A 72,089-nucleotide genomic window follows, 5' to 3' on the forward strand; every position below is an offset into this window, starting at 1 on the left:
AAGATGCATACATCACTGCAGTGTTTCCCAAGTATAGTCAAGAGATGCTATGTCTGAATGCTGTGCACCCCCTCATATACTAGATTCATGTTGAAATCCTAACCTCCAAAGATGATGGTGTTAAGAGGTATGGCCTTTGGAAGGTGGTGAGGTCATGAGTGTGGAGCCTCATGAATGGGATTAATGGCCTAATGAAAAGGACCCCACACAGGTCCCTAGCCACTTCCACCATGTGAGGACTCAGTGAGGAGGCTCTGGCCATGAACCAGGAAGTAATCTCTCACCTGCCACGGACCAAATCTGCTGCCCCGATCTTGGACTTTCCAGGTTCCAGAACTACAAGAAATAAGTTTATGTGGTTTATAAACTCTGAGGTATTCTGTTATAGCAGCCTGAACAGACTAAGACAAGAGACCATGGAGGATATAATTTTAAGGGTTCCTAGACCCAGTATTAAATAACGTTGAATCACATGGTGAACAGTTCATCCCTTTCCCATCTTTCTAATTACATCAAGGGAAAGTCTCAAGTGGGTGCTAGCATGTCTTTAACGCCTCTCTACCACTTGCTAATCTCTCTTTTCAATAAAGAATGAACAAGTCTTAGAGCCTTGGCAGGCTACAGTTCTAGCTAGAATTTTAATGACATTCATTTTTTTCACCATGATTCTTTAAATGGTTTCCCTTTTTTATAGAACAAGAGAAACGAGTCTGCTTCTACATGATAAAAATTAATTTAAAATAAATTTTAAATATCTAATTAAAGAGCAATATCATGTCAATAATAGTAAAAGTGGCAAAAATCATGCACACAGTACTCAAATTGCTAAATTTCAGGAAGTATGGAGTTATTTCATTTATCCTAATAGCAACCCTATGAGGTAGATGCCATTTTTATCTCTAGCTTACATGTTGGAACCTATGACGCAGACAGGAAAAGTGACCCAGCCAAAGTCACATAGGCCTCTTCTAAACCCAGTTCTACCTAGGTACAAAATCTGAAATCTCACCATGCTGACTGATCACAATGTTTGCTTCCAGAACTAAAGTTTTCAACCTGGAAAAGCCTCCTATGCATCTCTGGAGAAGGCTCCAGTGACTGCTGGCCTTAAAAAATTAGCTTTCATGTTATATGACTGACCATCACCTGCAAAGTTAGGGCAAGCACTAAAATCTCTCTCTAAGCCTCCTGCACCTTCTCTTCCCACAGCATCAGCTATAGAGAGGCAGAGTGGTACTAGGATCCAATGCTGCACTGTAAATTAGTCTCTTAGATCAAGAATGCGGAGTCCAGGAGATGACAGTGCCGTTCCAGGGAAGACAGCCTTTGGTGCTCAGGTTTTCAGGACATTCTGAAACTTTCCTGAGCAGGACAGTTCATTCCTCTGCCCCCCACCTAGCCTGGCCCAGCCACTTAGATTGCCTCCCTGCTGGCCTTTCTAGCTGCTCTGCTTCAGTCTCCGTTGCTGCTTCGCAGAACCAGCCTTATCTGTACATTGATGAGTCATGCTTTCTGTACATTTCAATGTTTTATCCCTGCGGGGAAGATTCTGGTAAGTACCTTCACTCTCACTGCTCTTAATACCCCATGCCTCCCTCTTAGGACTATTTCTGAGGCTCTTAAAGAAAATTGAACTTTTCAGCAGTTGGAATGTAGTGGTTGGGAGGGAAAAAAAAAGAAAGAAAGAAAGGCTCCAGGATGGGGGGAATGTTCTCATGATAACCTAGCTAGAAAGAATATTCAAACCTTCTCTCATCTTCCAGTTTGACAACCTGAGTATCTGTTCTAGATGTTATACAGTGTATAAGAATTCCTGGCCTCTGAAATTACACAAATTAGAGGAAAATGGTATTTGGTAACTTTTTACTCACACAACACATAGACATGATGTCAACAACAAGTTAATGTCCCTTCTGGAACCAATTGTCAATTTTGCAAGGAGTGGCATGAGACTAAGAGTTCCAGCTGTGATACAGTGTGTGACCATGGGCACCTCACTTAACTTCCCGGGACCTCAATTCTCTCAGCTGTAAAATGCAGGAATTGGACAGAATCATCTCTGTGGGTATCGCAATTTTCAAACACTAGGTAATCGTGTGGGCACTTTGCTCTCTCAGGCCATGAATTTCCTATGTGTAAGAAGAGCTAATTAAGCTCTGACCACTTCACACAGGTAATAATGAGGATTAAAATAAAATGGTGTACATGGCTGTATTTGTCAAAAGTAAAGTTCTATCAAATTTTGAAGTGTTACTGTAATGACAGCAAAGATCACTGATGGAGCAATGCACGTCTTTGCGTTGCTAGCAACAGAATCCTAACTTAAACAAAAGGGAGGGTTTTTTTTTCTTTTTCTTTTTCTTTTTTTTTTTTTTTTGGAGAAGTACTCCTCACCTCTCTACATAGCCTTATCTAGACTATGGGTTGTTTTTAATTTTTTTTAAGATTTTATTTATTCACTTTGACCGACAGAGAGAGATCACAAGTAGGCAGAGAGACAGGCAGAGAGAGAGAACCAGGCTCCCCTCCAAGCTCTCTGCTGATGTGGGGCTCGATCATGAGATCCTGAGACCCTGAGATCATGAGATCCTGAGACCCTGAGATCATGACCTGAGCCAAAGGCAGAGACTCAACCCACTGAGCCACCCAGGTGCCCCTGGGATTTTTTTAATTTTTAAAAATCTGTAGTAAGAACATTTAACTTAACAAAATTTTAAGTGTTTAATACAACACTGTTAACTATAGGCATGACATTAAAGGTAAGATTTCAAGAACTTACTCCTCTTGCATAACTGAAACCTGATGCCGCTTGAGCAGCAACTCTCCAATCCCCCAACCCTAGCCCCTGGCAATAGCCATTCTACTCTGCTTCCATTAGTTTGGCTATTTTAGATACTTCATGGAAGAGGAATCAGGTAGTATTTATCTTTCTGTGACTAACTTATCTCAGTGTAATGTCCTCAAGGTTTATCCATGTTGTCACATATGACAAGATTCCCTTTTTTCTAAGGCTGAATAATATTCCACTGTATGAGTATACTATACTTTCTTTATCCATTCACCCATAAATAGACATTGAGGCTGTGGCCACATCTTCAGGAATATGAATAATACTGCTACGGGTATGGGAGTGAGGAGATAACTCGAGGGCTCACTGGGAAACAGGGAACCATAGATATGAGAATGGGCAAGAAACAAGAAACAATGGCCCCAGAGCATCTGAGTCCTGCTGGACAGCCCTTATGGAGATGAATGAAACCCAGGCTCTTCTCCTGCCCTTGTTTCACTCATTCAAGATTCTGACAGAATCTATTGGGAAGTTTAAGATACCTGCCCCTTCCGTCCCAACAGTTCTGAGTCAGAGGATCTGGCCCCTTCAGCTTCTGTAAATGAGCAGCAGGCACCTGAATTTGCTCTGAGACCACACCAGGCAGAGAGGTTCACTCTCCAAAAGGAAATCAAGACCTGCTGGGAAGAAGAATAAGATTCTGCACATCTCCTGAATATGAAATAACTACTGCCCAGAGATTACGTAAATGCTCAAATTATCACAACATGTCACCCACTGAATACTTTTTGCCATTACATGTTTCCTTGCCTGATAAGAGACAGGTAGTTTGGTGAGAATGGTTTTATTTCTTTCCTCCATTTCCCTTCTCTCTTCTCTTCTCCTCTCCCCCACTTCACTCACTCTTTCCATCCATCTATCCCTCTTTTCTCACTCTGCTCCAAATCACTTTTGTTGGGTAAGGGGAAAGGAGCAAAGTGAGTCTGAAAAGATACTCCTGAGTCTCCTGGGTCTCTCTGAACCAAAGAGAAAAGACTGTTTTCCTCATGCTTCAACCTCCTGGTCAATTACACCACGCTCAAGCTGCCACACAGGTGCACCCACACAAAACGCATATATAGACACACACAGATGTGTGTGATGCATATGTGCACACACAAACACATATATGCGTACATATACGCATACACACATGTCCACACACTTACACACTGCCCTGACCCTCGCCCCACTCTTTCTCTCAGGCAAAGGCCCTGTTTCTTCACCTTATCTTCATTCTTCGCCTCTTGATGAAATTTGCCCATGTGAAATGCAACATGGGCCCTTTCTTCCTCCACAGGACTGCAGGGGAGAGAGAGGCATACATCTGTGGAAATATCCTCTTCCTGCTCTGTGGCAGTCCATGACCTCTTCAACAGATCAGTGGCAAGCAACAAAAGACTTTATCCAAATTCTGTAAGAACTGACGTGCCCCTCAAAGAACTGTAATGAATGGTTGTTGCAAGGAGCGCTGGCACGGATGGATTCTCAGCAGCTCAACTAGACATCCACAACCACAAAACATGCGTGTGGAGTAAAACAAACACGCAGAGAAACGCAATGCTACGGTTCTTATTGGAAAGCAAACAAGAGCCTGCAGACAAAGACAAACTGGTCAAAACTCCAGCAAAGCTGGCCAAGGTCAGTGGAGAACTGAAGCATCAGGGGAAATGTCAGGTACTATTTTGACAGCCTAATAGCAGGGAAGGAATGGTCTTCTGCAACAATTTCTGAGACTGAATTTGTAAAGAAGTGCAACACCACCAGAAGCTGTTGGTTTTGACAATAGCTTGTAATAACCAACGTGCCCAAGACACAGTACACAAGATATTTTTCCTGTATTTCACTATAAGAATTTTCAAGGATACACCAAAACTGAAAGAATTTTACAGCAAAAACTCATTTACCCATGACCTAGATTCTACTATTAAGATCTCTTTGGGTTAACACATATGTAACCATTCTTCTGTCTACCCATCAATCCATTTGATTTTTGGTACTCTTCATAGTTGGTGGCACACAATATGACACTTGACCTCTGAGCTTCAACATGCACGCTACTAACCAGAGTTCAGTATCTGTTTATGGTGCACATATGGAGTATTTCTGACATAAAAAATAAAACACAGGCATTAAGGAGAAGGAAGGTGAATGGGTGAGGCACAGAGGATTTTTAGGGCAGCAAAACTACTCTTTGTGATGCTGTCATGGTGGATACATGTTTTTACACATTTTGTCCAAACCCACGAATGTACAACACCAAGAGTGAACCCTAATGTAAATCAGGGATGCTGGATGATAATGATGCATCCGTGTAGGTTCCTCCATTATGACAAATGTACCACTCTGCTGGGGGACACTGGTAACGAGGTGGTCTAGCATATGTGGGGCAGAGGTTATGTGGGAAATCTCTGTACTTTCCACTCAATTTTGCTGTGAACCTAAAAATACTCTAAAAATTAAAGTCTATTTTTTCATTCTTTTTTTAGAAATAAAGCCTATCTTTTAATTAAATAGATAACTGAAAATAAAAATATGTGACCTATCTCTAACAGAGGATTAGCAAACTGGTATCCCACAGGTTGAGCTCAGCTTGCAGACATGTATTGCTTTGCCTGACCAACATCTATTCTCATTTCTCCTGTTACAAAATACCATGTTTCCTTTGACTGTATGATCCACCTCCTCTGTAGTCAGTCCATGTGGTTTGGAAAGAACTGATCCCTTCTCTTGGCTCCATCACTGGGCCCATAAGCCCCACCTGGCCAATCAATGCAGTTCTGGTTGGCTATAGAAATCCAATTCAAGGGGTGCCTGGGTGGCTCAGTGGGTTAAAGCCTCTGCCTCCAGCTTGGGTCATGATCCCAGGGTCCTGGGATTGAACCCCGCATCGGGCTGTCTGCTCAGCCGGGAGCCTGCTTCCTCCTCTCTCTCTGCCTGCCTCTCTGCCTACTTGTGATCTCTGTCTGTCAAATAAATAAATAAAAATCTTAAAAAAAAAAAAAAAAGAAAGAAAGAAAGAAATAAACCCAATTCAAACGGTGAGTTTAGTTGAGATGGGCACATGGGTCTGGGTAGTCCACTAAGAGCCTTCCCCAGGACTCACACTGAAATTTCCTCTCAACTCAGGTTACTAATCCAATACGATAAATGCAGGGATGCTTGTATCCAACTTTTTTTATGATGTTGTAAGAAGTTGCTTAAGAATGCAACTAATCCAAAGAAAATCAGACCCCATAGGCAGAAGGGGGGGTGGGTAAATTTTGCTCCTGGATCCAGCCAGGCCTAAAGTCCAGCCAACTTTTGAATTTTTGGTTATATATAAAAACTAGCTTTTTTTCTATCAATTTCAATTAAAACAGAGTCTTAGGGGCTACAGTTACTAGGAATTCACACCTAAGTCTGGGTTCAAGGCCTTAACTGTTAACAGGTACACTATATACAGTGCAGTTAGATTCTGAACTGAAGATTCAAAGAGGTGGGAAACTTACCCTGCCCATGAGGTGATCTGAATCCAGGAAGCAGAAGTAACAAGTAACCCTCGATCAGGGACACAATGTGGTAAGTAATGGAGAAGATGGGTGTCAGTGTCAGGGAGGTGGGGGTACCTTAGGGTATGAGGCAACTCTTTAGAGGAGCCTTATAAAGTGAGGATAAACCAAAGGACAAGTTACACTCTTGTGGGAGGTAGGGGCACAAAATGGGTCAGCAGTGTGGTCCTAGGGAGCTCCAAGCCCCTTTCACCAACCTTCCCATCCAGAACAACCTCACTTATAATCACTGCATATGTCTCCCTCCCTATCAATCGGTCTATTCATCCATCCTCACTGTGCCTTCTCTCCATATCTCTGTCTGTCTTTCTTTTTTCTTTTTCTGTCTGTCTCCGTGTGAGTGTGTCTCTCTCTTCATCTCTCTCTCCCACCCTTCCTTCTCCCCACTCTCTTTATGCACTACTCTCCGAGCTTCCGGGATGAAGTCCACTCCATCAATACCGCCCTAGTCCAAGCTGCCATCATTTCTCACATGTCCAACCTGACAGCCTTGTAACTTGTCTTCCCACCTCCGTTCTTGCCTCCCTTCTATCAATCCTCCACCTCCCTGACAAATGTTTTTTTTTTTTTTTTAAGATTTTATTTATTTATTTGACAGAGAGAGAGATCACAAGTAGGCAGAGAGGCAGGCAGAGAGAGAGGAGGAAGCAGGCTCCCCGTGGAGCAGAGAGCCTGATGCGGGGCTCGATCCCAGGACCCTGAGATCATGACCTGAGCCGAAGGCAGCGGCTTAATCCACTGAGCCACCCAGGCGCCCCTCCCTGACAAATGTTTTAAAATGCAAATCTAATCATGGGACTCCCCTGCTTTAAACTATGGATAAGACCAAACTCCTTGACACAGCCTGCAAGGCCCCTCCCATTCTCCAACCACATCCAGCTCCATGTACCGCCCACCCCAATCACTGCACACCAGCCTCCCTGGTCTTCTAGTTCTTCAAAGAGTCCTTCTCTATTACACCCCAGGGCCTTTGCACTTGCTCTTTCCTCTGACTGCAGATGCTCCCCTAACCCCAGCTCCACATCCCTTTACCTAGTTAACCCTTACTTGTCCTTCACTTTTCACCTAAGATTCAAATATCACTACCTGAGAGAAGCCTTCCCTGATTGCCAGACTATATCAGATCTCACTAATACATGTTCTCTCCTTCCTTTGACTTTTTCTTTTTTAAAGATCTTATTTATTTATTTATTTGAAAGACAGAGAGAGAGAGAGCACAAGCAGAGAGAGCAGCAGGCAGAGGGAGAGGAAGAAGCAGGCTCATAGCTGAATAGGGAGCCCGATGTGGGGCTCAAACTCAGGACCCTGGGATCATGACCTCAGCCAAAGGCAGATGCTTAATGGACTGAGCTACTCAGACATTCCCCCTTTGATTTTCTTCTTGATAGCACTTATCCAAGTTTAGATCTCTCTGTATGTGTGCATGTGTGTGTGGTTTCAGATGAAATGATTCATGCCTAGGTCTTACATTTAAGATTCAGGAAATCAGAGATCATGTCAACTTGTTAAAACGACTATATATCCAGAACTCAGTACAGTGCTAGCACATAGTTCCAGTCTGTTACAGTCCCCACCACTCCCTTTTGCATTCACACCTCTAAGTTCTGTTAATTACAATTTATGTTTGTGCTTCCACTTTTCCTAGAGAAAAGAATTATTCCTTTAGACCACTACCTCCATCAAAGCGTAGAAAAATGAAAGCAAGACCAAGAGGGCCAAGTGTTTCCAGGAAAATGGGAGACAGCATATTTCTTTATGGAAATAAAGAATGTACAATAAGTAGTTCTGTCTCATTCATGTTTATTACCTGTCCAGACTTATAGGCATTTGAATTTTCAACTCCTTCCTGTAACATTACTCGTATATTTTTATTATATTAACTCATTTACTCATTTAAGATTGATTTCTGTTCATCCACCTGGCACTAGGTATGTCCTTGGAATGGGAGATACAGCAGAAAATACAGATGAAGTCCCAGCCCTTGAGTCCCATGGGGCCTATATCACAGTGTGACAGATTCCTGTTGTATGCCTGTCCTTCCACTAAATGGAAGTGGTTCCAGCACAGGCTCCGGAGCCAGACTACCCTGGACCTAATCCCAGTCAGCTGAACTTGAGCAACTTACTAAACTTTTCTGTGCCTTGGTTTCCTTGCCTATAAAATTGAGCTAGTAATTGTACCTTCCTCCTAGTGTTATTGTGAGGATGTAATGAGTTAAGACACAGCTGTCTCATCATAAAACCCCTACCTGGGGCGCCTGGGTGGCTCAGTGGGTTAAGCCGCTGCCTTCGGCTCAGGTCATGATCTCAGGGTCCTGGGATCGAGCCCCGCATCGGGCTCTCTGCTCAGCAGGGAGCCTGCTTCCTCCTCTCTCTCTGCCTGCCTCTCTGCCTGCTTGTGATCTCTGTCTGTCAAATAAATAAATAAAATCTTAAAAAAAAAAATAAAAAATAAAACCCCTACCTAGTAAATGTTAACTCTTATTTCCTACCTCTGTATCTTAATCAGGACTAGATTCATGGGTGTGTGACCTGTACAGGCACATACGGCCCCATACTTGAAAGTGCTCCAAGCCTGGTTTAATGCTCTGGTACTGCCACTCTAAAATTCTTAATTTTTGAACAAGAAGCCCTGTATTTTCATTTTTGCATTAGGCCCTACAATGATGCAGCAGGTCCTGATGAACACACATTTTAAATGTTCAGTAAAAGTCTGCTGAAAGAATTAATAAGTGAATGAATTTAGCTAACCACAGTTGATGCTCATCTTATAGAACCAGTCAAGTGGCTCAGCCCTTGAGCAAAATTAAACAGACTTTGTTCTTGACTCAACCTGTCCCTTCCCAGGACTAAAAGCTTGACCTAGGATCTTAAAGTTCTTCTCATCTAACTCATCCATTTCCCAGGAAACTTTGACCTTGACAGGCTGCCAAGGTTCTCCATGGAGCCAGCAGAGTACCCCATTCAATTCCCCCATTCTCCAGATCACAGTCTACACTGTTTCCTCTACTGCCTCCCATCCTGTCCAACATCTTGGAAACAAGGTATACCCCTGGTTTCTTTCATCCCCATTTCATAGATGGGGAAATAGAGGCTCAGAAAAAAATAAGGTCCCTCAAGATTCCCCATGCAGCCTTGTTCCTATGCCCAGCCAAGTTTCTAGTTTTATAAAGAGTTTCTTTTTTATTTTAATAAAGATTTTATTTATTTGTTTGATAGAGAGTGAGTGAGAGGGGAGGTCAGTGGGAGAAGGAGACTCCCCATGGAGCCCAATTTGGGACTCGATCCTGGGACTCCAGGATCATAACGGAACTGAAGGCAGTCGCTTAACCAACTGAGTCATCTAGGCAGCCTTATAAGGAGTTTCTAACTAGATCCCCATAATCCAAACCACACAAATCATTTTTAGAGTGGCCAGTCAGACATGATAATTACAGGCTAAATCTGAGACTATTCCCTCCAACCCTCACGGCATCCCACATTCTGACAGTCTGGCCTGCAAAGAGAGACAAAGATAAACTCATCTCCCCACGTCCCACATGTCCTAGGTCAATGGGTGCCGGGGCCTTCCATTCTTTCTATGTTTGCTGAGAGTCTACGATATGCAGGCACAGTACAGAAGGTGGTGATGCAACTGTGAACAAATCAGACAAAAGGCCCTGCCCCTCTGAGAACAGAAACAGGTAAGAAACCAACTAATTAAATAGACTGCATGTGGTATGACCATGGTGCTGAGCACGATGGAGAAAAGTTAAACGGGGAAGGGGCAGAGGAAGTGAGCATGTTGGAGGGTAGTAGTGGAGATTTCAATTTTAAATAGGACCGTTTAGGAATAGCCAGGGCAAAAGCCCTGAGGCATTATCCTTGAGTCACAATGTTGAGAGGTCCCTGAATAGACTGGGGAGCTTACTCAAACCACATACACTCCCCCTCTTAGTCCCAGCTTCTCATCTCAGTTGGGTTGCCTACAGACAAATCTGCAGGGTTTTGAATCATTATTTATTGAACCTCTGCAATGATACTGTTTTATTTATCAACACAGTGGAGTTTTTGTTTTGTTTTTGTTCAGGGTAGTCACATTTAAATGAGAGAGTTCACAACAAAATTTCAATATCCAACTTGGCTTGGGATATCAGACCTGTGCTCACCAGACCCACATGACTCTTTTTAATAATCTGTCCCTTAGGAGAACACAAGCCTCTCGGTTCACCACAGACCCAGCCAGACCCAGCAGATCCCTCCCTTCTGCAGACTGCCTGGCCCTGGCTGCACCAGAGTTTACTACCACTCCCACCCCCAATGCCTTCCTTGGGGAGCCCCTAACAATGATGGGGAATGGATACATGCCCTTTGATGGGCATGAAAAAGCAGGGGTCTCCTCCATCTTAGGAAACCTGAAAGAGGCTGCAGAAAGCCCAGCCAGTTCCTTCTCCCCAGGAATGAATGTGGGGGGGGGGGGTGCCGGGGCAGAACAGCAAGGGGCCTTAGGCTTCTTTGAGCTATCACATGCTCTTGCACTAAGTGGCAGCAGCTACACCCAGCCCCTGGAAATGCCTCTCCTAGGTATTTCTACAGAATCTAATTCTCACACATGCTGCCTTGAGCCCCTGATTTCTCTCCCTACCCGAATCTGTTGTGGCCTCTAGAAGAACTCTTCAACCTCCTACACTGAAGAAAAAGGGAGGTGCCCATTCACCCCAACTCTCCAAGGCTGCGTAGGTCCCACCTGCTTACCTCTCCTATACTTCACACAACTTTCAAACACTAAACCACCCCTAGATGATGCCCACACGGGTTTGTGTGTGTCTGGGATGTTATGTGAATGTGGTCTTTGTGCATGTTGGTAAGGGTGCACTTCTGTTTTCACGTGTCTGGGTGAGGGATGAGAGGGCCTCCGCGTGCCCGCATAAGTGCACCCACATGACTGGGTATTGTGTATCTTTGTGTGAGTTTGGGGGGGGGGGGGGTGTGGGTGTGTGTGTGTGTGAATGGTTGCAACATCTTTATTCCTGACAGAAGGTCTCAGTGTGGCGGGCTTCTCTTAGCCAGCCTGTAACCCCTTCAAAGGCAATCCACTCAGGGACACTCCACCTCTGGCCTTCCTCAGAATCAACGGACGCACTGAGACGCATTCACACTTCCTTTCAAGCGCAGCTCCTCTGGCCCGGGAGAAACGACAATCCTTGAGCATCCTCCCTCCGACAGCTTCCTCTTACCCCCATGCCCTAGGTAGAGTATCCTCTATATGTAGATGGACTCAGAGCACTGGCAAGGGATAAGAAAAGTGGCTAGGAGAGTCAAGAAAGGCAAACTGAGGACATGCTGGAGGAGTACTGAGCGGATGCAGGAGAAGCGGGTCCCACCCACACCACGCCCCTCCCGCAAGGGGGTGGAGAAGGGGTAGCCGATTCCCACTCGGGTCTTCCTCTGGGGTTCCCAGGTCTCACTGCTCTCCTGAAGTCCGAGCTGTAAGAAGCAGCTGGGACCCCCTCCTCCCGTGCATCCACCCCCTTCGCCCATCATCCGCGTCCAGGCAGTTGCTGATTGGCTGCGGGGAGCAGCGTCCCAGCTTCCCGTCTCCGAGGCGGGAGCTGAGCAGGTCCGAGGTGGGAGGCGCACTGACCAGCTCTGGGAGCCCCTCCCGAGTCCCTGCGCCCAGCGTCCTGTGCCCTACACAAGGGCCGTGCCAGGACTCCAGGCAAGCAGGTGCGGAGGGAGCAGAGAGAACCACGGCAAAGGATAGAAGCAAGTCCTGCGGGAAGAGAGGCGCTGCTGCTCTAGCTGCTGCCTCCGCCGCCGCCACCACCTAACCGGCGTCCAGAGCGGGGCTGGCAGGGGAGCGAGGGGCGAGCTCATGGAGCACACGCACGCCCACCTCGTAGCCAACAGCTCGTTGTCCTGGTCCCCTGGCTCGGTCTGCGGCTTGGGCTTCGTGCCCGTGGTCTACTACAGCCTTCTGCTGTGCCTCGGTTTACCAGGTGAGGAGCGTGTGGGAGAGGGAGGAAGCCAAGAGCCCCAAGGGAGAACAACCCTGCCCAGAACCCCCAGGCCTCGATATGCTCCCTGTGCGATCCATAGCGCTCCCTCTGAAAAAGTTTAAGCCTTAAGGGCAACTGCGGACATTTCCAGACTGGGAGAAAGGAAGTTGCTGTGGCCTGGAGGGGACTCTTGTCTCTGTGTGTGTGTGTGTGTGTGTGTGTGTGTGTGTGTGTGTGTGTTGTGTGTGTCACGAGGGTACGCAGCAGCTGATGGGAATGTTTTGAGTACGGGTTGGTGTGAGTGTGCTGGAGTATTTGTATGCGCATCTGAAGGGATCTGTGTCCCTGTCGGTGCCCAGTGGGGGCTGTGTATGAGATTTGACTGCATGTCCAGACAGATGGCTTAGTGGGGGGCTTCACTTCTCCTGTCGCCTCCCCACCACATCCACCCCAGCCCTAGGAAACCTCTGCTCCTCTGCCCCACCGCGTGTCCCTGCCTGATTCGAGGTGAAGCGGGAGACTCTGATACCCAGCACACTTTCTCTGGAGCCACTGGGATGGGGCAAGGGATGAGCCCCTGTGATCCCCTAAGCAAACGGCGGGTCTCCAGGCAGGCTAAGAAGGGTCAGGGTGGCTCTGGAACCATGCTTTGGCCAGGGCAAGGATCCAGAGATACACGGGCTACCGAGGCCACCACTTCAGGGGGTCACAGTCTCCTTGAGGACATGCCTGTGCCCTGGCTTTGCTTCCCTGTCTACCCACCCTGGGCAGCTGATGACTGCTGCGGATGTCCAGCTGGTCCCATTTCTTAACATCCTCTCCAAAGTGTGGCTGAGACTGGTGCTGAATTCCTGAAGAGAGCTGAGCTGCTGGGGGCTGGGGGGATGCTTGCTGTTTGTGAAGGGGGGAGGGGTTTCCTGGGGTTCCAACTTGAGATAAACCCTTCTTCCAGATAGTCCCTGAGACAGTCTGTGTGCAAAAAGATTCCTAAAGATCACTTGCAGAGAGAAGAGAGAGGGAAAAAGGAAAGCACAAAGAAAAAAATCCAATGTACAGCCTAGAATCACAGCATCATCTACTCTGTCATTCCGCATCCCAGGATCCTGGGAACTTGGGAGCTGGATTTCTAAGAGACCTGCTGAGATTTCCTTTTCAAAACATTAAACTTGGTGGTCAGGGGCCCTGATAAGGTTGTTTAAATAAATGCTACATCCCCCCCCAGCCAAATTTTGGCAGGCATGAGAAAGCTAAGTTTATAATGACCGAACCTCTCTCCCAGCGAGTGATGAGGTTTTTATTACTAACTAATCGTTCTGGCTGCCCTGGGAGATGCTAAACCTCTGATTCGCCCTGCTGGGGCAGCAGCACGTGTCCTGTAATTACCTTGAACAGGAATTGATTTCAGTCCAGTCCCCACCTCCCCCTCTCAGCCCTCCTGAGCCTCTCCCAGAGCTATTAAGGTGAGTGAGTTTTTGAAAAGGTTGGTTACTGGTGACACTTGCTGACCCAGAGAAGTGACAGGCCCCCTTTTCCCTTCACCTCTCACATCAGAATTACTCTGACCCCTCCACCTTCATCCCTCCATCTCCCTGCTGACTGAAGTAGCCACTCTCTCTGGCTTTTCTTCTGAAAACCCTTTAAGGGATGGAGACATAAAGACAAGGGGAGGCTCCAAGGGCCCAGAGCAGGAACATGAGGATAAGCAGAACAGGGGAAAGCTCAGACCTTGAAACACCTCAAGGTGGAAGACAAGGTCCTCACATGTTCACAGCTAACTCCTATGCCAGCTAGGGCCTTCTGACCCACAGCATTGGCACCTATTGTGTGCCAGGCAGTGCAAGGCACAGACTCATCAAGGCTGAGCCCAGGATTTAGAGACTTAAAAGAGGGAGGGATTGGGATGAGAACTTGGAAGGTATCAATGGGTACTAAGAGTTGTGACCACCTACTCTGTGCCAAGTGCTGAAGAGGGGCCTAAGGGATCTTAGGGGATCCCTAAGGTGCAGTCCCAGAGTTCAAGGAGCTCACAAGCAGAGCTTATGGTAGATGCAGAAGGACCAAGCATTCTGGAAAAGGAGGACGGAAGAGGCTTGGCTTTAGGAAAGACCATGGGCTGATAATGGTTTTGTTAATGGCTTGCAAGGTGGTTCAAAAGTAAAATCCTTAAGTCATTCCCTTAGACCCATAAAGGGGAACAATTATGTCCTGGTAACCAAGAATGCAGACTGTAGAATGAAGCAGAGCTTGGTGTTAACATGTGGACCTTCTGTGACTCTGTGTCTCAGTTTCTATATCTGTAAAATAGGCATTAGGAAAGCGGCTAACTCCTGGAATGATGGTGAGAAATAAAAACATTGATGGAGATGGTGCAAGTTAAGCACTCAGCTGAGGGCCCGACACACCACACACTGATTGTTGTTGTGGTGCTGCAGTTGTGGTCATCATGAAGCTGATTTGGTTGTAAGGAGCGGGGCTGCTTGGCATGTGAGCCAGAGAAGGGGCTGGGAGCCACAAGAAAAGCACTTAGCTCAGTGCCTTACTCCTGCTGAGCTCACTACAGTATCCCCTCCCCACTCCCAGCCGCCAGCAATTAGCAAGCCCTCATTACTCTGCTACTGACCAGGATGCACAGCTATGCTGGGTGTGAAGTAACAGACCACAGGGCTTGGTAATATTCTTGAAAACTGAGATTTTAATTGAATCACTTTTCCTGGCAGTGGACTCACCCCATTTCCAAATTTTCACAGGGTGGTTGGAAACATGGGTGGAAACCAAAGGGTGGGTGGTGAGTGGCTGAGTGTTTGGCAATAGGGGAGCCACTAACTGGGAGAAGCACAGATGTTTCTTACCACCTTCAGTCTCTAGACTGAAAGGAAGAGCTTGGGAAAAGCCATGTAGTCCAATACCCTGCCTCTAGGAATGGCCCCAGACAATCTAAGTTAACTGGTCTGGAATGGGTCCCACGGGGTCCTAATGTGAACTATTAGCAGTTAAGAACTTAAGAACTCTAAAGAATCTGCCATTTAAGGACTCTTAATTTTCTGTACCATAATATTCCCCACCTCATTTTATCTACTACCCACATAGATGGTGTATACTAAATAAGATTGTCTATATAAAATGGCTTAGCACACCACTTGGACTGAGGAAAGCACTTATTGGTGCCTTCTCCACACTGGATCTTTTTCTATGTTAAATGCTTACATTATTGCACTCAATCCCCACCACATCCCTGTGATCTGTACATTTCTCTGAACCCATTTTTACAGATGAGCAAAATGAGGTTCGGGGCGCCTGGGTGGCTCAGTGGGTTAGGCCGCTGCCTTCAGCTCGGGTCATGATCTCAGGGTCCTGGGATCGAGTCCCGCATTGGGCTCTCTGCTCAGCAGGGAGCCTGCTTCCCTCTCTCTCTCTCTGCCTGCCTCTCTATCTACTTGTGATCTCTCTCTGTCAAATAAATAAATAAAATCTTAAAAAAAAAAAAAATGAGGTTCAGAGAAGTGGAGCATCTTGTCTATCGTCACACAGTCAAGCCAGTGTGTAAACATCTGCTCTTTCAAGTTCACCACAGTGCCTTCATTATTGCCAGGAAGTTCTTTTAACTAATCTCGGTTCTTCATGTTGTGCTCAATGGAAAAAACTGGTGTCCCAGCTGTCCCTAAAACTCTGTCTCTTTTCTCCTCCTTTTAAGTAAGCAAGATGTTTCTAACCTTCCAAATGCATACAATAAGCCAGCCAAGCTAACAAGGTAGAGTTGGGGACACTGATGGGGCCAACTGGGACAAAACAGTAAAAAGCAGAAGGCAGTGCAGGAGGAAGAGATGAGCCTGATGCCTGGGGGAAGAAGCAGCTGAGAAGACGGGTGAGCCTAGCTGATAAGGAAGGAGCAGCAAAATTAAACGAGATTTGAAAGATATTTTTTAAATTTACTTTCTAAAAGGCACCAGGGATGTTAAAGGAGACAAGGTAAGGAAGATGATAGCCTGAAACCACACACCACCTAGCAGAGAGGAGCATTTCTGCGACAGCCAGTAGGGGAGCCAGTAACCAGGAGAAAGCAGAGGTTAATACCTGCCTGTGAGGGTCAATGCAAGATGGAGATGATGAGTCTGTAACCTGGCAGATAGTCAGTGCTGTAACACACAGTAGTTACAGTTGCTGTTAACCAGGGGTGGGAAAATGGTGACCAGTAAGATGGACTGAGCACTCCAGATGTGTTCTCATTCATCTGTTAACATCTTTTGAGAGAATCTAGTAAACAGGTTAAAAGTATACAGTCTGGTAATAGACCTCTAGGGTCTGAGTCCTGGCTTTGCTACTTAAGCTATGTGACCTTAGGTAAGTGACTTAAACAACTCTGTGCTTCACCTTCCCCCTCTATAAAATGGGATAATGGTAATAATGGCACATACCTCACAGAGTTGCTCTGAGGCTGTGGTGAGTTATGCACTTAACACACTGCCTGTAACACTCTGTAAGCCATTTTTTTCATCATTTAAAAATTTTAAAAATTAAGGAAAAAATTATCAACTTGTTTTATGACACCTGCTTTACCCTAATACCAAACCAGACATTACAAGAAAACTACTGACCAATATTCCCCATGAACACAGACACACACACAAAAATCTTCAACAAAATATTACCAGATCTAACTCAGGAATATATAAGAATGATAATAAACCGAGACAAACTTGGGTTTATTCCAGAAATGCAAGGCTGGTTCCACATTTGAAAGTCATCTCTACCATATTTGAAAGTATTAAAAAACTAATTAAAAAAACTAAAAAAGGGGGGCACCTGGGTGACTCAGTGGGTTAAGCCTCTGCCTTCTGCTCAGGTCATGATCTCAGGGTCCTGGGATCAAGCCCCGCATCAGGCTCTCTGATCAGCGGGGAGCCTGCTTCCCCCTCTCTCTCTGCCTGCCTCTCTGCCTACTTGTGATCTCTCTCTGTCAGATAAATAAAATCTTTAAAAAATAATAAATTTTTTAAAAAACTAAAAAACCTAAAAAAGGAAATTCATACGATCTTCTGAATAGATGCAAAAAAAGTATTTGACAAAATTCAACAATCATGATAAAAACTTATCAAACTAGGAATACACAGAGAACTTCTTTAAACTAATAAAGGGCATCAATAAATAACCTATAGCTAACATAACATCTAATTTTGAAAGATGGAGTGTTTTCCCTCTAAGATCTGGAGCAAGACAAGGATATCTGCTCTTGCTACTGTGACTGAACATTATACTAGCTAAAGTTCTAGCTGGGAAAGAAAAAGAAAGAAAAGGTATACTGGAAGGAAGGAATTAAACTGTTTCTATTCACAGATGATAACACTGACTTCAGAGAAAATCACAAAGACTCCACCAAAAAATGCTCCTAGAACTAATAAGCGAGTTCAGCATGTCTGCAGGACACATTGTTAATTTCCAATAACCTATCATATTTCTATATATTAGGAACAAACATTTGAAACTAAAACTTGGAATTTAAAAAAAAAAAAAAAAAGATTTCCAAGTTCCTTTGAAAACCCAGAAGAACTAACATTGGGCTCATATTCCCAGAAAGTTGGTGGTGGCTGAGGAATAGGCTGCTTTCCTATGCAGCTGCTTTTGGGTAGTGTGCGTGCATGCATATGTGTGCACATTATACGTTATATAGGTAATAGCATTCATATTATTCAGAAACCTAAAAATATAAAGAGGCACATGTTGCAAAATCTCCCTACTATCCCTTTCCCCTGTTCACCAATTCCCAAATCCATCCCATCAACACCACCACACAGGTAAATAATTCGTCAGTATCTTGGTTCCTTATTTGTTCTTTCAGAGTAATTTAGTGTATACATAAACAAATAAGAATAAAGGATTTCAACTCTTTTTTTTTAACTCTCCTCAAAATGAGCACATTGTACACACTGCCCTCCATCTTGTTCTTTTTCACTTAACATATTAATCATCCATAATGTTATATTGAAGCTTCTTCATTCTTTTATGAAGCCGCATAGTATTCCACTGTATATTTTACCATAATTTATTTAATGGCTGCCCTTTTCAAAAACACATGGATACTCTAATGTCAGAGTTCCTACATGCTGCACTTAACTGTCCTCTCTAACCTGTATGGTTCCTCTTTATGCACACTGGGCCTTAGAATCCCTGTTACAACAATGGGAGAAAGAGCACTATGCAAGGAGTCCTGGATTCCAGGCTTGGCTTTGGCAGTAATTCACTGTACAAATCTGTCAAAGACCTGGGGGAGCTGGGCTCTGCTTGGAACCCAAGCACAGACCAATGAAATAGCTATGCTGGAAGCTGGCTGGGCTGGGATCCAGACCAGTAGCTTTGTTGTCCAATTCTCTGCGTGATTTCTGTAGTAACCCCATGTGTCATTTCTGCTTTTGAGGTTGAGTATAAAATGCCTTGCACTGGAACTGAATGGACATGGATCTGGATCCTGTATCTTACCCATGTGTGTTGTGTGATCTCACATACTATACTCCAGCTCTCTAAGCCTCAGTTTTCATTTATAAGAAAGCAGGCAGCCAAGTTCAGCAATTAACCAAGAGGTCTCTAATGTCAAACTGCCTGGGTTTGAATCCTAGCTCCCTTACCTGCAAGCCTGTGACCTTGGGCAAATTTCTCACCCTCTCTGTGTTTCAGCCTCATCAGTGAGATGGGATCATAATACCTATCTCACAGTGTTGTTGTGAGGAACGAATGAAATTGTAAAAATGTGTAGCAGCATTCTTGGCACATGTGTGCTCTCAAATAGAGTAAGAGTTCAGTAAATGTGATTAATCTTCTGTGCCCTCCACTGTTGTGGTGGTAATCCCAAATAAAATATGCAAAGGCTTCTCACAATCCCTCAAACATTGTGGGAGCTCAATAAATAGTAGATAGTGTTGTTTTTATTGTCTGACATGTCAACAAACTTTATAAATCCCCTGAAGCCACACATTACTTTATATATATAGGTCTTTTCCATAACTGCACAATTCCACTCAAAGTGCAGCCACCAGGAATGAAACTCTTTGCCCTGGAAAACTAGGAAAGAATTATCCAATGGATTAAATCAATTCCATCATAAGCCTAAGGAATTTGGTACCTCTCAGAGAGGTGCCTGAGGTTCAGTGAAACCTCTAGAAAAACTGTCAGTCCAGAACATGAAACCTTCTTCAACTAAAATTGATAAAGGGTCTGGCAAGCACTCAGCAAGATTGCTGTGCATGCTGCAGACAGGACCATGAACAGAAGAGAGGTAGGGAGACCTCTCTTCAGACCATCAGTGGGAGGTAGACCCTGCCACTGAACCTCCATGTGATCTGAACTATGTGGGCAATGCTGACAGGGGATGCCAGCCCTGCAGAGGGCGCCTGAAATCCGGGGGGGGCGGGGGGAGGGGGCAAGGGAAGGCAGGTGTCTCAAATTCAGAGACCTGTTACGAGCAGTCAAATAGTGTAAATGCACACAGTGGCCCAGATTTCCCCCCAGTGATAGAGACATATTTACCAAAACCACTGCACCTTCCTCTTAACAACTGCTAGGGTGTATGTTGCACTTACTATTTGCTAGGGATTCTTCAGAACATTTTATAGGCACTAACTCATTTAATTCCCCCAATGACCCTTTGAGACATGTATAGTAATCATGCCCATTTTTCAGATGAGAATGCTAAGATATCCATAGTCACATAGCTAGAAACTGATAGTGATACTCAGTACTACTGTCTAGCTTTATTTTAAGAAAATGGCAGGCCACACACAATGACAGCTGACAACTGACACTTGGACTAAGTCACAAGGCATGGGGGTGACAAAGAACAGAGAGGAGTGGGGACTGGGGGAGGTTAGAAAGTACCACCACCACTCACCTCTCCAGCCAATCCAGTGTTGCCAAATTCTTCCAAAAATCTAGGAATCCAGATTTTTATGTGAAACATCCCAATGTTTCAATGTTGGCAACCCATTTGAAAATTTTAAAAAACACTATGCAAGCCAGCACTGCATGAGCCAAACCAAACATATCTGCAGGCTTGATACAGCCCACCAGGCTGCAAATTCACAAACTCTAGAGTGGGTATAGCTTCATTAAGCACAAAGAAATGCTAAGGGGGTCACAGTGGGTGGAGAATAAAAACAAGATGCTAGGGGGAGGAGCAAACAGTAAAGAAGATGGAGACCCAAATGAATATGTGGCTTAAAAAAAAAAAAGGCATGCCAACTCAGGAAACCAGGGATTTGGCGTGACTAGAAGAAAGAGCTCCCAAGTAGTACCACAAATTGCATGTTGACAATGTCCTGGAAGACAAATCCACCATTTTTTTTTTGGTAAATGGAAGAGCCCTCAAAACCTGACAGCATGGTGGATTAGGATGCGGGCTTATGGTCCCCACTGACCTGGATTAAAATTCCAGCCTCATGACTTCCTATTGGTGGAGTTCTGACAAGTTGCTTGAACCTTTCTGAGCATCAGTGTTCCTCTCTGCAGAATAGGTATAACAGTGTCTTTTTCCACAGGGTATATGATATGGACAAAATAAAGCAATGCATGGCTAGCAGGGGCCCCTGTGTCTGCCACTAACAGGAAGAAACTGAGACTTTACCTAAAGTTGCAGAGCTAGGAATGGCAATAAACCAGAACTTACTTTCCCAACTCTTATTTAGTTCCCTTGTTACAAAGTCACACTGCTAGTGGTCTCTTGAGGAATCAAAGTGATCGGTGTAAAGGGGAAACGGGCTGTGGAACTTTAGAGCTCAGAGTAATTATCTGGATTTTGAGAGGTTTTGTTGTTGCTATTGTTGTTTTATGTGGGATTATTTTAGATGGCACAGGCCGAATCATTATTAAATCTCTTTTCAGTTTCCTCAAACCTTCTGACTCTATCAAAGGGAAAGTCTCCTCTTGGTGCTGGTGTCTTTAACACCTTTTCATGTGTGCTAAATCTCCCTTTTTAACAGACACAGAGCAGGCCTAGGGCTCAGAATCTAGCTAAAATGTAATGTCACCCTTGTATTATCACTGTATTTATTTTTAAGAATATCTTCTGTTTACAGCAGGGAAGTGGGTTTGTGATTCAGGTTTGTTATTTGTCCATGCTATCCAATATAGTAACCCCAAGTCTCGTGTGGCTGTAGAGCACATGACATTTGACTAGCAAAACTCAGGAACTGACTTTTTAAATCTGACTTCAGTTAATTTACAATTAAGCTTTGAAACTCAGTTCAGTTGCTGGAAAATAACTTTATACTTGGAACAATGTGGGTATGTGAATCTACTCTTCTCAACTGTATATTTTATGACATCTAAACAGAGATCAAAGATTTCCACTGAAAGATTTAGCATCCTTAGAGAAATGTGCTCAGAATGTAAAATACATGCTATGCTTTGGACATTTAATATGAAAAAATTAAATATCTCATTAATAACTTATGTTGATTACATCTTTGATGATACAGTTAAATAAAACATACTGCTAAAAATAATTTTACCCGTTTCTTCTTATTTTCTTAGTGTGGCTGCTAGAAAAATTGAGATTGCATATGTGGCTCACATTGCATTTATATTGGACAGCAATATTTTTAGATTTTTCTTAAAGATTTTATTTATTCGTCAGAGGGAGAAGCAGGCTCCCTGCTGAGCAAGGAGCCTGATGTGGGACTCAATCCAAGGACCCTGGGATCATGACCTAAGCTGAAGGCAGACACTTAACCAACTGAGCCACCCAGGCATCCCTGGACAGAAGTATTATATAAGGTATAAATTCGGGGGGGGGGGGGGGGAATCACTTAAAACAAAATGTTGAGGGGCGCCTGGGTGGCTCAGTGGTTTAAGCTGCTGCCTTCGGCTCAGGTCATGATCTCAGGGTCCCGGGATCGAGTCCCACATCGGGCTCTCTGCTTGGCGGGGAGCCTGCTTCCCTCTCTCCCTCTCTCTGCCTACTTGTGATCTCTCTCTGTCAAATAAATACATTAAAAAAAAAAATGTTGAGTAAATAGTTGTACAGAGAACACAAATATATGGAAAAAATCATAATGTTGGTAGGCCAGTCACTACTATCTGGGGAGCCCTGACCTAGTACAATGCTCTTAATACAGAAACAGAGGCCCTAGAGAGGACAAGGAATTTCCACCAAGGTTACACAGCTAACTAGGTGTAACCTTGATCTCAAATCTTTTAGATTCCGAATCCAGTGTGCCTTGACCATTGCAATAGTGATAACCCTGCCGTCTCTACTCCATCAAGGGAAATATAAGAGAAGGCTGGGGTTTGGGGAAGATGTGGTTACCTTAGATCCGGTGGGATTCAAGTGAAGGAACTTCTCTGTGTGCATAAGCCAGGATCTTTGCTTTTCTATCAAGTAGAGGCTGAATAACTTGGTTATGACCAGCTGAACTACACTGAGAGTTGGGACTTTCAACCCAAATATGTTTTCATTTTGCTCCATGGCAAAAACAATGAGACAAGATACCAGAAAGTGCAATTAGACAACTACATCTGCATTTATTGATTCACTCACTCATCCATCCATCCGTCTATCCATCCATCCATCTATGTGCCTGGCATTACCAAGTACCAGGCACTGTACTAGGCTCATAGCAAGCCTACAAAGAGCCGCTCCCTGTCTGCATGCTCATATGATACACATGGGAAAGACCAGCATGCTCACAAACCTGAATAAATGTAAATAGTCACGTTTGAAAGAACATAAAGGAGAGGCATATGGTGATAGAAGAGCTTTTCGTGGGGGGACCTGCCCAATGGGGAAGCCAAGGAAAGCTCCCTCAAGAGAACAACTGGAACCTGAAGGTTGAGGAAGGAATGAATGGAAGGACGAGGCCAGGGGGACAGGCTCTGCAGTGACTCTTAGGCAAGAGGGGACTGGTGGCACATATCAGAACAGAAAGAGGGTGAGTCTTGAATGCCAAAAGGCAGTCTGAGGACAGGAGGAAACAGGGAGTGAGATGCAAGCAGAGGAAACAGGAAGCCAGGGCTTTGTAGAAACCACACAAAGTGACCCTGATTTGGGACAACACATTTTACAGTGTTGACTTCTTTTGACTTCTGATATTCGCCAGTAACTTCTTTTCTTTCCCCCCTCATCTGCCAGAATGTTTACCAGTTGGAAGACCTGGGGTGACTGCTTTTCCACCAAAGACATTTCTTACCGTTTTCAGCTAGGTGCAGCAAAACTATCAGCCACATCACTTCACAGGAGGGACTCTCCAAAGACCCACACATGGAGACATGCACATGCGCACGCACACACACGGACATACAAAGATGTATGTACACACACAGACACAGAGACGTGTGCACACACAGACTTGTATACACAGAGAAACATGCATAAACATACACCTACATGGAGATACACACAGATATGCATGTGCACACACACACACATACCCCCTCTTCCCACAGTCAAAGGTACAGAACGGCCTGGTGATTCTGTTCTTGCTGCAGCCCTCTGCTTTTAACATTCCTGGCCTCAACACCATGGTTCAGCTCCACAGAGCTGCTGACAAGAACCATCATCTGCCTCTTTTTTTTTTTTTTAAAGATTTTATTTATTTATTTGACAGAGATCCCAAGGAGGCAGAGAGGCAGGCAGAGAGAGAGAGAGGGAGAAGCAGACTCCCCGCTCAGCAGGCAGCCTGATGTGGGACTCGATCCCAGAACCCTGGGATCATGACCTGAGCCGAAGGCAGAGGCTTTAACCCACTGAGCCACACAGGCACCCCATCATCTGCCTCTTGAACGAAAAGCAGTGGCCTCCCTGGAATGTGGCAGAATGGAGCAGTGATTAGAGAAAGAACTCAAGAGGGAGCAATGCCATGAAGAGGGTAGAGATGGGCATTCCTTAAAAGAATCACAGGCCCACACTCTTGACCTTCACGGAGCATGGTCCCCCTATTATGTCCACCCTCCATACTCAGAAACTTTCCAGAACACCACCTGTCCTGGCCAGCAGGCATCAGGAAAGTAATACTGGCTTAGGAATTAGGCATAACTGGGGGTTCAAGTCCTAGCACTGCAACTTTGCTAGCTGTGAAGTCGTGAGCAGGTAATTTACCTTTCTCGGAGCCTCTTCCGAGAATGGGGGTGATAACACCAACTTTATTCACTTAGCACATATATGTAGCACCTCTTTCATACAACAGGCACCCATATAGGCACTGGAGGAAAAACAAAGAATGCCTGCACAGGTGTACATTCTACCAGGGAGACAAGTGGTAAACAAGTAAAAGATACATAAACACTATATGAGATACTGATAATACTATCAGGAAAACAGCATGGTAAGGTGATAGGAAGCTACATCAGATAGGGTGGTCAGGAAAGGGCTGTCCAAAAGCCGATGTCTGCACTGAGACTGGAACAATGGGAAGGAGCTGGCCACAGGAAGCGCAGGGGAAGGGCATGCCAAGCAGAAGGACTTGCAAGGGTAAAAGCTCAGAGGTGGGAATGAGCTGGAATGAAGGCAGACTTGTGTGGCTGGAGTCCGATGGGCAGGAGGGAGAGTGGCAGGAGATGAGGAGAAGAGGTATACAGACAGGACTAATCCGGATTTCACTCTAAGTGTTGCAGGAAGAGATGGGAGCCTTTTAAGCAGGTGACATGACCTAATCTGAGTTTTTCAAAGGTCTTTCTGGCTGCTGTGAAAAACAGATGGAAGGTGCTTTAAGAGGGAAGTTGCAAGAAGATGTTGTAGTGTGAACGATCTCTGGGCTCTGGTTGGAAAGAGTGAGCAATACCTGTACAGTGCCCAATACAGTGCCTGGCACACCCTGGGAGTGTGGGTCAAGGTTCATGCTCACAGCCTCTCTAGTCCTACTCCTACCCCATCCACCATCACCAAGTCTCTCCAAGTAAAACAGCGTCAGACAAGTGAAACGAGCAAACGAACAACGTCCTCAGACATCAAGGACGTCTGTGCCTGGCTCTCCAGGCACCATGGCAAAGTGCCCACAGCACAAAAGAGAGCTGTCATCTTGGTTGTGGCAGTGGGCAAGTCCTGCTAATGATCCAGCTGTCAGTCGCAAGAGTCCTGAGCAGAGAGAAAGCAAGGGTCTGGACAAGAAGAAAAGGGTCACCTTCAGCACTGTCATCTGACAAATGAACAGAATTGAGTTCTGGCCAGCCCAGTAGAGGGACACCGTCACCGTGACTGCATTCAATTCTAATGACCCAGGGTACAGCAGAAGAATGGAGTGATGCCCCTAAGACTGAGGTGGAAACTCCAAGGACATCCTGAAAATGGACAGAGAGCTTATGGAAGAGGGGAGAAAATGGTGGTTTGCCTCTTGGATCTTCTCAGAGCTAGAACTTCTAGCCAGAAGAGGAGGGCTCTGGGAAGTAAGAGGATTTTTTTTTTCCTTTACATCACTGTCAGTACTGAATGCTTTCCTCAAAATGCTAGTCAGACACATGCTGCTGGTTAACATCCTTCCTAACCACCCTCATATAACCTCCTGAGGAGGACTGGACTGGTGGTCATAGCCAGTCAACAGCAGACAACCAACCTGAAACTCAGACCCCACAGAATGTGAAAGAAGTCTGTTGAAAGTCTTCTTAAAAAGCAGCACCTTGCCTATTAACATTCAGAGGCAATCTCATAAAAATTCAGTTTTCTCATGAGTCTTGAAAACTGAGCTCTCCCTGACTGCCATCAAGTGCCTAGAACCAAGTAGCCAGAGCTTCCTTTAGATGGCACTTGTGCTAACCAGTTCACCACAGTCCCCACCTTTCCCTATTGTACCCTAGCACAGATCTATATATATGTGTATTAATATATTTTATATATTTACATATGTGTGTATATGTATATATGTATGTACACACACACCTGGCCTGATTCTCTCACTTATGTTTCCTGCCATGCTCCTATAGGATTTTAAATTTACTGTGTTATTGCCTTCCTCAAATTTGGCTATGTAGATGTCACACACACATTCCATATCCATTTATACTATCACACTTTTTTAGCCTCATCTACTCTTTCCAACCACACTAAATGTGAGCACTGAATGCTCTTATAAGAACGGAAGTTGGTGAAAACCTGGATTTGAGATCCAAGGGACTTTCCAGCTGTGTGCAATTAACTTCTCTGAATGTCAATTTCCATATCTGTAAAATGAGGCTAAGAATGTCCCCCTTGTTGAGGAGAATACATGAGACAATGTACCTGGCACACAACAGGTGCTTAATAAATAGAAGAGTTTTTTCCTTAAGACTGACAAGGATTTCCTATCAGATTCCCAACTGGGCTCCTTCGGCTATGTTAAGGATCAAACTCCACTTCATGAGACCCTACTTTGTGCCAGGTGTTCTAGGAGATAAGGATAGGGGATAGACAAACATGAACATGAGATGGCCCTGCCCTTAAAGAACTCACACACTCTAACTGGGTAGAAAGGCAGGTCAATAATCGTAATATAATGTGACAAGTTTCATAACACAGGAGAGGTGAGGGTAAGGCATTTAACTTCCTGTGGGGCTTCAAACTTATCTTTGCCTGGGAGCATCAAAAAATGCTGAGATGGGGTGCCTGGGTGGCTCAGGAGGTTATGCATCTAACTCTTGATTTCGGCTCAGGTCATGATCTCAGGGTAGGAGATCAAGCCCCACGTTGGGCTCCATGATGGGCGTGGAGCCTGGTTGAGATTCTCTCTCTGCCCCTGCCCACCCCCACTCTCACTCACTCTCTAAATTAAAAAAAAAAAAAAAATGCCGAGTTAGGCTTAGAGCCCGACAGAACACATTGGATCTGAGTCATCTCCATGATGCCAGAACCCTCTGGGGGGCCTTTGCAAATACTGAACGGGTAGGTGGTGGGTAGATGAATGTGTGGATGGATACATCAGATGAATAGGTGACTGCTTTCTTGATCCCATAAATGTAATGTCCATACTCACCTTGCAGAGACTGAAGAAGCATCTTGAGCACAACTATCATCATCACCACCACAACTACCATTTATTGAGCACTTATTCCGAGCCAAGCACTGAATCAAACCTATTATTCCACACTGCCTCATTTAATCCCCACAGCAATGCCCGTGAGGTAGTACTTCTATTATATCTATTCTATTCTATCCATTTGGCAGTGGGGGAACTGAGGACCTGAGAAGTAAAATAACCTGTCCAAAGTAATTCAGCAACCAAGCGGCACAGCTGAGATAGAGCAGGCCTGTGTACCACTGCTTATACTCTACTTGCCACTGGGCCTACTGCAGACATTGGTATTCAGGGCATGGGAAAAGACAAATGCTGTGTCTACAGACCTCTGTCTTGGTTCACCCTCCAGCCTGGTCTTTGCAGGCATTTTGAGGGACTATGTCTTCCTTCCTGATTAAAGACTCTCCCAGTGTCCCCATTGCCCTCTCCCCAAGCAGATGGTTTAATTACTTGAAATTATTATTAAGCAAGGACAAGCAGATGAATTCCCTCTCCATCCCACACCTAACCTACAAAACAGAAATTAAGATGCCTTTTTTTTTTAAGTAGCATACTATGATGAAACAATTTCCATGAAAACTCTGTGGTCTTCCAAGTCCTTCTAAGGTTTCTGCTATCAGCCTAAGTGGGCTTAGTTTCAGTTAAGTGCTCAGAATTCCAAATCTGGTTCATGTGGTAAAGTTTATTGACCACCTATTATATGCCAGGCTCTATTCCTCATGCTCAAAAAGAGTCATCAATAATAGCCATTAATGTTAATATAGTGCTGGCCAATAAGCAAAGAGAAAATTTACAAAGGGCTTTCTCATCCATTATGAAACTGAACCTTGGAGGAGTTAAATAGCCTTCTCAAATTACTACTGGTAGGCCAAGCTGAAAAGCAAAGCTACATTCTTGAACCTCAAATCCAGGGTTCATCATTCCACTACATTTGCAAAGGTGTCAGAGGCAGGAATGGCCCCCAAAATGGAGCCACCTCTCTGAATCCTGCCAAGACCTTCCATTATCCATTCATTCATTTCTAAATTATGTGCTAACTATTGGTGGCACAAAGACAAATAGATCCGGGTTCCTGCCCTCAGGGAAGACACAATCTAGTTGGAGAGATGAAGTAACCCACGTTAGCGTCAAGATTGGTAAGCTAGAAGGAAGCCCATGTACAAAGAAGAAGAAATCAACCCCACTCTTGGTTTGGGAGGCAGTGCTGGGAATGCTGTAAGGGTTAATCAGGGCAGACTTTCTGCCCCTACTGTCTGGAATTCACCTTTCTCCTATCTGGGAACCAATACGCAATGTGAGTTCTGACCACAAGTCTGTTTCTTCATCATACGCATCTACTGAGCATCTCCTTCACATGAGAACCTTTGCTAAGGACTGAGAATGAGAGAGACAAATGAATTTTGCCCATGCTTTTGAGATATGTACCGTCCAGTGGACAAGTAAATTGAAAATTATAAGGTTGTACTACATGAAATTATCAATATTTCACCAATTTTTACCTTTTAAAATATTAACCTACTACCCTGTAATGTAATAATTTGCTGTTCCAAAAAAAGCTCAGGATGCTGTGGAAACCCAAACCAGTGATCGAATAATGTACTCATGTCTCTACCACCACATCCCACATACAGCAGGATCCATGGCTGAACCCTGTATAGTACAGTTGCTAAAGCCTTGATGCTAGAAACTAACCTAACAGGAATTTACCATAATTATAACGAACATTAACAGAACTCCTACTACCTGTTGGGCACTGTTTCAAGCACTTCCCATGAATTAACTAATTTAGTCCTTCCAACCCCATGAAAAAGGTACTATTATTACTCCCATTCTGTAGATGAGTAGACTGAGGCACATGGTAAGCTGTTAAGTGCAGTCACACAGTTAATGCTATGGCAAAGCCAGGCTTCTGCCCCAGACATCAGAAGCAAGAGCCTGTGTAACCATCTGCTCAGTTGAAGCACTAATAGTGCTTTTGGTCAGGACAGGTCTTTGGTTCCAGGATCACCCAGGGGAGTGCTTTCATTAAACCCACGATCTCAGGGCCCCTCAGTGGCTCAGCTGACTTCATTCAGCTCAGGTTGTAGATCGAGCGCCACCTCCAGCACTGCACTGGACAGGGAGTCTCCCTGAGATTATCTCTCTTTCTCCCTCTGCCCATCCCCCCACTCATGTGCACACACTCGCACGCACGCGCGCGCACGCTCTCTCTCTCTCTAATAAATAAATAAATCTAAACAAACCAAAAAAAAAAAAAAAAAAAGAGGCAAGACATGATCTCCTCCACTGAAATGGAGATGGGAGGTTGAGGCACCTACCTTCGGGATACAGAATTGTAAAGTCTGTCCATGCTGAACCCCTTTAACATAAGGGGTTTCCTACTTTATCATTTTGACTAAACTATAGATCTGGATTCTTTGTTACCAGCTTTAATATTTAATAATGGTTAAATTAGTTTTACCAATAGTATTTTATCAGAATGAGGAAAATGGATTGAGTTTTGGAGCAAACACAGACAGACTGCTTTGGGAACAGAGGGGCAGGGGCCAAGACAGAGCTAACTCTGCAGTAACTCAGGTATAATATGATGCCATCTAGGCTTAATGCTGCACGAAACAAGTATTTGCCAAGCACCTACCAGGTGACTATCAGTCACCTATCAGGGACTATACTAAAGACTAATAATGTGGCCCAAAATAATATAGACACAGACTTGCCTTCCAAGAGCCTGCAGCAACAGGATGACCAAGGAAAGAGAAAAGACAAGGTGGTTCTAAGAGATATCTGGATCAAGAATTAGCCGATATGGTTTTATAGGTGGGCAACAAAAAATTACTGCAAGTCTCAAAACCTGGGGAGTATAATTAATAATGACCAGGAAACTGACTGAATTTTTATTAGCTTCTGAAATCTTTTATAATCTATTCATCTGAAAAAAAAGGAGATGCAAGTGATGAAATCAGAATTTCTCATTTATGAATGCTTTTGTGAATGTGGATTCAAGAAAAATTACCAGATATTTTAATTTTCTGCTATCTCGCTCCCGATACCCATCACGCTACCTGTGAAATAATTTGTGACGATTAACATTTGTCTAACGCTTTTCCAGTTTGTGCAGTGGCTTCCCAAGCCTTGTCTCCTTCAGTCCCCACAACAACCTTGGGAGTTTGCAGAGCAATTTCACTGAGGTTATCACACTGGATTCTTGAACGCTCATTCTTCATTTCCCTCTGGTCCTCATGCCAGCCAAGCCTGTCATTTTACGGTTCTGCAAACAAAGCATGGCTTTCACACTTCCTTGATTTTGTACTTGCGGTTCCCTCTGCCGAGAAAGCAGCCCATCCCTTCCTTGTTCAGTCAACGAGTGTCCTAGTCATTCTGGGAAACCCTGAACAGGCAGGAAAATGCCTTTTACCCTATGGCAGTAAGGAAGGCCTAGCCTCCTGGAGTAGGAAGCACCCAATAATGGTGCCCATGTCAGGACAGACTAGCAGGCCAGTAGGCACAAGTTCTGTCCTGCAGCTGACTTCGGAATCTTTGGAAGCAATGGTCTCAAGGCCTTCTGCCTTCTTAAAGCATGCAGCAGTTAACACTCTGCAGTTGGACAGTACGGAGTTTAAATCCTGGCTGTGTGATATATTGGCTATGTAAGCTTGGGCAAGTCTCTAAACTAATCCTAAATTCCTTCCTCTATGGAAAGGATCTAATAAGAACTATCTTTAAAAATGATGGAAGCAGGGGCGCCTGGGTGGCTCAGTGGGTTAAGCCGCTGCCTTCGGCTCAGGTCATGATCTCAGGGTCCTGAGATCGAGCCCCGCATCAGGCTCTCCGCTCGGCGGGGAGCCTGCTTCTCCCTCTGCCTGCCTCTCTGCCTACTTGTGATCTCTCTCTGTCTCAAAAAAAAAAAAAAAAAAAAAATGATGGAAGCAGCAGTAACTAATACAAACTACTTATCACAGTTTCTAGCATATAATAAGAGATTGCTAAGTGGAAGCTATTATTTTCATTATTAAGACCAATTCCCTTGTGGCAGAAGAAGGTAAACATTTCTCACCATCAGCATCATTACTTCTACTACTGCTATTGTTATTTACATTTTCACTTATTCTAAAGGAAGAAAAAAAAAAAAACCTTGCTTTTCCTACTGACACTTTCCCTGTTCTCTCTTGGAAATGATGCTTCTGCTCAGAGGAGAAAGAGAGGCAGTTTGTTTTGTTATAGACAAGGGATACAGCAAAGGATAAGGGACACCCATCTGGGCTCTGAACAAGCTGGCTCATGGAGAGTCAAGAACAAGAGCCATCCAGACAGAGTGGACAGAAGAAGTGTTATAGAAAAAGGGAACTGCACAGGTGAAGTCTCAAAGGCTGGAGAGAATGTGGCTTATTTGGGGACCTTCAGGTACAGTGGATCCTCTCAGCTGGGACATAAGGTAGGCAGAAGTCTTGAGTGAAATGGGATGGATAGGGGAGCAGAGGGCACAATTCCAGTGGTGTCCATCAGGCAGCCTATACTCTTCTAAGCACTTTGTATGCATTAACTTACTTAGTCCTCAAAATCAACTCCATTTTATAGATGAGCAAATAGAAGCACAGAGAAGTTAGGTAACTTGCCCAAAGTTACACAGCAAGACCATGTCAGATCTAGGTGCAGTGTCCATGCTCATTACTAGCATGCCAAGAAGGCATTGCTTCTTTTTCTCTGTGACCCATGTGTCCCAAAGCTAGAAAAGAAACAGACCCCTCCAAAGTCATGATGAAGCAAACCATCCTTCACTGCTGAACTCAGCTTGGGCAGAATGGAAAGTACTCTCTCTCTCTCTGCCACCTCCCAGTGTGCAGAGGTAGATTTTTAGAAGTTCCCAAACATAAAACCATTTCCATATAATTATGCCTCCTTGACCTACATGTCATTCAGCCGTGTGCATGGGCTGGAGGCACAAAAACCAATTTCTCCAACCAGAGAAAATTGCTTCTCGAGGCACCCAGGTAATTAGACATTGTCTTCTGGGCATGGCCTGTTCCCTGTCTGTCCCCATCCCCTGGTATAGGTGCTGCCACTTCAACCCTGCATCCGCTGGGAGAATGCAGGTCTCATGATGGAACAGAACATCCACCAGGACCATGGCCTTGGAGAGTGTGTGGCAGGGTGGTGTGCATCAGGGAATGTTCTAATGATCTTGAACACCCAGATCCCATGGAACCTTCCCTGCCAGCCCAAGAGGGAAATGGGGACACATTAAGCAGAAAGTTGTTACCTCTCAAGCATTTCTGATGGCTCCTATCAAATTTTATATATGAGGAAGCTACATATTGAAAGTTTCAATGAGGTTTATAAAGGACCCTCTATTCTTTATCTCCCCCCTGCCTCACCGCCCCCTCCCCAGCCCTCCTCGATGTCTGAGTTTTGATACAGAAGTAACAAACATCTTACTTAGTAAAACCCCTAATGCTTAAAGCCCTTCAATGACTCTCCATTTCCTCAGGACAAATTCTACTCAAATCAGGATGCAAAGCTGTTTGAATAATTTGAATCAGATGCCACTACTTCCCCACTTCTTGCCTAGTCAGACCTCCCCCCACCCTAAATCTCTCTCCAGGCAGGAGCAGGCAGACAACATAAAAGAGTGAGGTCCGGTGGGGTCTGGTTAAGTTGGAGACCACCCCCACATGGAAATGTCATCCAGCATGGCCTCTCCTTCTGATTTTCAAAAGAAGCTCAAATCTTCAACTGGATGTGAAATACCCAATTTGTAGATATGACAACTGAATCAGAAATCCTAAAGACACAACTACAGCCTGGAATCTACCCAGTTTAAGTCTCCAGTCTATGACCTCCATTCCATGCTGAACTTCTAGATGTTCCAACAGCCATTCTCTCTCTCGTCTCTTGGCCTTTGCACATTCTATTCCCTCTTGTTGGAATACTTTGCTCCCCAATCACTTGACTGGTTCCTACTCCTCCCGTGTCACTGCACACATGCCACTTCCTCCAAGAAGCCTTCCATGTCCTCTATGTTAGATTGTTACCCCTTCTTAAAATGCTCCCATTGCATGCTGTCTTCTGCTGTTGAGGAGCTTCTGTCTGGCTTCTGCCAGGCTAGAAACTCCAGGAAGGAAGAAACAATTTCTTCTGGTTTACCATGACATCCACAGCTGTGCCTGAACACAGCAGGGAGTCAGTATCTGTGACAGAAGGAAGGGGAGGAGGCTTCCCTGAGTAGTCTGTGATAATGCAAAAAAGAGAGAGAGAAACTCACTCCAAAGTCTCTTGGGTTGGACTGGTAAACAACAAAAATAACATTTATTGAGCACTCACTCTGTACCAGGCATTCTTCTAAGCATTTGCTTTAATTCCTACAAGAACACTACGAGACAGGTATTTTTATCTCCATTTTACAGATAAGGAACATTAACGCACAGAGTATTTAAGAGACTTAGTCAGGAACATAAAGCAAGAAACTGGAAAACACGGGATTCAACCCCACGAAGCCTGGTTTCAAAATCAGCACTCTTAACCTCTCCACTTTTCAACAAGGGAAAGGGTCAGTGCTATCACACTCAGTGGATAAACTAGTATTTTGAGTATCTACTACATGCAAGGCATGGTATAAATGCTTAGTCTTCTTAACAAGCTCTATGGAAATGTTCTTGTTAGAAGTTCCCAAACATATAACCATGTCCACACAGATGAGGAAACTGAAGAAAGTATCACACTCAGGCAGGTCAATGGGCAATGTGAACTCAGATCCATCAGCCATCATAGGAGGTAAGAGGGAAAAGCTCTCAAGAACCTAGAGAGATTGGGTTTGGAGAGAAGCAAGTAGTGGGAGAGGATAAAATCAAGTTATCATGTGTATAATGGAATACCACAGAAGTGACAACAAGCAGATAAATATTCCACAGAAAATGTCATGGGGAATCCATCCATCCGTCCATCTGTCACTCTTACTCCATAAATGTTGATGGAGTACATACTCTTTGACTGCCCTGCAAATCTTCGAGGTTCAGAGAAAAGAGATATAGTCCCTGCCTTCCAAGTGCTCTCGGTGAACGGGTAATAAAGATTTTGAAGGAGATCATTACAAAAATGTGTTAAATAATCTATCCAATGAGGTGTCTGACTCAGCGTACTGAGATCAGGAAAGGCTTTAAAAATAAAAAGTCTACCAGCTTAAGAGCTGTAGGCAGGGAAGCTATTCCAGGCAAAAGAAATAGCCCATGCAACGCTATGAAGGAAAGAAAGAGTGCTGTGCATTCAAGCAGCAGCTCATAAAGTGAAGAGCAAGGTGCATTTTCATGGGTTGCAGAGGGAGCTGATGGCATGAGAGGTATCTGGTTGGTCATGCAAAGACCCTGGATTTTGGCTAGAGAGAAAAGGCTTCAAACCAGCTACCCACAGGCACGCACACACATGCGTGCGTGTGTTTTGTTTGCAGGTCTCTCTTGGTATGCTGGAAGACCTGGCCACAGATGGCTGTCATTCCCTCATGGGAAACCACCAGGTACAACTAAATAGTGGCTACCCTCTTGAAGGTGGCATGAACCGTCCAGTTCATTAAAGGCCCCGGCATGCCTACCTCACATATCGGTATTACCTCCCTGGCCCTGCTGCCACTTGAGTTTTCAAATGCTGGCATACAGCCATTGACGGGAGAGCAGTGAGTTTAAAATGATTCCCCATGCTGCCTTGGAATGATTTATGCAGTAAGTTCTGAGCACCCTGAGGCCAAGGAATGGGTCTTATACTCCCAAGAGCCTCTTCCAGACTTGGCACATAGTTGGGCATCACTAAATTTATATTGAACGTGAAAGATTCTGGTACAAAAACTCTTCAGGGGAGAATGACAGTCTCAAAAAGATCTCTCTCACACTGCACACTAAATTAATTTTCATTTGCTCTTGATCACATCACCTGACTCATTTTCTGCAGTAAACCCTTAGTAATCCTCCAGTCCATTCAAAACCGTTAACCAGTATTTCTGCATGTCTGTGATGTTGTGTTAATCTACATTTGTAGTTATTCATTCATTCAAGGGAAATTTATTGAGCAGCAACTACATGCCAGAAACTGTGTAAGTGGCTGAAAATATATTAGTAATAATAAACTATGTCCTAACACTTCCTGCACTTCAAAGATTTCTAACCTAATGGTAATGATGATTAAAATTTATGTGGCATGCATGGTACCAGGCACTGTTATAGGCAGTTTTTCCTATATTAATTCAGTGTTCACAGAAGCCTGTGATAGGTGCCATTATCATCATTCTTTTCTGCACAGAGAGGTTAAGTAAATTGCCCAGGATGGCACAGCTAAAAAGTGGCAGAGGCAGGTTTGAATCCTAGTGGTCTGACTCTGGAATCTGTTCTCTTTGCCCTTATCTTTCTGGAATGACTTTGGGAGCCCCTAAAATGCCTCTCAAATCATGAAAGTGGCAGGCGTTATAGTTGTGGTCAGCTCCACGGTGTTTACAGCAGTGGAACCACAGGTAGGTAGATCAATCATAGCAATGTGCTCTGGAATTTATATACTAGTGAATATTTGGGGTTTTCCAAATATCATGTTACTGCTTTTCCTTTTTTTTAAGTTGGAGACCCTTGATACAGACCTAATACTGGAAAGCAGCTGGAGGTACAAAGTCCCCAGCTAATTGCTGCCGTTTATACACAGCCTTAGCTTCAGGGCAACCAGCTGTCCCTAGGAAGTGACCCCGACAAGGGAAGCCTTCAGGCTAAAAAGACAGCACTGATTATTGGCTGAAGAATTATTTGTTTAATTTATCTATTATATCTATTATGTTCCTAGCTCTTGACTGTGCCGCCCACAGTCCTGCCTCCTTAGCTCATGCCATTCCTGGATGTTGAAGTGCCCGTCTTCCAGGTCTCTTCCTTCAAGCCTCTGTGCAGCCTTCCCTGGCCCCAGTGATGGCCCCTGTTGCAGTTTTCTCTCCATGAGCTGGAGAAAATGCCTCAGCCAGCCTTATTCACACTGGCTGCTTGGTCATGCAACCTCTTTGCCTCTCTGACTCTCTTGCTAGCAAGGAGAAACCTACCTCCCCTCATCAGCAGCCTCAGCCCTGTGAATGGCACATAGCACATGCCCAGCACATGTTTTTTTAGTGCAAGGCGGCCCAGAGAAATGCATGACTTACTCAAGGCCACAGAGCTAGTAGATAGCAGAACAGAATTCTACTTGTTGACAAAGATTGTAAGCTCCCTGTGGACTTCATCCACTTGTATGTGTTTCCACATCGCTGTATCACCCATATCTGGCACAGCACCTAGTTCATGGTGGGCAGCTCAGTGAATGTTTATTGAATGAATGTGTGCGTGCCAAATTCAGTTAATTCTTCCTCTGTCCTTGCCTGCATGGAAGACAGGCAACAGAAAACGGAAAATGAAGGTTTTGTGTTGACTGCGTTCTGTACGCACAAATGATAAGCTATTTGCCCGAAGCTAAAAATACCTACCCCTGGCAGCCATTGGGAGGCAGATGGGTGGTGCTTAGCACAAGATGTTTAATCAAACAGCGACAACCCGAGTAGAGCCACAATTAGCCTCTGACACCCCGGTGAACTCCAGATGAAGAGTCCAAAAGTCTCTGACTTCCTGTTGGTCCCCTGGCACACAGTGACCATCACCCTGGGTCCACAAAAGAGCACAAACAAATGCGCATCCTGCGTGCAAGACAGTCACCAGCTGGAAGTCAGGGGATGGGCAGTGCCGGCCGAAACTGAGCACCCAGGACAAATACGAGGGAGAATCAGCCAGCGGGGAACATCATTCAATACTGGACAAGGCAACGAAGAGTGATAGCTGATACACACTATAAAAAAAAAAAAAAGGAAAGGAAAGAAAAAGAACAAACTGGCCTATTTCTATATAATGGTCAGTTCACTGGAGCTAATTACAGAAGCATCTGGACAAGCACATGCGTCAAATGGGCTCTAAAGTCTAATTGTTTTTGAATCCTGAGTCCAGCACACACTTGATGTCTGATTTGGCCAGTTTCTTAACCCACTGAGTCTTTAGTGTTCTATAATGTGTTCTATAGAGTTCTATAATGGGGATATTAATAGTACTTATCTCCTAATGTTGTGTGAGGGTTCAATTTAATGCAAGTAAAACTTCTAACAAGTGAGCCGCACATGGTAGATGCTTAATTAGGGAACTGTTATTAATAATGTGCTCAACACTAATATAACCCATATATTTAATTTATATAATTATAATTTTAGATGATATTTGATATTACAGATCTGAAAAGTGATTCATGGATACGAAAGAAGGGGTTCAGGACCTGATACACAGTAGGCACTCATGTCTGTCAGGGGCCCTGAGAAAATGGTGGTGGGTCTTCCTCTCTCATGCCTCTTTGCCTTTGCACGTGCAGTTCCATCTCCTTGTCTTGCATGCCTGTTAAACTACCACTCACCTTTACTAGATGTGAGTTATGATACTATCTTTGTTACTATTGCTTTACTAATAATGGGCTCATTTTGCAGATCTGGATACTGAGGCCCTGAGAAAGGAACTGGCTTTTCTATGAGCACACAGGGGTCTACGTCAGAACCCAACTGAAGCCCGAGGCATCTCCTAACAAAATTGGGATGCCTAGGTCATCATTTTTCCCAGTCTTATTGAGATATAATTGACCTACATGGCTGTGTAAGTTTAAGGCGTGAAGCATAAGAGTTTGGCTTACATACAGTATGAAATCAGAGCCACAGTAAGCTTACTTAGCATCCATCATCTCAAACAGATACAATAAGAAAGCAAAAGGATTTTTTTTCCTTGCGATGAGAACTTTTAGGCTCTAGTCTACATTAATAACTTTTACATGTGTAACAGTCAGCAGTGTTAGGGACACTTTCATTAATGGAGTATGAATGAGTCAGAGGTCTTTTCTGGAACCAGTTCTCCCATCCTCCAGAAATACAGCAGGAGAATCCCTTGTCTTGACTTGCCAGTGCTTCTTTCTCATGTCAGGCCTTTGCCTAGTTCAGTTCATCACCTTTGGAGGACTGGTCAATACACTCACACATACTAACCATGGCCACTTACTGTGTCCTCTGCCTGTGCCAGGCTCTGTGCTAAGAACTTTATGCATGTGAGCTCTTCTGATCCCCCAACAACCCTCCAAAGCAGACACCACTCTTTACTCTACTAAAGAGGAAGCTAAAGCTCCTGGTGTTACTTGCCCAAGAGCACCAGCTAGAAATAAGCAGATGTGGGGGCTAACCTAGCTCCTCCAAACTCCAAAATACATGTCTGTGATTTTAAGGTACCTGTCCTTTCTGGTAACTCTCGTGCCCTGTGTTTGTTAGAGAGATAGCTAAAGCCCTGCCCCTATCTGTCTCTGTGACCCAGAATAGAACCACAATGGAACTTGACCCAGGATGGTATCACTGAGTGATTTCAAAATACTTCAACTTACCAGCTCTGCTATCTTGAGCAGGTGACTAATCATCTCTTTTTCAGTTCCCTTGTTTGTAAAATGGAAACTACAGCCTATATTCTCCTTGCACTGTTCTCCCCTCATAATTTTCTTTAAATCAAGTTATTTTTTAATAAACTGAACTTATTTTATGAGATTTTTATCACTACTCTAAATAACATCCCTCTAATACCATTTAAACTAAACATGTAAGTTTTTTAAAGTAAAACTATTCATCAGTGAATCACAAAAAGTCACCTCCTCTCTACAGAGACACCAGGCTTGCCATAGGTGTTCAATGCATGGCTGTCATAAGATAATGAACCTCGGCACTGAGAAGTATGGCGTGGAAACTTTTGAGTCTATTGGCCAACCTGAGATTTAGTAGTTGTCATGGTTACCCAAAGACACTGCTCCTGGTCAAAAAGGCAAAAGCGATTTTTCAGTCAAGAGAAGGCCAACCAATTGGCCCAGATGAACATGATGACCAGCCAGATACTAACTCGCTTTTCCCCCTTGCCTTGAGTCAGACTGCCATGGTAACCACCTTAGCACTTGCTGCCTATTCATCTGCAATGGGCAGCCTTACTAGGTGTCAAGTCATTCTGTTCTATAAGGGAAACCACTGCTTGGTTAGGATCTGGGGAAACCAGTAAGACTGCACCTGGGTAGCTCAGCTGGTTGGGCAGCTAGCTCTTGATCTGAGCTCAGGTCATGATCTCAGGGTAGTCGGATCGAGCCCCGCTCCATGCTCACATTGCTCAATGCAGAGTTGGCTTGAGATTCTCTCTCTCTCTCTCTCCTTCCACTCCATCCCCTGCTCATGCTCACTCACTCTCTCTCTCTCTCAAAAATAGATAAATCTTAAAAAAAAAAAAAAAAAAAAAAAGACTGCACCACGTATCCAGGATATCCAGGGCAGAAGACCCTTGGGCAAATCCACAGCATGTGTTCCACCATGGCAGATATCACTAATCCATGCCCGCACCAGTAAGCCCAGGCACAGCTATAGAATCCTTTTCAGTAGGGAGTGATAGCCACTACCAATCCATTGAAGAGGAAGCGTATTTTGCCATTCTACCTCAGGTTATGCAATCACCCTTCCCAGGAGACCCTAGAAAGAGAGAACCACTGCCCCTAGCTTTGAAAAAAATCCATTCCAGGAGTGCCTGGGTGGCTCAGTCATTAAGGGTCTGCCTTGGGCTCTGGTCAGGATCCAGGAGTCCTGGGATCACGCCCCTCATCTGGCCACATCAGGCTCTCTGCTTGGTGGGAAGCCTCCTTCTCCCTTTCCTGCTCTCCCCGCTTGTGTGCTATCTGGCTGTCTCTTTCTCTGTCAAATAAATAAAACCTTAAAAAAGAAAGAAAGGAAAGAAAGAAAGAAAAGAAAAGAATCCATTCCAGTGCTAAAGGGAGTGACAAATAAGGGTCTCCACAAGAAAAAGAGTAAGAGAAGAACGTGTCAGTAAAGCTACAAAGAAAATTAAAGAGCTATCAAAATAAAAACTAAAATTTTAAAAAGAACAAAGGTTATTTCAGAGAAATAAGAAAGGTTGCTTTCAGAGAAAGCAAGAAACAACTGAGTCATCCTGTAATAATGGCTCTTAGGGCCTTAGATAACAGCCAACGTTCTTCTCCACCAAGCAGAGAAACAAAACGGAGGGGTAGGAGTGGAACAGAGCTACAGCTGGAGGGATTAGGTTAGAGGCAAGGAAGGATTTCAGATAGGGTGACAGGGTTGTTAGTGCCTGGAATGATCCATAGAGGGAAATGAAAATCTTCTCTAGGATTCCTGGAGAGCTCAGACTCTCTCTGACTCATCTCTCCTTCCATCACAAGGTCTTGGCCTATAGACCAGTAATTGTCTGCTGAACTGCACTGGGCAAGTATAATAAGTAACAATAGGTTAACATTTACTGAGTGCTCACTATAACCCCAAAACTATGCTAAGTAAGCATTTCACACATGTTATTTCTACATTATCTTTATAACAACCCATGAGGGTATATTTATTTTGATGCCCATTTCAGATGTAGGAATTGAGGCTCAGAGAGATTAACCACTACACTTCACAACTTCTTCCAACTAGGACAGGTTCTTATATACTCAGATATTTGCTCAACCTGCAAAAGACAAAATAAAAGGAGGGGGGATTTTCAGAGCCCTCCAGGGATTCTGGAAGGGACTGCCTTTCCCACAGTGTGCGGACACACTGCCTGACCTCCATCTCAGTAGTCCGCAGTCAGTTCTGTTCTCCTGATAACCAAATACAGCAAAGACATGCACATTCCCAAACTTCCACCCAGGGGCAAGTGGAACAATGAGGAAACAATAATGGCAACTAGCCTACTAGTACTGCCTGAGGTTGGAACCACAGCTGGGAAAGCCACCCTCAGGGAAATCCTTCTGGCTCACCTCCTAGAAGCCCTCAGGGAAGAAACTTCTGAAGACCTTTTAGCACCATCCACAAAGGCCAAAAAGACTAAACATCAATTCTTGTCAGCATTATACTTTATTTCCTCTTCCTCTGCCTGAGATCAAGATGGTACAGGTAACAGTGAGGAAGATAAATTCCAAGAGGCAACGCCCATCACACAATTCAGTTTGCACTCCCTCCCCCGCTGACCTAAACAAGGGCAGTGCTGACTCCTGCCTGGGAGGCTTAAACATTGCTTCTCCTAGAAATCTGTCCTTGGGGCACCTCCAAGGAACTGCTAAAATAACACCACTGTAATTGCTTACCATGTTGGGGCCCTTGCACTTCTATAGGACATGAGGGCTGACACTTCTAGCTCAAAAGACAGGCAACTGTAAAAAAGGAGCGATGCATTTAAGTTACCCTGGCCGGTGGTTGAAAGGGGTGAAATTCACAAGAACACAGTTTAGGATGTAGAGAAAGAGGATTTGCAGAAGGGTACCTCAGGAATTTAATCAGCCCAGATAAGAAATTCTCTGTTCTTTTCTGAAGACCTTCATGAAGCGAGCAACTGTGATGTCAATGGCCTGCTCCTGTTCACATTAACTGCCAATACAAGCAAAAAGTTCTTCTTGGTATCTAACCTAAATCCTTTTGTAGCTTCAAGTTGAGTGCTTTTCCTTTTTGCTAATTTCTTAGCTGCATTTAGAAAAAAGAGGGAAAGAGGGAAAGAGGGAGAGAGGGAGGAAGAGGGAAAAAATGTTTTATCTTTTAAACCAGCATTTCTATTTTTGGGAATTTATTCCACAGGAATATAAAAAGATGCTTAAGGAAGTTCTGTAGTGGCTAAAAAATAAGATAAAATAAATAATGACCAGCCATAGATGAATATTTCATGACTTATTTCTAAGTGAAAAAAAATCAACTTGCACAACAGTTTTGAATGATATCATTGTGTGGCAGTACTCGTTATTACTAATTATATTTATAACTTGTAATAACTGCAGTCACTTTGGGGGTTCCACTGAGCTGGACATCAAAGATGGCTCACTCACATGAAAGACTGATGTTGGATTTGGCTATGAGATCACCTAGGGCTTTCAACCAGAGTCCTCCACAAATGGGATTTGGGCAGCTTTTACTTTCTGACGTCTAATGTAGTAGTTAAATATACAAACCCAGGAAGCAAAAAGCCTGGTAAGCCAGGCTTTTTGCCTCCTGGGTTTGTATATGTCCCTGCTCACCACTTGTTTGCTGTGTGACCTCAAACAAGTTATTTAACCTCTCTGAGCCTCGAAGCTCTCAAATCATACTTCCAACATCATAGGTGGTTGTGAAGATTAAATGAGGTATTGTGTGTAAGATACTTAAAAGTAAATGCTCAATAAAAATGAGCTAATAATAAAATAATTACAGGGGTGCCTGGGTGGCTCAGTGGGTTAAGCCTCTGCCTTCGGCTCAGTTCATGATCTCAGGGTCCTGGGATCGAGCCCCGCATCGGGCTCTCTGCTCAGCAGGGAGCCTGCTTCCCCCTCTCTCTCTGCCTGCCTCTCTGCCTACTTGTGATTTCTCTCTCTGTCAAATGAATAAATAAAATCTTTAAAAAAATACATAATTACATGCTAATATGTTCAATTTTTTTCAAGTATTTTACTTTTGTAATTGAAAAAAAACTAATTTTTTAAAAGATTTTATCTATTTGAGAGTGACAGAGATAGCAAGAAAGAAAGCATAGGGGCAGGGAGCAGAGGGAGAGGGAGAAGCAGGCTTCCCGCTGAACAGGGAGCCCAATGTGAGGCTCAATCCCAGGACACCAGGATCATGACCTGAGCTGAAGGCAGACACTTAACCAACTGAGCCACCCAGATGCCCCCAAAAAACTAATTTTCAAGGGGAAAAAAAGGTAATATAGCACAACTAAGAGAGAAACTCACAACACACAGTCAGTGATCTGTTCCAGCTACTTCTTTCAGGGAACTTGCAGGGGCCTTGTAGAAAATAATGCTGGAAAACCTTGAGCCTTTCCCTCTGTACCAGTAGATGGTTCGGTGGTGGGGACTGACAGCCAAACCTGTGTTGTTCTTTCAGCCACTCCCCAAATCCTCTCAAGTTTGAGCACAGTAAGCTGCAAATTACAGGAAATGAATTCCCCCAAGAATATAGCCAAGAAGCTTTGCAATCACAGAACATGGGCTTTCTATTACCCAGGAGCTTAAACCTGTCCAGTGACACCATTGACAGAAAAGATTTGCTTTTTAGAAGCACTGACATTTTGATTGTGAAGTTCACTGGGGCTTGCTTGAGCTTCCACAACAACAGAGTCTTGGGCCAGTTAGTTTGAGAGAAAAGCTGAGAAAAAGAATTTCAGGCGACGATAACTTGGGTTTCTTTGTTTTTTTGACCCATTACAAATACACACAGACCCTGTCAACACCACTCCTTGTCTTTGGGGAAAAACATGTCTGGGTGGAAATGAAGGGATTTTCTGATGTAGGTAATTATAGCAAATGTCAAACCTTAAGAGCTGAAAACTCTACATTCTCATTTCTTTTTCAGAAAATCAATACACAGGCATCGTTCCACTTCCCTCTAGGTCTGTGTGGCTCACACACATGTTCTCTCATCCCAAGGATCTCCTAAGTGTGCCTGATGTTGCCTTGGGGGCAAATCTAACTGTACAAAAGAAATGGGTTTGTTTAGTGTCTGCAGGTTAGTTTCTCAAGAGAGGCAATTACTAGAAACTTAAGAAAATGTCAAATATGAATACCAGCAATTTTGTTTGGAGATGATAACTTGCCTGACTTAAAGCATTAATTAGATGGGGCTGAAATATTTTTAAAGAGTTTGGATATGGAGAATTTTTAACACCACACTTCAAATAGCATTCAACTGGGAAGTAAGAGACAGTGGTGAAGAGTCACTCTCTGAAGAATATATCCAGCATTTATCCATTCCTGCCTCCTTACAGGCTGGCGAGTACAGCAAGGACATGAGAGAGAAATGACAGTACTTTTCTAAGTCAGAGGCAACCCAGGAAACAGGAATCACGTTCCTTCAGCTGAGAAGCCTTTCCTGAGACGAAAAATAACCCAGAACTTGATATGCCATAACATCAGACAGAACCAAAGTCACCTCCTGGTTCCCCAACTTACTCAGTGTGTGGCTTTGGGCAAATTACCTAAAAATCTAATCCTCAGTTTCCTTATCTATAAAATGGGGATGATAATGGGACTGATAAGAAGCCTTTTTTCTGTTTCATGAATACCATGCTTACTCCCACCTCAGGGCCTTTGCAATTGCCATTCCCGCTGCCTAGAATTCTTTTCCCACAGATCTTTTCATGGCAGACCCCTTCTCCTTATCCTTAATTGAACTTAAATGTCACTTTCCAAGCTAAAAAAATAATCTCCCATCAATTTGTCTCATTCCTCAGTTTTATTCTGGATAGTATCACTGTCTGAAATTCCCTTGTACATTTTTATATTTGCTTGTCTGTCTCCCCCACCACACAATTAAGCCCCATGATAAAAGGGAACCTGTACATTTTGTTAATCCTTGCATCTCCAACACATCATATAGTGCCTGCCACATAGTAAATGTTCTGTTAACATTCGCTGAATGAGTGGACTCTCAGCCAATAGCTAACATTCACTGAGAACTTACCACATGCCAGGCATTGTTCGAACCACTTTATAAAAATTACCTCACTTGACTCTCAAAACAACCCTCTGAGGCAGATATTCTTATTAAGTCATTTTATAAAGAAGGAAACTGAAGTGCAGAGAGATTGAATAAATCTGCCCAAAGCCCAAAAGCCAAGAAGTAGTAGAACTAGGATGAAACCCCAGCAGCCCAGCCCCAGACTCTATACACTAAATCCCAAGTCCTGATGCTTTTGATTTTGATGGGTAAGCATGAGACCTGATTTCACAGCTTGTATTTATGAAGCTCTGACTGTATATAATTATATCAAAGTAGCCAGACTTTTGACCCACACCCTCTTCCAAATCCTTTACCCTTCATTCCATATCTGTTCACCAGCCCCTTCTGTATCACTATGTGTGTTCTCATTTATCTTTTTAATACTTAGCTACTTGTGTGTTTTCTGTACTTTGAGTGGAGATTCTAAATGTGCATAATACTAATTTGTTTCTACCATAGGCCCAGACACACAGAAGGTAGATGCTGAATGCTTTTTGAAAAGATTTCTAAATGAATAAAACATTTTGGAACACTTCTCAACAGAACATAGCAAGACTGTTTAATAAAAGAGAGCTATAAATGCAAAAGTATAGACAGAACAAGTAGAAAATCAATATAAGCATTCCTTATAAACCCAACTCTTCACGCTTTCCTCAGTTCAGGGCCTTTGCATACACTGTTTCCCTTGCTTGAAACACACTTTCAGCTCCCACCCTTTTTACCTATTTACTTGGTACCAATTCTCCAAGTTTCACCTTGAGCATGATTTTGTCAACAAAGCTTTTATTGACCACTAATAGCACTTACAGCTTTCAATTATACATTTTCTGCTGTGGCTCTTCAGTTGACATTTTTCTTGCCTAAAAGATTCTAAGCTCCCTGGAGGCAACACCATCCATGTCTGTTTTGTTCAACATCTCCTCCCAGGGCATAGCTCATAATCAATGCATAAAGACATTGCTGAATGCATCAATAAACTTTTGAAATTTCAAGTTTACAAACACAAAGAACTTTGCTTTAATGGGACATCTTTTCTTAAGAGTGACTTAAAGTAGAATTTACTCATTATTTTCTTTTTTTGCATACAGTGTAATATACCTGCATGATACCCTCACCCTTATTTGAATTATCAATATTACAGAGTGGTTTAGAGCATGAGCATTGGTCCTGGATTTGCATCCTGGCTAATTAATATAATCAGTACCTTAAATCACAACTTCAAAATGTTATTTCAAAGTGCCTTGCACAAGAACAAGAACAGCACAGATGTAAAGCAAAAACAAACAAAAAACTGATAGTAACAAATACTCAGAGGATATGAAGCAACTGGAACTCTCATACTCTGCTGCTGAGAGTGAAAATTAGTAAAACCACTTTATAGAGCAACTCAGCTGAATCTGGTAAAGATAAAGATGCACATACTCAGGGCACCTGAGGAGCTCAGTGGGTTAAAGCCTCTGCGTTTGGCTCAGGTCATGATTCCAGGGTCCTGGGATTAAGCCCCGCACTGGGCTCTCTGCTTGGCAAGGAGTCTGCTTCCACCTCTCTCTCTGCCTGCCTCTCTACCTACTTGTGATCTCTGTCAAATAAATAAATAAAATCTTAAAAAAAAAAAAGATGCACATACTCCAGAACATAACATGTACACTTCTACATACATACTACCCAAGATAAACTCTCACATATAAATATTTCTCATGGAGAGTCCCTTCAAGTTGTTAACTGCAGCACTTTTTTTTTAAGATTTTATTTATTTATTTGACAGAGAGAGACACAGTGAGAGAGGGAACACAAGCAGGAAGAATGGGAGAGGGAGAAGCAGGCTTCCTATTGAGCAGGGAGCCCGATGTGGGGCTTGATCCCAGAAGCCTGGGATCATGACCTGAGCTGAAGGCAGACGCTTAATGACTCAGTCACCCAGGCGCTCCTACAGCAGTTGTTTTTTGTGGTGTTTTTTTTTTAGATTTTATTTTTTTATTTGACAGAGATCACAAGTAGGCAGAGAGGCTGGCAGAGAGAGAGGAAGGGAAGCAGGCTCCCCAGTGAGCAGGAAGCCCGACGCAGGGCTCGATCCCAGGACCCTGAGATCACGACCCGAGCCAAGGGCAGAGGCTTTAACCCACTGAGCCACCCAGGCACCCCCTTACAGCAGTTTTTAATAGCAAAACCTTGGAACCAATTTAAATGTACACTGTTTTATACACACACACACATCTACCCAATATGTGTATATACAGACACATATACATGTGTGTAAGTGTCTATATAATAAGCGTGTATATAGAAATATAGAGACATGTATGTCTCTATGTATGTGTATATGAATAAATTACACTAAGTTTATACAATGGAATACTATATAGTCATTAGACTGAGTGAATGAGAGCTACATGTATCAACAAAATAGATCTCAAAACATAATGCTGAGTGGAAAAAGCAGCATGTAGAATGGACAGTTCACTACAAAGTAAGGGGATGCAAATGGGGCCCTGAAGATTACAGGTTGCCTGCCAGAAGAGAAAGGAGGAGGAAGGGGAAAGAATGGGGTTGGAGAAATTTCAAAGAGGACTTTAGTTGTATCTATATTGTCAGTTCTTTAAAAAATATATATATAGATATATAGATAGATAGATAGATAGATAGATATAGTGTTCTTCATCAAATTTTTAAAATTTTACAAAAAAGGATACTATTAAGAGAGTGAAAAGATGGGGCACCTGGGTAGCTCAGTTGGTGAAACATCCGACTCTTGATTTTTGGCTCTGGTCATGATCTCAGGTTGTGAGATCAAGCCCTGTATCAGGCTCTGTGCTGGAGCCTGCTTAAGATTCTTTCTCTCCCTCTCTGCCCTCCCCCACCCCCCACTCATGCTCTCTCTCAAAAAATTAATTTTAGGGGCGCCTGGGTGGCTCAGTGGGTTAAGCCTCAGGTCATGATCTCAGGGTCCTGGGATCGAGTCCCGCATCGGGCTCTCTGCTCAGCAGGGAGCCTGCTTCCTCCTCTCTCTCTACCTGCCTCTCTGCCTACTTGTGATCTCTCCCTCTCTGTCAAATAAATAAATAAAATCTTTAAAAAAATTAATTTTAAAAATAAAATAACTGAACCAAGTATGTCAAAATGTTAAAATTTGTTTAATCTGAGTGATGAGAATACCAGGATGTGTATATTACAAGACAATTTTATAAATGAACTATTATATAATATTTTAAAAGGTAAGATTGAGAAAGGGAGATCCAGATGCCAGCTCTACCACTGGACTTCAGAAAAGGGACATAAATTCTCTGAGAATCTGCAAAACAGGATTAACAGTGTTGATTATAAAATTAATGAGATTAAATGTACAGAATGAATTTTAGACATTACCCATCAGAACATCATCTTAGAATGAGTCCCTAACAACTTTCCAGACATGTCTAATTCAGAGACACTTTTTTTTTTAATTGATCAGAAATTATACGCATACAGTTTCAGGGGTGCCTGGCTGGCTCAGCCTGAAGACCATGTGACTCTTGAACCCAGAGTCATGAGTTCAAGCCACACATTAGGTCTACAGATTACTTAAATAACTAAAAACTTTTTAAAAAGAAAGAAATTATATGCATACATTGTCAAAACAAATTGGACACCAAAAAACAGTAATTACTACTGTTTGTTCAAAACTATATAGAGGCATTATATAGCCATATATGAAGACAGACTATTACTGTGATGGTCCTGTGGGAGAACCACAGGGGGTTGGAGAACAAGAAGGGAAATTTACTTCTCTCTGTTATTATTTTTAATAATATACCATATGGGAGACTACAACTCTTCCTCAATTTATGACAGGATTATATCCTGATAAACCCATCATAAATTAAAAATGCATTAAGGGCACCTGGGTGACTCAATTGGTTAAGCAACTGCCTTCAGCTCAGATCATGATCCCGGAGTTCCGGGATCAAGACACACATCCGGCTCCCATCTCCATGGGGAGTCTGCTTCTCCCTCTGACCTCCCCTCTCGTGCTCTCTCTCACTCTCTCTCTAATAAATAAATAAAATCTTAAAAAAAAAAAAAGAAGAAGAAGAAGAGGGGCCGCCTGGGTGATTCAGTTCATTAAGCAACTGCCTCCACTCAGGTCATGATCCCGGAGTCCCGGGATCAAGTCCCACATCGGGGTCCCTGCTCCATGGGGAGCCTGCTTCTCCCTCTGACCTTCTCCCCTCTCGTTCTCTCTCTAATAAATAAATAAAATCTTTAAAAAAAAAAAAGAAGAAAGAAAGAAAATGCATTTAATACAGCTAACCTTCCAAACATCATAGTTTAGCCTATAAACATGCTCGGAACACTTACATTAGCCTACAGTTGGGAAAAAATCATCTAACACAAAACCCATTTTATAATAAAGTGTTGAGTATCTCATGTAATTTATTGAATGCTGTACTGAAAGGAAGAAACAGAATGGTCGTACAGGTACAGATGGTTGTGAGTGTGTCAGTTTTAAGTGCTTGTGATCATGTGACTGTCTGGGAGCTCTGGCTTGCTGCTGCTGCCCAGTATACCAAGAGAGTATCATGATGCATGTCACCAGGCAGGGAAAAGATCCAAATTCAAAATTCCAATTCAGTAGAAACTGAATACTTATAGCTTTTTCACCGTAGTAAAATCGGAAAATCGTAAGACAAACCATCATAAATCGGGGACCATCTGCACCTACTCTAAAAATAAGTAGAATTTATCTTTAAACTAATCTTAAGGTCATGATTTCCTTTACACATTCAATACTAAATCTATATAAAAAGGAAAGGTCCTAAAATCCAAGTTGCAAAAAGGTTCTTAAGAGGTCCTACTTGAACACATGAAGCAGGGAAAACCATCCCACCCTTGGATAAATGCACTTGGACAAAGGAGAGAGAGCATGGGATTTGGGATTAGGCAATCTAGGTTTTGTTCCTGTCACCAGCACTTAGTAAGTGTGTGACTCTAAGTGAGTTCCTTAAGCCCTCTGAGGCCCAGTTTCATTTCTGAAGTGAGGACAATGGCAGCACCACCTCCAATGACCGTGTGAGGAATAAATAAACTACAATATGAGTACAGAATTTTGTCAAAATAGTATCCAGATGTCTGTATGAGATACAATTTGTAGTGCAGAGACTGTTCCTCAAAAGCAATGGTTTGGTCCCTTTGGCTGCCATGGGGGTGCCCAAAAACATATGCCTACGGCCCTAACAGTCAATAAAGTCATCCCTCTTCAGAGATAAACTAGATTCTTTTCTCTCCACAGCAAATATCCTAACAGTGATCATCCTTTCTCAGCTGGTAGCTAGAAGGCAGAAGTCCTCCTATAACTATCTTTTGGCACTTGCTGCTGCTGATATCTTGGTCCTCTTTTTCATTGTGTTTGTGGACTTCTTGTTGGAAGATTTTGTCTTGAACATGCAGTTGCCCCAGGTGGCCAATAAGATCATAGAAGTGCTGGAATTCTCTTCCATCCACACCTCCATTTGGATTACTGTTCCATTAACCATTGACCGGTATATCGCTGTCTGCCACCCGCTTAAGTACCACACGGTCTCCTACCCAGCCCGCACCAGGAAAGTCATTGTAAGTGTTTACATCACCTGCTTCCTGACCAGCATCCCCTACTACTGGTGGCCCAACATCTGGACTGAAGACTACATCAGCACCTCTGTACATCACGTCCTTATCTGGATTCACTGCTTCACCGTGTACTTGGTACCTTGCTCTATCTTCTTCATCTTAAACTCAATCATTGTGTACAAGCTCCGGAGGAAAAGCAATTTTCGCCTGCGTGGCTACTCCACAGGGAAAACCACTGCCATCTTGTTCACCATTACCTCCATCTTTGCCACACTCTGGGCCCCCCGCATCGTCATGATTCTTTACCACCTCTATGGGGCACCCATCCAAAACCGCTGGCTGGTGCACATCATGTCTGACATTGCCAACATGCTGGCCCTTCTGAACACAGCCATCAACTTCTTCCTCTACTGCTTCATCAGCAAGAGGTTCCGCACAATGGCGGCTGCCACGCTCAAGGCCTTCTTCAAGTGCCAGAAGCAACCTGTACAGTTTTACACCAACCATAACTTTTCCATAACAAGTAGCCCCTGGATCTCGCCGGCCAACTCACACTGTATCAAGATGCTGGTATACCAGTACGACAAAAATGGAAAACCTATAAAAGTATCCCCATGACCCCACAGACTTGGCACCTAGTGCCTCTGTCTAATCTATTTCCAGATGGGAGGGTAGCCCACTTAAGAGTGCTAACCTGATTTCCTGTCTCCATGGACCGAGCAACTCTCAGATTGGTAGATGAGAAAAGATGGAAAAGAAAGAAAAGCATCAATCTTGTTTTCATTTATACATTTATTTTCACAATGTTACTTGACAGCAAAAGTTACTACCAGTTTGAAGATACCTTTGGAGGTTGTCTCATCATCCTGTGGCCAGTGAGGACACAGAGTAAAGAAACAGTCTATTACTTTGCCTTGGCACCATCCACAGTCACTGGGAACCGCTCATTTATGTGACACACCAAGCCACAGTAGCAGGTAGCTGATTCCACACTCTTCTTCCAAGAGCTGAGGTCAAACCACTGCTTCCCTGTACCATCCCCAGCATCTACCAGTGCTGACCAATTCGGGGTTTTTCTAAGGTGCCCTTTGTCTTAGAGAAGGTTGTGGTCTTGAACTGGCCCTGGAACCCTATACTACAAAATGACACTGTGTGGACAAGGGAGTATAATCCCATCCAAACTCTGGCCAGAGCTTCTTTGGAAAGGCTCCAAACCAACATAACTATGACCCTCAGACCTGGGTCTAAAATGCAGTCTTTCTATTCGCCATTATGTATAGATTTTATCTATCTCCTCCAAAATAAAGACCTCTGCCTGGTGCGTGGTGGGGGGAGGAGGATCTCTTGAGCCCAGAAAAACAAAAAAATAAGCCCACTCTTGCCATTGTTTCAATCCATTCCCATGTCAGCTGTGTATGACCCCTTTGCTCAGAACAGCTTCTTATTGCAGTGCCACTTAAGCTTCCTGGAGAAGCCTTTTACGCGTAGAGTTGCCAACCCTGCCTTCTTGCTTACTGAAGTCCTCACCAAATTGCTTTATTTGAAGTGACTTCCAAACTGGATTTAATTTTCAAGGGTCAGGAACTGTAGCTCTCCAGGTGTGAAGGGAGGCATTCTCCGCTCTGCCCCACAGTCCAGCTGGCATTGCTATTCAGCCACAAATGCAGATACAACTGACATGGAAAGGTGCCCATGTTGTTTGCTTGTCTGCCCTTTGATGCATATGGCTCAAAAGGGTGGTGCCAGTTTTCAGTGAGGCGATTTAATCCAGATCCTTTGCAAAATGATAAAATATGAATCTATTTATTTGTTCTCCCTTTGACTATCCAAGGCAAGAACAGCTCTACAATGTAATTAATAGGGGCTTCCCTGGGATTTACCACTCATGTGTGCACACACACGTGCAGACACGTGCTTGATTATAATAGGCTTCTGTGTATCCTGTGATGTGTTTTAAAAGGGAAACCGATGCTGGAGTTCCTCTTATTTAGCCTTTTTAAAAATTTCTCTTCCAGGTTCCCACTATATTTCCTGTGTTAGAAAAAAATCTCCCAAAATGATTTTGAAATTTTATGACATTTTTGGTGACCAAACAAAAAGCAGACAGTCCTCCTGGAACACTTGGTTCCTCAGGTTGGATTCTTACTACATTTTTAGTCCTAAATTGGAAGGCATGTCTACCCTTTTTAAGGGAATTTGCAATAAATGAGTATGGTAGAAAAGGCCCCAGTGCAACACAAGCCCTAAACTTGAGTCAATGCCCTCAATACTAACTCAATATAATTTTAGGTTATGGTAGTCCTGATGATCCTAATTCCTACTCCTTTTAAATGATTGTAGTAGAGTCTCAACTTACCCAAAGATTAGATTCTAAAGTCGGTATGAAAGAAAAAAACCTGGCAGAGCCAAAGTTAACTCTGCAAAGTCATCAGGAAGGAGCCATGTTGGAGACCACATTCTATCCCTTATAAAATCTAACTCAGCAAAGTTTTTCTCCAGCAACAGAACCGATTTCCTAGATCAAGGACAAGAAAAAGTTGGTGTGCACTTAGGGACCACATTGTATGACTCTAATGTATCTTAATGAGAACTTTAAGATCAAACTGGTGCAATAAAATGCTCCCATTAGAAGAGGTTCATGGAAATTGAGCGACAAGGAGGTTAGTATGTCCCATATGGTGGGCAGACTCCTCCACATCGTTTAAATTCCATTTCTTTCTGTTTCTCTTTTGCCAAGCATGTGTAGTCTGAATATGTCGTGTTCATTAAATGTGTGTATGATGTGATTCCACTACACCCCCTTATGAATGAACATTGACCAAAGGCTACTACCTACACTGAATATATATATATATATATACACATATGTATTTATTTTTTTTAAACACATAGCTCAAAAAATACTAGTTTGAGCTATATGTGGATGAGTCACAGTGCAATAGCTATAAAGATTAAGCAATTCCTCTTTAAGAATGTATGCAACATGGAAAATTGGTGTGTGGGTCTCAATGCCCTCTGCTCCACATTTTTTATTGTATGTAAAAATTGTTGATGTTTAAAAAGTAAAAAAAACTGGGTGTGCATTTGGAATGTTTTCCTCATACACTCATGTATTACTTCTCTTACCAACAGAGGTTGTACCAAGTAGTATTGTGATCTTTTTTCCTTCTGACTATATTTTAAATTTTGATAAATAATATTTAGAAGAGGTCCGATTCTTGAAGGCATTTCAGTGAGTTGTTGTCTTCTGGTTAAAATGAGTAAGAGTGCCCCCATTGGGTTAGGTTCATACATATGTCCTAAACTTTACTTTAGATAACCTATGGACTTTTAATTTATTATTATTTATAGTAATAACTGTGGACAATTAATGATAAGGTTTAAAAAAAAAAAACTTTTAAGCCTTTCCTTTCAGGCCAGTTTTGGAAACAGAGCCTTGAATTTTGAAGCCTGTCTTGTATAGCTGCTGTTGATGGCATTTAAGCAATTGCCTTATACCAGGTTTTTTGTGAAAGACTGTTAACTAGCATCTCTCTTGTGTGATTTGTGTCCTCGGGTGGACATGCAGTGATGCTACCTACACATGTACATGTTTTTTATTGGACAGCTCAAGCACTGAACTGTCTCATGGGGAAAGAAATGAGGAGCATGACAGACAAACCATAAAAGACAGACCATGAGAAGGTATGAACTTCCACTTTGCAAACATTCTGCAATTGGAAGGTTATTTTGCACAGTTGGTGCCTACTGGTCCAACCTAAGGGGCCTATCTGAAGCGAATTAAAGACTATAATGTTGGCTATTCCAGTTCAAAGAATGGAATAAAATGTTACCATAGAAGAATAGTAAATGTTCGTATTTTCTTAATTAGATAATATATTGTGTTTGAACTTGTTTGTATTACAATAAACTCTAACGTGGTGCACTCTTGGTGTTTGGAATTTGCATATACACTTTTTATGACTAAAAAATTTTAAAATCTTACATTTAAATTTAAAATTTTAACTTTAAAGTTTTTGTTTTTTGTTGTTGTTGTTGTTTTTTAATTTATTTGACACAGAGAGAGAGAGAGAGCACAAGTAGGCAGAGAGGCTGGCAGAGAGAGAGAGGGTGAAGCAGGCTCCCTGCTAAGCAGAGAGCCCGATGTGGGACCCGATCCCAGGACCCTGAGATCATGACCCGAGCCGAAGGCAGAGGCTTAACCCACTGAGCCACCCAGGCACCCTAAAATTTTAACTTTAAATGAGCACTTTCCTCGTACTTTGTGCTGGTGCGAGAATGCGACTTAAGTCCCACCTGTCCCTTTTTAGACAGATATATTTCAGAATTTAAGACCACTGAACTCTGCTTCCTATAATCCTAATTAGGTAGCTTACTGGGTATAAATCTTAATTCTCTTCTGACATCATCCTCTACATTTCCTTGAGACAGTGATGGCTATAATCATAAGTGGAGATCTAGCATAACAGCTAAGAGCTTGGACTTTTTTTTTCCTCATGACTTACTTGTAAATGAAAGTTTGTATCTTTTGACCCCTTTCACCCATTTTTCCTACCTTCATCCCCCACCTCTGGCAAACACCAGTTTCCTGTATCAGAGCTTTGTTTTTGGTTTTGTTTTGTTTGTTAAATTCCACATAAAGATGAGATCATACAGTATTTGTCTCTTCTCTGACTTATTTCACTTACTGTAAAGCCCTCAAGGTCTATCTGTGTTGTTGCAAATGGCAAGATTTCATACTTTTTTATGGCTGAATAGCATTCCATTGTGTATATACACCATATTTTCTTTACCCATTAACGGACACTTAAATTGCTTTCATATTTTGTAAGAGCTTGGTGTTGAAGTCAGACAATGGGTATGTCCCAGCTCCATTTACTAGATGGGTGGCCTTTAACAATTCCTTTAAGATCTATGAAAGACTGTCCTCAGATAAAAATGGTATAAAATTTTTAAAAAATGGTATAGAATTTAATTTTTTCCAGTTGCCTCCAAGGTAAAAAGAGGCTCTCAAAGTCAGGAAATCAAGGTCTGGAGTCAGTTATGGCAGGCTATAACTTTGCAGGCTATGCCTTTCCTAGCTGTGTGGCCATGGGCAATGTTCTCAAACTCTCTGAGTCTCAATTTCATCTCCATAAAATGGGGCTAATAGTAATTCCAGTACATACCTCACGGGGTTACTATTAATGATAGACCTATAAAGAGCCTCTAGTTGCGTATCATTTTACAGGTAAGGATACTAGACCAAAAGAGGTTAATGATTTCCAGAGTAGTCACTAAACACTTCATGCTTCCCACTTTACCTCACTGCCTTCTCTGCAAGATTCTGACTCATCCCCCCATCCAAAGATCACATTTTTTGGTGCCCTTTTTAGACCTGAGTATATTGAATAGTTTTCCAACCTTTCAAACCCAGGTCATTCAAGCATGAGATATATTATATCAGCATCATAACTAAAACACTTGGCTTGACCTTTCCCTGCATGGCACAATTTTTTTTTTAAGTTTAGTCTCTGGAATCCTAACCATAGCTCTTAAACTAGCTATGCATTTCCCATTTTCCACACAAACCACCATCAATTCTGACAGCCACCCACAAACTATTGTCACAATCTATCTTTGCATTACCTTGGAGAATGAAAGTAACTTACAAGTTGAGAGGGAAGTACAGAAAAGTAAGGAACTTGCTGAGAAGGTGGCAAGCAGAAGCTGTAAGGTATGGCCACAGCATTCTCATTAATTTTGTTCACCAGCTCAGGAAGGTGGGATAAAAGTGAGTTGATGAAGGTTGAACTGTTAAATAATAACCCTTTTATTAGTGCACTTGGCTAAATGTGATGGCTCAGCCTCTGTTGGGGGGGGGGGGGTGTGCAATTAATCCATGTACTTGCCAGACACAACAAGAGGGATAAGAGACTTGTGTCTACGGAGATAAATAGATACTGTGAATTTCCCGGGTTTATTGGGAGAATGTGTCACTGTCATGCCAGAAGGAGAAAACTTTTCTGATGAAACAGGAGCAAAATAGGGCTACAGTAAAGAGACTGTTTCTCATAAACTCTCCATATGAGGAGTCTACTACGTCCACAGAGCTTTGTTACCAACTGAATGGCAATAACACAGTATTTCTCTTTAGTGGAGAAGAAACAAAACCATGTGAGACGTAAACGCAAGTATGAGAGATCCAGATGAAACCCAAAGGGGAAGTCTTCACAGTGATGTCTATTCACTCCACAAAATGGGTTCTTAACATCTGCTTCTCTGGGTATACATCCAAATGGACTGTATATCAGAGTCCTGGAGGGAAGCAAATCTCACTCAGATGGTTTCGATGAAAAGCCTTTAACCAAGGGATTTTTCTAAACGGTCACAGCAAGATTAAAGGAACCAACAAGAGCAACTGAGATACAGGAACCAGAAATAATAGGAAGCCTTACCTCTCTAGGCCTGATGGGGCAACAGGAAAAAAATGGTGTTACTGCAGCTCAGTGTGGGCAGAGCTTTGGAGGAGAGGCCTTTCAGCAAGCAGGTGACATACCACTGCCAGAGATGTCAGAGAGGAAGTGGAGGATCCCCAATCTTTCTTTTCCTTCCGTCTGGTATCTGGCTACTTTGATACGTTTTCCTTCACAACCCACGCTCTCTCTTCTGAATTAGCAGCTTGCTTCCATTAGCCTTTTCATTATCCAAGTTGATACTTAGACTAAAGCCACCCTCTAATTCCAGTAATGAAAAGTCAGAAATAATCAGGTCATGATAGCATATGGTTCTATTTCATGACCCAATCCACATGTCTGATGAAATCTGACAGAGAGTTAGTCACACAAGACTGTAGATAAAAAAAAATATAGACCCTACTGTTAGGTAAGGCAAAAAACATCACACACACACACACACACACACTTTTTAAAACTTTTAGAAGTATATATTTTTTAAGATTTTTTTTTAAATGTTTTTTTTTTAAAGATTTTATTTATTAATTTTGACAGAGAGAGATCACAAGTAGGCAGAGAGGCAGGCAGAGAGAGTGAGAGGGAAGCAGGCTCCCTTCAGTGCAGAGAGCCCGACGCGGGACTCGATCCCAGGACCCTGAGATCATGACCTGAGCCAAAGGCAGCGGCTTAAACCACTGAGCCACCCAGGCGCCCCAAGATTTATTTTTTTAAAACATTTTATTTAATTACTTATTTATTTGACAGACAGAGGTCACAAGTAGGCAGAGAGGCAGGCAGAGAGAGAGGGAGAAGCAGGCTCCCCGCTGAGCAGAGAGTCTGATGCAGGGCTCAATCTCAGGACCCTGGGATCATGACCTGAGCCAAAGGCAGCCATTTAACCAACTGAGCGACTCAGATACCCCAGAAGTATATACTTTTAAAAACAAACCTCAATATATTTTCAATGACAATGTTTTACAATTTAAAAAAATTTTTTTTTCTATTTATTTATTTGACAGAGATCACAAGTAGGCAGAGAGGCAGGCAGAGAGAGGAAGGGAAGCAGGGTCCCCGCTGAGCAGAGAGCCCGATGCGGGGCTCAATCCCAGGATCCCAGGATCATGACTTGAGCCGAAAGCAGAGGGTTTATTTAACCCACCGAGCCACCCAGGCGTCCTGCAATTGTTCTTACACAGATTTCAACTCTTGGTTTTTTAGTTTAGCAGCTAACCCTGTGATTCTGTCCAAGGTGCTGAAATCATTTGCCGGCAACTAAGATTTTGAGCAAGAAAGTGTATCTATTAAGAAAAAAAAAATCTTTTGTTTTTTTTTGTTTTGGGGTTTTTTGTTTTGTTTTGTTTTTTTGTTTCAGAGAGGGAGAGAGACAGGGAAGGAGCAGAAGGAGAGGGAGAGAGAGAATCTTAAGCAGACTTCACGCCCAGCATGGAGCCTGATTAGGGGCTCTATCTCACAATCCTGAGATCATGACCTGAACCAAAATTAAGAGTGAGATGCTTATCTGACGAAGTCACCCAGGTGCCCCATGTTAGGAAAATTTTATGTATAAAGATACATATTTGCCCCTCTTATTAGAAAAGAAACTGGTATAGTATTAATTACTTTATTAAACTATTTAAGATAGGATCTCTCTTGCTTACAAAGCAAACTCTTCTTGGGCCTTCCTCCTCTAACCGTGGTCCCCCTAACAGCAGCTCATATCGCATCAGCATCACCTGGGAGTTTGTAAGAACTGTGGAATCACAGGCTCTACCCCAACCTGCTGAACCAGAATCTGAATTTTAACAGGATCCCAGGTGATTCTTACACACATAAAATGTGAGAAGGACTGCACTGCTGTACTTTAAAACAGTGATTATACACCCTGGGAAGATTTTTGAAAACCTAATACCCAAGATGAAACCCAGACAACAGGATTTTTTAAAGCTCCTTGGATAATTCTAATGTACAGCCAAAATAGAGAACCACTGATTTTTTAGAGCAAACTTTGTATCACTACCTCAAATGGAAAACCAGTATCACCTGCCATAGAGAAACCATTTTAAAAGGCCAAAGATTGTTAGTAATTCTCACTTTATACTACTGTCTGAAATTAACATCTATTCTCCCTTTGTTAAAAAGACAAAAGAGAGGGGCACCAGGGTGGCTCAGTGGGTTAAAGCCTCTGCCTTTGGCTCAGGTCACGATCCCAGAGTCCTGGGATCAAGCCCCGCATCCGGCTGTCTGTTCAGCAGGGAGCCTGCTTCCTCCCCTCTCTCTCTGACTACTTGTGATCTCTGTCTGTCAAATAAATAAATAAATAAAATCTTTAAAAAAAAAAACAACAAGACAAATGATAGGTACTAAGGGCCTACTACCACCACATTGAGACTTTCTCCTTAACCTAATTAGAAGGATTGACAACAAATTAGAAAGGGAAATTTTTTTTCACAATGTTCTTCAACGTTACTGAAGCCAAGTCTTCCATCATATAAACCTACTCACATACCCTTTTTTATAAGCTCTATACTTTAGGAAACACTATTAAATAAGGAGCTTTCAGCAGGTTCCTTATTTTAGTGATTCCCAATCTTAAACCTATGTCCAGACTCTATATACAGATGAAGTCAATCAGAACCTAGGGAAATAGGCCCAAGGCATCAGAATTTTCTAAAACTTTCCCAGGTGATTCTGATACACAGCCAGGATTGAGAACCACTTGCCTGCTTGGTTAACACTTGGTTGGCCGTAAAAACTGGGAAATTATAATACAGCTTTCCCAAATAATCTGTCTGTGGCCATTTTCCTAATTCAGACCTTCCACAATCAAATGATTGAGATTTCACAGTGTTGAAGATTAGGAAAGCTGAAAGACACACCCATCTACCCCTTCACTCTAAGTGTTAAACCTGCTGAGAATAGACTGGTGGAGATCAATTATCAGTTCTGTTACTGGAAAGGTGGAATGGAGTACCTCAGTTGAACTGACAGTCAATGGAGTTCCTACTCAAACAGTTTATATTTTGGTTCAAACACTCATGAGAGACTCTGGAACTGCACAAAAGACAGTTAGAAGCAGAATTTCTGTCCCCCAAGTAGAGTCCTATCAGTGAGGACAATCAGAGATGGACCTCTAGACCCTCCTCTGGAAGCCACACTGGGACCAAAACCCACTTAGGATTCCTATATGGAAATGTGAGCATGGAAACAATTCCTTCTTTCTGAAGCCTGAGAAGCAGAAAGATAAGGTGGCTTTCTCATATATATGGTGTTTCCTCTTCCTCTTCTAGAAATCAGTCAAGACTTTCCCTCTCCATTGGGGATGGAGTAAAAAAAAAGAGTTGAGAGAAGGTACCTTCCAAATACTTCTGAGAATAAAATCAAATTTTCCTAAATTATGGGTTAAGATAGAACAATTAGAAAGAAAAAATGGTTCACCCTATACTCATCTCCTCATGACCCAGGCAATTTTACAAATGTGGCTCAAGAAATTTCACAAACCAGGGGCGCCTGGGTGGCTCAGGGGTTAAGCCCTTTTGAGGTCTTCAGCTCAGGTCATGATCTCAGGGACCTGGGATCGAGCCCCGCATCGGGCTCTCTGCTCAGCAGGGAGCCTGTTTCCCCCCTCTTTCTCTCTGCCTACCTCTCTGCCTACTTGTGATCTCTCTCTGTCAAATAAATAAATAAAATCTTTAAAAAAAAAAAAAAAAAGAAAGAAATTTCACAAACCACAAGCAGACAGTCAAGCGTGCTGCACTGTTAAAATACTTAGAAAAAAGACAAGAAAAGATCTTTCTGATCCTCCAGAATCTCGTGTCATCAAATTAGGGCTACTGGGTGCCTCCAAAGGCATAATTCTATCCTCAAGTTCAGAGATTCTCAGCCCTGGCCTACCTACCACTCACTGCTGGCACACAGTTCTCTAAAAGCTCTGAAATTAAAAGTAATTTCATTTGACTTTAATTAAAATAAGAATGCCAAATAGCACTTTTAGGAGTGAACAAAAGTGGCAGCGATATCAGACACCTTCATAGCATTGCAACTCCATAGGTTCCTGGTGTGCAGGATGTAGGTCATGCAAATCTGGGTTCATATCCTGATTCTACCACTTGCCAGCTGTGTGACACTGGGTAAGTTACTTCCAGTCTCTGAGGTACTGCTGCCTCATATGGAAAAGGAGGAATAATGATAGTACTGACTTCAAAACGGGGTGGTGGGAATTACTTATAACATTTTTTAAGTATTTGGAACATATTTATAGTATTAATAAATTGTGTTACTGTTATTTAGTTCCCCATGATAGGCACAAGAAGAACACTGCAAATTCCAGGACTTCTCTGGGAAACTGGGACAGTTTTGTGTTGATGAGGCCACTCCTGGAAAGAGTCATGTGCCAGCTTTCTCTTTCCCAAAGTGGGGAAAGCATATCATTCATTGCAGTCATCCACTGACAGTCCCTGAAAAAGATAGAGCATCAAGGATTTGGAAGACTAGTGGCAGGACATCAGTCACTCCACAGTCATTTTCAATACCATGAAATGTGGCCTCCAGTTATACCCTGATTCTTTCTCTCAAACTGTTTGCATCCACTGCTAATCTCTGGAGTAAAACGTCAGCCTTCAGGATGATGTGATAGAGGCTGCATAAAGGCCACTTGCCCATCTCATTAGGGTTGCCAGCATTTGGCTCCAAGGATGAGAAAAATGGAAATAGTCCTGCTGGTGGGTGAGGGCTGATACAGGTATATGACCTGTCCCCAAGATGTCAAGTATGTCTCCAGGGCTCTGAAAGAGGACACAAATATTCCTCAGCTGGAGACAAGGGCTTCTTGTTATTGCAAATTAATCTTATAAATATCTGATTTCTAACAGGCTATAAGGAAATGACTCCCTGTTGTTAAACGTGTGTGCCTCTTAGTGTATCTGATTTCTGGGGGCATAGTGATGGTGTTCTGACACTGCTGTCCCTGTGAGGTCTGCAAGAGAAAGGCCACCATTGTGAGAAGACAGGACAGGGTCTTCCCCAAGAATGAGGTTATCATAGCGTATGAAGAAGCAGGCCATTGGACAGGGCAAAAGGAAATGGGCCTGGAAAAGTAGAAGAAAGAGTACAGCTTCTTTCTCTTGATTTGTACAGTCTAGATGTCTATAATAGGTTTCCTGGGAAGGATATGGTAAAGGCGGGGCTTGAAGCCAGACGAAAGAGGACCAGGATGGTTCATCTTTCCTGAGATTTCTATTGAGATTGGTCTACTTAGAGGCAATTCTACTTCAAGTTTTAGTATTTCCTTTGATGCTTTTTTGTCACAGTCCCAGACCTTTAGCAAAGTCCTATTTAAATATCCCCTCTTGTCTTGGTGGAACTGAAGTATTAAATGAGAGTGTATCCCCAACCACGTCAAGCACAGTTTTAGGGGTGGTAAGCCCCTTCCAAAGAGAAAGTGAGGAGGATCATACCTCATAGTGAGAGAGATGTGCTGAAGGAGGTAGCAATACTTTTGAGAGATTAACTTCTCTCTTTGGTTTACACATACGCTGCTAAGTTATAAAAGGATTTAACTGATGCCATATTATCTCAGTCCAAAAAAAGCTAAATGTATAATAATGCAAAAATGCCTCTGACCATCCTATAGACATACAAAGAGCTACATGAAAAATGTTCTGTTAATCATAATGTTCCTAAATTTTTCTGTCATGCCTCTGTGTGTTCCCTCAGGTCCTCCTTCAATATTTCTGGGTGTCTCTGTGGTCATTTAACATGCTCTCAATCTGTTAGCTATTGTAACCCCATGGAGTCCTCCCTGTTATTCCTCTCTCGTCCCAGGTCCTCCTTGTTGATGTCCCCCAAACATGAAGAACTTCAGAGGACCTCACTATTGCCATCACTGACAGAGACCACCAGGAAAAGGCCAAAAAAAAGCTAGAATAGGGTCACATTCCAAGCATAAGTGAGAAATCGTCTCCTTCCAGTTCAAGTCAACTTGGCATACATTTGGGAAAAAATCATAAAATCTCTAACTATGAAGAAATAGTTCACAGAAGAGGAAACCTAGAGGTGAGTGAATGAATGAATGAATGAACAAATGGATGAATACATACATACATACCATGTGCTAATTTACTAAAAATCAGGAATGTGAACATTAAAACATCAACAATTTTCACACCTCTTGGATTGACAATCATTAAAACAAACACACAGCCTCGAATGTTGGGTGGATATAGAAAAGACAAATACCTATGATGAGGGCAAAGAGATATGAGCACTTTGAAGAGAAAGTAGGCAACAGAAAGAACAACCTTACCACCAAACAATTCTAATTCCAGCTGTATACTTTAGGAAAAAAAATTCTCATGCATGTGCTCAAAGCCATGGGTACCAGCATGTTTATGGCAGCACTCTGGCATTAGCAACAACCTAGAAACAGCCTACATGTCCATCAAGAGGAAAAATGGTTAAATAAATAGGATCCTACATTACAGAGCAAATGTTCATTCATTATATAATAATCTTCTCCCTACAAGTACAAGGAGAACCTGTGACTGACTAACCAGATGAATATGCAAAGGCAACAGGGTGTCACTCTTGTGACTGCATTATACCACATAAGGCTCTGTTAGAGTAGAGTGAGAGAGTCTTGCTGGCTTTGACAAATAAGCTGCCATGCTGTGAGAGAGCCACATGGCAAGGAACTGTGGGTGGCCCTCCAGGACCTAGACGTTACCTCAAGCTAACACCAAGTAAGAAGCATGGCCTTCAGTCATAGAGCACAAGGAAATGAATTCTGGTAGCAGCCTGACAAGGTTAGGCCTGAATTTTACCCCAGTCAAGGCTCTCAATAAGAATGCTACTTAGCCAATCCCTTGAATACAGCCTTCTCAGATCCTAGCAGAAGACCCAGGTAAGTAGTGTCTGTACTCCTAACCCTTAGAAACTGAGATCATAAATATGTGTTGTTTTAAGCCATCTAATTTATGGTAATATGTTACACAGAAGTAGAAAATGAATACAGATAAAACATTCATGAAAAGAAACAAGAGTTCAAAGAAAAACCACAAAATTGTGATGTCATGATGTTCAAGTTTCAACAAGAAAGAAGTAATCAGCTAGACAAATGCTCCCAAATCTAAGTAAAGGATGACCAAGACATATCCTCACACAGAGCAGTGTCAGAGCAGTGCACAGGTCAGAAGCCAGGTGCCAGTGGACTGAGGAGCAAGCAGGTGAGGAACTGGAGACAGCTAGTCAAGAAGTTTGTCAGCGAGGAAGACTGAAAGGGAACTGTTCCCTGTATGGAGGCTTAAGGCTAATGGAGGTTGGTTGGTTTTATTTTCTTTATAAAATATTTTTTTATTTTATTTTCTTTATTTTCTTTATAAATCAAGAGAAACTCAAACATGCTGACCTGGTATCTCACAGGTTTTTACTCAGAATCGAATGGTTTAGTATTCAGTGGCTCCACCAAGTCTGCACACTGGGACCACCTAAGGAACTTTAAAAAATGCCCATAACCAGTGTGTATCCGTCCAATAAATACTACCCAACAATAGAAAGGAACAAAATACCAGCACATGCTACCAAATGAACTTCACAAACATGCTAAGCCAAGGAAACCAGACACAAAAGATGACATACTATATGATTTCACTTATATAAAATGTTTTTTAAAAAGAAAGTCCATAGAGACAGAAAGTAGACTAACAGTTACCTGAGACTGAAGGTGGGAATGGAGACTAAGTGTAAACTTTTTTTCTTACCACCGTTCCATTAAACAAACTTTCTCATCTCGTATGTCCCCAGGTGTTGGCTTCTGGCAGTCGAACCTTCTGCTGGGGAACCTTCTCTCTCCAGATGATACTCACGCGCGGGTATCACTGAAGGATGACCCCTAGCCAGCTCCCTTCTGGTAAGGTGGGGCAACCTAGCCTCTATGGGTCAAGGGAATGCAAAGGCAACCTTATCTCCCACTCAGCTTTCAGCCAGGAGCATGGCTTGGGTTTTAGGCATGCAATAGATAACAGTTACTTTATTCCTCAAGTTTCAGGGACCTTTCCAAGGACCTATGTTTAAGTCCACTACCACCCCCACTTCTGTCTCCTGATGGGAAGAGGAGGGAGAAACTCATCAAAAGTCTAAAAACTCTCTTTCTAAAGATACTTCCACTCTTTGGTTTATTCATTCTCTACTCTCTTCAACTCCTGAATGAATCTCCCCAGAGTCCTTAGTCTGAGGATGAGCTAATGCTAGAAGATCCAATCTGGCGGCCTGCCAAAGTCCTCTCAAAATAATCAAACACCTCACTCTAGAATATGTGCCTTGCCCCTATTCCTTTCAGCTTTGGGAATCACCCAAAACTCTGAGACATGAAGACTGCAGCCATCCATTAACCACCAACTTCATCTTGCGTTGGCTGGCCACAGGATCCAGAATGTGTGATGACCAAACTGTGCCTTAAGTACATGTGTTTCTTCCAGGTAAAAATCATGAGTAAATGAATTGTTACAATGAAGGGAAAGGTGAGTTCAAGGGGCAGAGAGATAGCATTAAGGCACTGGGCTTTCACTTGGACATCGTTCCATATGGCTATGCTGTGCTTATCATGCTAAGTGGGTGTGTGATGCTATGAAACATCATCATCATTATCACCCAGCTTTGCTCATCTAAAAACACACTGCTCCAGTTCATCAAGAGCTTTTAATGCAAGCAAAAATCTAAGAGTTGGATGGGACAAAGTATGTCACATCCAGTATATAATCTGGAACTTCAGTCTCATTCTATGGTTTGTTCTGGCCTGTGGTCACATTTTCATTAAGGCAATGTTTTAAACATGTGTCAAAGTTTAAGGATCCCATCATCAATTCTTCAGCTTAAAATACCAGCCAGTTCTTCTCTAGCATGGAGTCAGTGAACTTTTTCTGCATGACAAATGATGATGATGATAAATAATTTTTTAAAGTAATCTCTACCCTCAACATGGGGCTTGATCTCACAACCCCAAGATCCAGAGTCAAATGCTCTACCAAGTGAGCCAGCCAGGCAACCTCCCTTTTTTTAAGTAAAAGATGATAAATAATATTGACTTGAGGACCATACTATCTTTGTCAAAATTACTCAATTCTGCCATTATAGTGTGAAAGCAGGCACAGACAATGCATAAATAAATGAACGTGCCTATATTCCAATAAAACTTTACTGGCAGGGGTGCCTAGGTGGCTCAGTTGGTTGAGCATCCAATTCTTGGTTTCAGCTCAGGTCATGATCTCAGGGTTGTAGGACTGAGCCCCACATGAGGCTCCATGCTCAGCAATGGAGTCTGCAGCCGGTTCTCTCCTTTTCCCTCTGCCTCCACTCCTCTCCCAGCTCATAATAAATAAATAAATTAATTAATTCTTTTAAAAATAAAATGAAATATGCCATTTTCTTACTTAACTTAGTCCCAGACTCAGAGTTTCTAATAGGCAACAGTATCTAAATAGAATTTAATATTGTGGATTTTTTCCCCCTGTTTGTTTTCATGGTTGTCTCTTATTTATGGCAATTGACTGATAATTGGCTTTTCATTCATGATATAAATATATGACATAAATATTATATAAATTTTCCTTATAAAGTAATTTTAAGGGGTGCTTGGGTGGCTCAGTGGGCTGAGCATCCAACTCTTGGTTTTGGCTCAGGGCATGATCTCATGGGTCATGGGACCAAGCTCCACAGTGGGCTCCATGCTCAGTAGGAAGTATGCTTAAAGATTCTCTCCCTCTTCTCTCCCTCTGCCCTTCCCTCCACTCATTTCTCCCCTACCCCCCAAAATAAAATAAATCTTAAAAAAAATAATAAAGTAAATTTAAGGTAAGTCATTTTAAAGAAAAAAATTAAATAAGTCTAGAAGTAATACACAGACATGGCAAAATAGTGAAGGTGCTATAGAATTAGACATCACAGATCACAAGAGTGATGCCAGTGAAGGAAAGGAATTTCACCTAGATCACACAGCATGCAACGGACTGAGATGGAAATCAAACACTAGGTCTCTCTGTTCCCAATCTTTTAGTCTTTCTGGTAACCCAGGCTCATGCTCACTGATCAAGTCCCCTTATTTGTACTGGATAGCCCCAGCTGAAACCCCATCAGTGACCCTTTTTCCTTCCTCTTCGCAGAGGGGCACACTGTCACCAGGCAGGATGGTGGAGGATACAAACCTTGTCCATCAGCTCTGGCCTCTCATGCAGGAGAGTGGAAGAGAGCCCTGACATGCCTAAGAAAGCAGCCAGTCAGGGTCCACCACTCAGGTAGCTATGTGCTGCTCTATCCCAAAACCTGGTGAAGAATGAGGAAGTTTCAGCAGCTATTGGCACTAATGAGAATACATAAGGAGTCTGAGGAGGATGCTAAAGTTTGAGAAGTGGGCAATGGAACTTGATTCTAGCAACAGGGATTTGTGGAGGCCAAGGGGCCCAGTCTACTCAGAACCAAGGGCAGAGCCTGCACTGCTCATGTCCTAAGTGAAAATTGCTGCTGTGTCATTGGGCATGAGTGGTACTTGTGTTGTTCACTACTGTATCTCCATGTCCTGAGGCATAGCAGACACTCAATGAAAACCTGTCAATGACTAATGAAGGCAGATCTTGAGAAAGAAAGAAAGGAAAGGGGCGGGGAGAATGGGGTACGAGAGAGAAAGAAACACAAAAGGGAGGACAAGGGAGAAGGCAAAGAAAGACTAATCTCTATGTGGGCAGAGATTGTCTAATGTCTTCTCTAATATTTCTCCAACTGGTAAAACAGTAAATAGCACATGACAACACTCACATGAATACCTTCTGAATAAATGAATGAACGAACAGAAAGGAAATATGAAACATTCATAAATAACTAACAAAATTTAAAAGTGGCAAGAGTCAAAACCATTCTCTGTGTGCTCTACCATTTATTGAGCACATAGTCTAAGTACTCAGTGGACACTAATGATATTAACCATCGCTATTATCACTGGTCTTGCTGAACACCAGACACAGTGCCAGGAGCTTTACATGGATTATCTCATGTAATCCCCAAGGCAAGACCTCTTACCAATCTCATTTTACAGGTGAGATAACTGAAACTCTGGAAGACCAGTATCGTGCTCAAAATCACTCAGCTAACAAAGACGATGGTGGAATCAAGATCCTCATGCAGGTCTATACGTCCCCAAATTCTGGAATCTGTCCCTCATAGGGGTATAATAATATGACTCTCCAAGATTAATAAGAGTACACTTACCATGATGAGCACAAAGTAATGTACAGAATTGCTGAATCAGTACATTGTATGCCTAAAACTAATATAGCACTATGTGTTAACTATACTGGAATTAAAATAAAAATAATAATAATACCCCTCAAAAAGCTGGACAGACTTCACAGGTGTTTGAGAAGAGTCAATCAGACACAGAAAGTGGAAGGGGAAGAGAGAGGGAAGAGATAATCATGGAGATATTACTGGGACTTACCAAGACATGGGACTCTCTCACCTTTCTGAGCATACATTGTCTTAAGGCAGGGCACAAATACATGATTTCTTTGACCAATGGTACATGAGAAAAAGTGGCCTAAATCACTTTTTGTCCTTTCAGAGTCACTAAGTGATTGTGCTTTCTTTTCCCTGCCAAGAAGTTGTTGAAAGAATCTGGGCTAAGCCAATACATCGAGGTCAGCCACATAAATCCACAGTGAATTTTAAATGAGAAATGAATGTGTGTCAAGTACTCTATTTAGGTGATGTTTGTTATGGCAGCATCACTTTGCTTACCCTCAGTAATACAATGATAACTATGAAAGAGTAACAAAGCAGTGGCACCTATAAATATGGAATGAAGGAAATAATGTTTGCATAAAACAATCTATTAATGGATGTCAAATGAAAGAAGTTTTCAGTCTGCTTAAAAATAGAGGAGCAGGGGCACCTGGGTGGCTCAGTGGGTTAAAGCCTCTGCCTTCGGCTCAGGTCGTGATCCCAGGATTCTGGGATCAAGCCTGGCATTGGGCTCTCTGCTTAGCAGGAAGCCTGGTTCCTCCTCTCTCTCTCTCTGCCTGCCTCTCTGCCTACTTGTGATCTCTGTCTGTCAAATAAATAAAATCTTTAAAAAAAAAAAATAGAGCAGTATCAACCCTATTGAAAAGGTGATACAATATGGTCGACAGTGGAGTGTGACTGACCTGGATTTAATTCCTGTCTCAGTTACTCACCAGACTTAGACTTAGCCTGGTTAGACTTAGCCTGAGTCTGTTTTCTCAACGGTAACATGGGATTGCCAGTAACACTAACCTCACAGAGTGGCTAGGAGTTTTAAATGACATTATGCACACAAAGTGCTCAACACAGTACCCAGTACGGGGTAAGTCCTCAAGAAATGTTAACTATTATTACTGAAGGAGGTGAAGGTTGCTGGCAGAAATGAAAAGCTTGAGATTCCCCCTTCCCAACAATGCCCTGTAATCCTGAAGGGGTTAAACCAAGACACACATGCATACACACACACTCATACACAGTCACACGCAGCCCACGCACTGCCCTTTGATTCCTCTCCCAAGGCAGGAATGGAAATGAAGTCTGCCAACTGTGCAGCCTTAATTGCATTTTCTTCCTGAAAGAGGGTCTGGTGCAGAACACCTGCGGTCCAGCGCTACGTGACAGCAAGGCTGTCGTGCAGGCAGTGGTGGCACAGGCAGCATGTAAATTCGGGGGCTCTGGGACCTGAGACACAGCCAGACATGGCAGATCCCTGGGTGCCCCTCCCAAGTGCTGCCCCTGTCCCAGAAATGTTGCTTCCTGTGCAAGGCTAGGGACAGCCTGGAAGTTGCAATTAATCCCCTTCTCAAAGGCCCCAAGGGACTGAGAGAAGAGAAAGAGGGGTCCAGACATTTTCCTGATACCCTGGGAGGCAGAATACACAGCAAGGTGTTGAGAGCAGAGGTTTTGAAATGCAAGAAACAGGCACAAAATGAAACTCTGACATCACTAGCTGCGTAGCTTAAGCAGGTACCACATGCTCCATGAAAACATGAAGTTAATCAACTTCAGTTCAATATGGAAAGGTAAGTACAAAAATAAATACATGTACAGCTAGAGACCAGCAAAGAGAAAGGAGCAAGAAAATCTCCATGGACAGAAAGGAACCCTCATATGAGACTCCTGGAGGAGAGATGGGGTTGAAGGGTAAGATACAGGATGGCTTTGTGGGTAGTGTCAGTGAAATGGTGTGGTGGAAATCCTAAACTAGCAGAAATTACTGAAGCAAAACATTTAAGGAAGGAGAAAACAAGGGCAAAGAATAGGAAAACAACAATCAGGGCAGACCTTGGAAATCTGAAGCTTGGATTTATCCTACAGGCAATAAACAGTCATAAAGGATTTGGAGTGGGAGTGAGACTTGCATTTTACAAGGACCACTCATGGCAGCTTTGTGCAGGAGGAGGGCCTGGAGGACTAGGAGGCTACTTCTTATACAGGCAAATGGTGATGGGGGCCTGGACCTGAGCTCCGAGTTAGAGCAGAAATTAAGTAATATTTTTATCACTCTGAACAGGAATCAAAATCTATAACAATGGTCCAAAGGTAAAGAAAATATTTGGAAACAAAGACCTTGGAACTGTGGTGAGTGGCTACTCCACCTGCTGCCCTAGCTTGCTCCAGTCTATTGTACCTTCTCTATTTGAAGGATAGCATCATTTGCTAAAACTAGCTGTTCCTAGTTTCTTTTATTCACTCAGTCATAAACAGCATCTACTCATTGTGAGGCACCATACTAGGCATGGGCACTCAGGGTCCACAGCAAACCAGAAAGACATGATTCCTAATCTCCTATCACTCTCAGTCTAGTGGGGACATAGGTACAAAACTATCAAACATAATTAACTAAAGAATTCTCAATTGTCAGAAACTATGAAGGAAATCAATAAGGCATTCCAGGCAGAGGGAGCTCTGTGTGCAAAGGGCCTCAGGTGGGGAAATGTTTGGCATGTACCAGGAACTCCAAGATAAGTGTGGCTGGAGCAAGTGATCAAGCTGGGAGAAACACAGAAATGTCCTAAACAACGGGCCATGCAGGCCTTGGGGAAGAGTTTGGATTTCATACTAAGTGCAAAGGGAAAAGCCACTGAATTGTCTGGTTAGGAGAACAAAGGGTCAAGTTCACATTTTATAAAGATCTCTCTGACTGCTGGATGCAAACTGACTTATAGATGAGCCAAGTGACTACAGGCATGCAGTGAGGAAAGGATTACAGTGATCCAGGCAAGAGATGATGTGGGCCTGGGCCAGATGGGTGAGCATGGCCACAGACAATGAGTGCAAAGGAAAATTAATTGGGCAAAGGTACAATCTACCTATTTTTAATTTTTTTTAAGATTTATTCATTTATTTTAGACAGAGAGAGCAAAAAAAGAGAGATAGAGAGAGAGAGAGTGCACAAGTGGGAAAGGGGCAGGGGAAAGACTCTTCAAGCAGACTCCATGCTGAGCACGGAGCCCAGTGAGGGGCTTGATCCCACGACCCATGAGATCATGACCTGAGCCAAAACCGAGAGTTGGGCATTGATTGAACTGAGCCACCCAAATAGGCCAAATTAACCTATTTTTTCCCCAAATCTACCTATTTTAAAGCTCACTTTGAAAGGAAAAAGTTTATGAATGCCACTACCATCTACACAGTCTCTTAAGCAGGAACCTAAGAGACATCCTTTTCCTGAGAGATGCCTTTCCACTTACCAGGAATTAATCACTGCTCATGGTTCCCTGTGGCCTCAATATCTGATGGAAAATCAAACAACACTGATCTTCCTTTCCTCCTGTAATGGTTGAATTGTGCCTCCCCAAAAAAATATGCTCAAGTCCTAAACCCCAGTACCTAGAAATGTGACCTTGTTTGGAAATAGGGTCTTTGCAGATATAATCGGGATTTAAGTTAAAATGAAGTTATACTGGATTAGAGGGGAACCTAAATTCAATCACTGGTGTCCTTCTAAGAGACGCACGGGGAGAATGTCATGTGACTACAGGGGCAGAGATGTACTTACAAGCCAAGGAACACCAAGGATTGCCTGTGACCACTAAAGGCCCAGAAGGGATTTCTCCTTTGCCCTCTTGTTGGTTTGCAAACTGGTTTCCACATGGAGTGGGCCAGGAGAGAATGAAGAAAAGAGGCAGGCCACTCCAGATGGGTGGCTGGCAGGG

General features: G+C 43.0%; 1 protein-coding gene across 1 annotated transcript; it reads left to right on the top strand.

The window, feature by feature from the left end:
- The first annotated feature begins 12,231 nt into the window (after positions 1–12,231).
- On the top strand, positions 12,232–51,073 carry GPR139 (G protein-coupled receptor 139). The gene is made up of 2 exons (XM_045992577.1): positions 12,232–12,355; positions 50,139–51,073. The coding sequence occupies exons 1-2, from the start codon at positions 12,232–12,234 to the stop codon at positions 51,071–51,073; spliced, it is 1,059 nt and encodes a 352-aa protein (XP_045848533.1).
- Positions 51,074–72,089: the final 21,016 nt, after the last annotated feature.

The sequence above is a fragment of the Meles meles genome, chromosome 21 (genome assembly GCF_922984935.1).
Source record: "Meles meles chromosome 21, mMelMel3.1 paternal haplotype, whole genome shotgun sequence".
Taxonomy (NCBI): domain Eukaryota; kingdom Metazoa; phylum Chordata; class Mammalia; order Carnivora; family Mustelidae; genus Meles; species Meles meles.

Bases quoted from the DNA above. Each gene is read 5' to 3' on its own strand.
- GPR139 (XM_045992577.1), top strand. From the start codon at position 12,232: ATGGAGCACACGCACGCCCACCTCGTAGCCAACAGCTCGTTGTCCTGG. The intron at 12,356-50,138 runs GTGAGGAGCGTG...TTCTCTCCACAG, and splicing joins GCTGTGCCTCGGTTTACCAG to CAAATATCCTAACAGTGATC.